The sequence below is a fragment of the Pholcus phalangioides genome, unplaced genomic scaffold (assembly GCF_987345545.1).
Source record: "Pholcus phalangioides strain wild (caught in Gottingen) unplaced genomic scaffold, Ppha-v1.0 ptg000009l_1, whole genome shotgun sequence".
NCBI classification, from domain to species: Eukaryota; Metazoa; Arthropoda; class Arachnida; order Araneae; family Pholcidae; genus Pholcus; species Pholcus phalangioides.
The window spans coordinates 60,285,992-60,358,080 of record NW_028301602.1 but is presented as its reverse complement, the minus strand read 5'-3'; the positions used below and the strand labels follow the sequence as shown (position 1 = coordinate 60,358,080).

General features: G+C 33.6%; 3 protein-coding genes and 1 long non-coding RNA gene across 6 annotated transcripts; 2 read left to right on the top strand and 2 right to left on the bottom strand.

Annotated features, from left to right (window-relative positions):
• The first annotated feature begins 15,035 nt into the window (after positions 1–15,035).
• LOC149083421 (uncharacterized) lies at positions 15,036–31,129 on the top strand. The gene is made up of 3 exons (XR_016193258.1): positions 15,036–15,118; positions 15,225–15,291; positions 30,817–31,129. It is a non-coding gene; the product is annotated as an uncharacterized LOC149083421 (long non-coding RNA).
• LOC149083420 (uncharacterized) lies at positions 16,294–35,928 on the bottom strand. Of its 3 annotated transcripts, none has more exons than XM_089236711.1 (6): positions 35,792–35,928; positions 26,429–26,527; positions 24,922–25,115; positions 18,119–18,230; positions 16,648–16,811; positions 16,294–16,525 (listed from the first exon to the last, which is right to left on the bottom strand). In XM_089236711.1, the coding sequence occupies exons 1-6, from the start codon at positions 35,817–35,819 to the stop codon at positions 16,517–16,519; spliced, it is 606 nt and encodes a 201-aa protein (XP_089092837.1). In that variant the 5' UTR covers positions 35,820–35,928; the 3' UTR covers positions 16,294–16,516. The 3 variants fall into 3 exon arrangements, with proteins under 3 accessions (XP_089092837.1, XP_089092836.1, XP_089092838.1); XM_089236710.1 differs by lacking the exon at positions 35,792–35,928 and adding an exon at positions 35,545–35,700; XM_089236712.1 differs by lacking the exon at positions 35,792–35,928 and adding an exon at positions 35,555–35,689.
• A 4,784-nt stretch (positions 35,929–40,712) lies between these two features.
• Positions 40,713–50,725, bottom strand: LOC149083419 (galactokinase-like). The gene is made up of 8 exons (XM_089236709.1): positions 50,463–50,725; positions 48,483–48,672; positions 47,399–47,531; positions 47,112–47,237; positions 46,388–46,569; positions 44,828–44,978; positions 43,612–43,774; positions 40,713–43,094 (listed from the first exon to the last, which is right to left on the bottom strand). Exons 1-8 carry the CDS (start codon positions 50,640–50,642, stop codon positions 43,020–43,022), a joined length of 1,200 nt encoding a protein of 399 aa, XP_089092835.1. The 5' UTR covers positions 50,643–50,725; the 3' UTR covers positions 40,713–43,019.
• Positions 50,726–50,818: 93 nt separating this feature from the next.
• On the top strand, positions 50,819–69,985 carry LOC149083418 (uncharacterized). The gene is made up of 19 exons (XM_089236708.1): positions 50,819–51,000; positions 52,338–52,451; positions 52,619–52,703; positions 52,815–52,866; positions 54,756–54,863; positions 55,615–55,663; positions 56,043–56,101; positions 57,899–57,934; positions 58,087–58,139; positions 60,193–60,253; positions 60,718–60,846; positions 62,850–62,995; positions 63,426–63,471; positions 64,696–64,761; positions 65,359–65,418; positions 65,961–66,043; positions 66,178–66,244; positions 67,531–67,555; positions 67,843–69,985. Exons 1-19 carry the CDS (start codon positions 50,964–50,966, stop codon positions 67,875–67,877), a joined length of 1,311 nt encoding a protein of 436 aa, XP_089092834.1. The 5' UTR covers positions 50,819–50,963; the 3' UTR covers positions 67,878–69,985.
• Positions 69,986–72,089: the final 2,104 nt, after the last annotated feature.

Here is a 72,089-nt window from a genome sequence, read left to right as displayed (position 1 = left end):
CTTGCACGTCGCTTAATGTGATCACATTGGTACTCGGGATATCTGATAACAATAACCAATTGATAACTATATTCGAGAAAAACCCTGATTGGTTGAACGGCACTTGTGAAAACGGGACAATTCCGTTTTTCTTTCCTGCATAACTGGTTTCAAAATTGTGCTTTTTTTTCCTTCTCCCACATGTGATCTAAAAATGATTTTTTTTTTTAATTTAAGCTAAAATTCTTTTCAGTTGAATTCAGAAATTATAAGGAGTTGGAATGAGATTGTCTGATGTGTATCAAGAATAACGATACTTTTCAAAATGTACGATGCGTTCCATAGATTCATTGTCAAAATCTTCTGGCCGAAGGATTTCGAATGTGGTCAGTTAAAAGAAACTAATCAAGAGCTGAAGAAAGGCCTTTTTTTTTACCTCACACAGTGGTGAAATTGCAAAAGAAGCTCTACACGTACATAAACCATAGCTGCTGTTATGGCCCGATTAGAACTGTGAACCAAAAATTATTTTTTTGAGCAAGAGAACTTTCTAACCTTTTACATAGTCTTGCGGGTTGATAATGATAATATATTAGGGTGGAATGTGTCCAGTTCAACATTAGCTTCAAAATATACAAAAAGAGAAAACGTTTAGCGAAAAAAATTGATTACATAAGTTAAAGTCCCGATAAAGAAAACAAATTTTTTCACATGTCATGATATTGGTTCCCGTTCCATACTTTGTGAAAAAAATTCCCGGATGACAACATTATTCGTGATTACAGTAAGCGACGCTGACTTTATGCAGTATAAAGATACGTTATATGGGGAGGGGGGATCACTAAACATTAGCATAAGAAGATCAGTAATAAACTTCTGTTACAATTAAGCGTCGCAATTTCTTCCATTTGCGTTTGGCCGAGATATTTCATCCCTGATCGTTAAAGTTTTAAAGAAATTAGTTATGTATAAAATTGCTTACGGCATCATAATTTTTTGTACTACATAAAAATAACAATACCGACTACAATTCCAATATCTACAATACAATAATCGCAATCGAATATGACAGCAAGTTTTGTCTATCACATGATATCCAAGGAGGGGGGAAGAAATACTGTTCAAACAAATCAGCCGACGTCAATACCGAATAAAATTCCGTCAATACCGAGTCAAAAAGAGCTAAACATTTGTCATTGCCATCGACCTTGATCTTTTCGCGTTCCTTAAAGAAAATCGTTTCATGGTTCGAATCCTCCGAGTACTAACATTTGCACCGACTTTTTCATCCAGGATATTGAATTTTTTACGAAAACGACTCTTATATTCCCATCTGATAGAAAATAACGGAGAAAGTACGTCAAAGAGGAGAGAAAAACAGATTCAAAATCAGAAAGAGATCACTTACATTATATTTTAGAAAGCATTTATTTTCGTTGGAACATTTCGTATTTTAATATATTCGTGATCGAATACGGGGATATTCTGCAACAGTAATAGCATAAAATAAGAATATGGATGGAATGTAAAAAAAATGACGTATAAATACTTATTTTGATTTTTACATTCCTCGGTTTTAGGTTCCTCTCAACCCCAGAAGGATAGATATGTTGCAAAATTTAAAAATACGTAAATGCATAAGCTTTCACTTAATTTAGGATCCTCTTCAGTTCACTTTTCATGCATGTTCTCTCTTCTATTTTTCGGTTTTCATTTCTATTAAGAATATATAAAAAAGTAATCATGTAGCTCATGTTACTCGAGTGGAATACTCCAAAAATATAATTGTTAAGCCATCCAAAAATAGAAGCTTTTTAATGAAATATGAGCCTACTTAAAGTGTTACTTTACTTTTATTAGATCGAAATGAAAAACAGACTTTCAGCCGCTGATGGTCCTATAACTGCATGAAAAAAAAAATTCGAATGAAACCCGAATGTAGAAAACTGAGAAGAAAAGCTGAAGTGCTTATTTCATTTTTTAATGTTTGTATGAGTTGCGTGTCGTTCTTTGGTAAATTGTGTGTGTGGGTCGAATATTGTAACTAAGATCATGAAAAGTTCTCGACTAGTGTTCTAAGCCAAACAAGTCAAGAGGTTGGGGTCTTAATCAGCCAGAAGATGTTCGCCAGATTAAATTTGAGCTTTTTCTCATTTTTTGTGATATTATGGGTATTTATTTCTTTCTCTTCCTTTTTTATACATCATGTATTCCATATACATTATGTTTTTTATTCTCAAGAGCATTCTCAAAAACATCCAGACATGATTGGATATTTTCTGTACTCTACTGAAGAACATGTTCATTTTTCCCATGAATGAAGGAAGGATCGAGTAAATGTAATAAAAAAAATGGGTTAAAAAACCATAATAGAAAATGAGATATGCTCACATCATATGCTCTTAAAAAAAAAAAAGTGTGTTGATATCATGGAAGATAATGAAAAAAATACGTAAATTTCGAGTATAAGTAGTATTATTTTCTTTTTTTAATATTGAAGAAATAATAAGGATGTGATTCTAGTTATTCTTTTTTATTTTCTAGTAAATTATCTGAAAGGTATTTGGGATACCTGATCACGTGTCATTCTAGTGTAGGGTAAAGGGGTAAGATGAGGCTAAAATGTAACCAAAAATACTAGGACTGCTGCGATTGATCGATTATTTGGGTCGATTATTCGATCAGTTGTTGATCGCAATTAAAATTTTAGTCGATTAAATCGACTCATTAAATCCGATTAAAATTCGATTAACATTTGCGTAAAAAGTTTGTAATTTAACTTGATTTGTTTAACGAAACCGATTAGATGTCTTTGCAAATTATGTAACTATGTATAACATGTTGGATAAGTGGCCGTATTTAAAAAAAAAAATTGGATCAATATTTTGATCAAATTTTTCGGCATGGAGAAATACAAGTCGATTCAACGAGAACTTATGCTTTCAGTTAATAAATTGAGTTTGATGGAGTCAAGATTTATTGTCTCCACTATGAACAGTGTTCTTGAAAGCATCAGCTCCTCCCCTCACAAGAACCATTTGGCAATTGCCAGAAACTGTCGGTCTTAATTTCTATCTTATCTATTCTTATATCTGTTTACATCTGATGAATAGGTGCGCGAGAAATGAATAAAATACATTTTTATAGCATATTAATAATATATGGTTTCAAAAAATATTCGAAGTTCGATTAACCGATTAAATTCTTTTGATTAACCAGTTAAAAATTGCGGTCGATTACCAGCGTGATTTTAGCCACATTACAATCAAATATTTCACACAAGCTTTGTCGTTTCAAAATGTAATTAAACCTACGTAATATGTATTAATTATTTTCTTCAGCATCACGTGCGAGTCTCATGTCTCCAACTTGACGGGAATGGGTTTCCATTTTTTCAGAAAAATAAAGATGAAATTTCGAAGACATAAATCATTCATTCGCAACCGTTGTTAGAATCATGCCTCGATCCTTCACGAAAAAAAAAACTTAAACCAGGATTTCACGTGATTCATTGGATGACATTTTCGGAAATTATGCTCATCGGGTCTCACCAAAAGATAATGATGTCAAAAGAACAATTAACCTCGATGATGATAGTTAAAAATAAAAATTATGAAGCGTGTCATATAAGTGTCGAGGATGTCACGAAATGAGTTAGAGATGAAAAAATATCGCCCCGTCTGACACGTCAATCTTCATCATGTTGTTAATTAAAGTCAGAGCTTTACTATAAAAAAAATAAAAATTCTTCGCATGAAATTTCTAATAATAATAATCAATTTCAAAAACTCGAATAATAAAAGTGGAAAACAATTTAATATTCAATTCACATAAACAAATTCAATCTGTTCTTTTTTTCCCCCCAAACCTCTGTAACTTTTATGCAAATATTTGACGCAGAAATTCCGACTTTCAATATCAGTTTTTTCTCTTGAATAAACTTTGTTTTCGTCCCATCAACATTTGTTACAACATATTTACATACATATAAGTCAGAGAATGTCTCACTAATGACATCTTTCATGTTTTCTAATGTCGTAACATCTTCAAATGAATTCCCTGCAAAAAACTAGATTTGAATTTGTTATATATTACAGGATAATCACAGATACGTGATTTAATACTTTAAATCACGGGAATTTCCATGAATTACTGTCTAGTTTTCACTCTAATACCGGAATTTGTCCTTCATTTCCATTCGCGAATAAATTAAAAAATGATTTTATAAAGGTCTACAGCAGGGGGTTTCCAACCTTTCAGACATTGCGGGGCGACGTCTAACTTCCCACGAAGCCCGCGGGCCACTACACAAAGTCATACGGCGGTATTTATAATTGCAAGATATAATTCATTCGCACGAATTTAGTTCATTAATTTAATGCGCAGTGGCTTAATGTCTGAACACATTGGTCAAACGAGGACCAGTTCACAAACAAGGGCCCCAAAATAATTGAAGATTATTATTTGTTCTGAAATCTTTCATTTATATAATATTGATATTCTGAAATTACTTTAGATAATTCTCATATCTCTTTCATTATATATAATTCTGAAATTATTTCTAATAATATCCTCTAACCATAGAAGGTTAAACAAAATCAGACATTACTATTAAAGGAACGACGTACGTCGTTTTTTTTTACGTACATCCTGCTCGCTAACTATGCAAATGAGAAAACGTACGCTGCGTAAGTACTGGAAGTGAAGTGGGGTGAAAATCATGAATTGAAATTATTTTCCAAACTTATAAATTATATTATGATAGTTATGACTAAAACTATGATTATTTCCCCCCTATTTTTGTCATGTTGAACGTTTTATTCATAAATCACGTTTAAATACACCGTGATTTTCAATAGCGCTTTCTTTCTCGCTATTTGGCAATTTTTTAGTTAGTTCGGTCATTAATTAGCAGATTTCTTACTTTTAGCATTATTTTTTAGTGGCAAAATCACGTTATTTGGATACTTTTTGTAATTCGAAGTAGGATCAACAGTTCGCCTATAAAATGTCATATGCCCTCTGTATATACTGTATACAGGGTGTCCTGTAATTGCTAATGTGGCCTTTATTTCATCAACCGTCCGTCGTAGAGGTATAGTTTCAATTTAAAAAATGCTCAAAAGGTTCGAAAACTACCCTTGAACCTTTTTTGAGCATTTTTTTTAATTCGAATCATATCTCTACGATTGATGGTTGATGAGATAAAGGCCGCATTAGCACTGATAGGACACTCTGTATGCTTTCAGAATCCAGCAGAGCTGTCTTTCTAATCAGGGAATTCTTAACAGATGTCTCCATGTCTATGTGGGCATGGCCTGAAGCCTCATGTTCATAGGGAGGGTACTACGTGATGACATTTGGTACAAAGATGTTCAAGTACGTAAATATGTAAGTTGTTTAACTTCCAGACCTAAGTATGAGACATCCAAAACATCGCTTTGCCCGGACCCTTGGTGATGTGTCGGGAGGAGCAATTTATTATGTACATTCGTTGGATCGTCTTGAATTTTGCACATACCTATTTTCCCCCATATAATTCGGCACTTTGACGGGATGATCACCCCCCTCCCCTCTCCTTTCTGGAAACGTACCTGGTCCAAGGTTTCAGAGATTGATCTTATTAATAAAGTTTTTGTTCGTTTTATAAATTTAATTTTGACCGAATTCAGTTCAATATATAGAAAGGGTCTCACTCCTGGATGAGGATAGGAGCCCTGAGTAAGGTAGGGGACACGAGAAGAAAATATGATGCAAAGGGAACCATAGGCTAAAAATTGTTGGGAACCACTGCTTTATACCGTATGATTATTTAAAATTTGTTTTCACTCTGTATGTGATATTCTTCACACATACGCCTATTCACAGTAGAATCTCCGACCAATGTTCATAAAATATTGCACATACAGTATACCATGAAAACGAGACACATAATAATTTATTTTAGCACAAATGATTTCTTTCTCCTTCAATTAAGACTTCGAGCATCAATGTAATGTTTAAGTATTTTAAATAAATGTCATTTTCTCTCGATGGGAAAATCACCCGAATTTCATTATTTATAATTGAATCGTTCAAAATGTTCCATGTTAAAACATTGTTATAATCCAAGTGATCGTAATACCACCAGAGTATCCCAAAATGACGTACGGGAAAGCAAAATTGACAACCACGTTTCAAAAAAACCTGAGCTCTTTCGGAAATTGGATTTTGCGGTTCACGCAATACGTTAATACTTTAATTATTCGGGGTATAGACAACAGAATATATATAAAAGCCTTTTCATAATTTTAATTTCGGTCGTTATTTTAAGAGACGTATTTCGATTAAACGGGAAAGCTATTTCAAGGCTTATAACCTTTACAAGGCTTACATCGTTGCATTCGGGTAAGAAAAAGAAACAAAAAAGGAATTAAATTAAGAATTCTGAACTTTTCAAGATAACACAAAAGATATCAAGCAATGTTTAACAAACAAAGTCACACAAAGTAATTTGTATGCTAATTTTGTTTGAATTTAATTAAAACAAGTGTATATACACTTCCCATAGTAATTTTGAACACAGAAATTAAAAAAAAAAATTAGATGATACATTAACTTGATACAAATCACGACAACGCACAAGACAAGAAAATAATCATTATTTAGCACTCCGTTCGCACTAAGCCTCGAATTTCTTTCTCGAGAAAAATGTGTGTCGGCAACTACACACAAGTAAAAAAAGCCACAGATCCCAAATCAGCAGGCCTACATGTTACTGATTACTCTCTCATCTAGTTTTTATAATGAAATTAATCATCAATTAAATACCAGACAAAATTTATGCAAAACTAGGTACTGACTCTTAATCATGCCGTATAGTTAGCGATTTTTAAAACGAGAAAAAAAATACTGTATTGAACATGATAAAACATGTCCTTCCGTCCCTCAATAAAACTGGCCATACGAAAGTATTAAGCAGGGCTGGACATAGGTAAGTGTGGAAGATGTAGCCGCACTCTGCCGCATAAATATTAAGGGTCGAATATAAGATTCGAAACTTTTACCACGTTTTCCATTTAGAGTAGACAACTGCTCATCCAAACCTCTATCCTAAAATTATATCAATTTGTAGATATGGGGGGGTATGCCTTTACCAAAGCTCTGGGGGGGGGGGGGCACCGAAACGTGAGAAAATGAATGACTGCTATATATGGAATAGCATGACTAAATTCATTGCTCTATCACTTTAGTTTTTCCTCGAAATAGCAGTTGTCCTAATTCGAAGAAATACCTGACTACAGCTCTGTGCCTCATGCCTTGTTAATAAACATACCATTCAGATCGAGACCCCCCCCCTCAGGGGGTTTTTACCCCCTCTTCTCGGGACTTTTCAAATGCGTCTACATGTGCACGCTATGAGTTGATCTTGAGTAGTTTGCTGGGATTTCCCATCCATGTATACCGATATATTGGTATTGTCACGAAGTATTTCATCGCGAGCCAAGCAGCGCGCACTAGACGAACATCAAACTTGGGAACTTCCGCAGACGATAGATTCATCAAAGGAGTTTCCGTTGAGTTCCTTTGAGTTTATCGCTTTGATTTCTCTCTTCTCTTTGCAACTAAAGTTGCTGTCCGAACCGGGTTGTGCACGAGGATATTAAAAAGAAGAGAAGGGAAAACGTGGGTAAGCTAGAGCACGGCGAATTTGCATAGCAAAACAGCAGCAAACGGGGGTCAGGAAGATTGAATCTATGTAGACGCGCCTTTAGAAACGCGTCTTACATCAATCTTTTAGTAAATTTATAGTAAAAGGGCGAGGGATCATGTGTACAGATATTATACAGAGTGATTCTAAATTCATGGGAGAAACACCATAGGCGATATAAGATACCCAAACAAGCATTTTTGAGCACAAAACGTGCTGTCGAATCGCAATAGCAAAGACGGTAGAGAGTATTTTTAGAGAATGCTCTTCACCAAAAGAAAATATATTTTTCTGACGGATTTGCTTCAATAAGTGCAGTCAAGCATTCGAGGAGTGCAGAGTATTGTAGTGTGTTAGGCCTTCTCATGGTGCAACTTGGAAATGTAATTTCTACCACAAGTCATTATACCGCTTGATCATTGTTTGGCACAACATAACCTTGATGGCCCTTACAATAATAAAAAATAAACTCTAATCTAATACAAATGTGAAAATGAATAATTGATAACAATCGCAACAGATCCGTCGGAAATACAGTAAAGACTCGATGAATCGTCACTCAAGTTATCGAGAAATTATGACGGTTTAAGCGGAGTGACGACTTAAACGAAGTGCCATCAGTTTCAATGTTTATAAATTTAAAATAGTACATCATTTATCAAAATATGAATTAAAACTACACTATATCAATAAAATTTATAGTTAATAAAAGAAAAAACGAATTTTCGAACTTTATAATCGTTTAGTATTTAACCTACTGTATTACGTCGTATGGTTAAATGCACTGGTCAACTTACGATTTATACCAGCAATTTTTTTTAATTTACATTAATCACAGAGAAAATGTTAGAATAGTTAACATTTCTCTACAACACAATTTAATGCACATTAATTTTATATGTACACGACACATTTAATTATAGTGATTTGAATTTTTTATCAGTAGTTCATGATATGAAATAATCTCGAATACAGGGACAAATTTTGAGTTGAGGGTACCTGGGCATGATAAAACCGACATTCGAGAGCCTTCTCGACTGGGGAAAAATGTCTGTTTTATCAACAAAGATAATTTGTCCAATTATCTTTGTCCCGAATTATTATATTAGTCCCGAATTGACGGGGGGGGGGGGGGACCCCATGCAAGAATTAGGTCCACCTTGAACAGTCTCTTAATGCTTCAAAAACTTTTGTCTCTTTAGTCGCAAAATTTTCCTCGGTGTCACTCTCTTTATTTGAGCTGTTTCATTTTGGTATATAAAGCGTTTATGGTCACTTTCGAACAAATAATTATGTTGTCGTGTTGCCCAGCTTTTTCTTCAAAGGTAGCCATAGAAATCATCTGTTCCTCTTTCTCAAACTTTTCCATAGTGACGAGTTAACTGAAATTAGAAACGAGCAACCGAAAGTTTAAAAATATTGTTATCTATGGAAGCTGGACGAGGCCGGAGAAAAATGACGACTTAACCGGAGTGACGGGTTGTTAGGGCGACGACTTACCGAGGTTTTACTGTATGTGATATATTTTTTGGTGAAGTGCTGTTGAGTACTTTTTAAAAACAGAAAAGGATACTCTGTTTTTACACCTCTACCGCCTATGCTATTGTGATTCGACCACACAATCTATGATCAAAAATGTTTGTTTAGGAGTCTTGTATCACCTGTCAAAGTTTGTCTCATGAATTTAGAATCACCATGTACAGTACTGCAATAAGCCCGTTCACAGCCCCAGAGTGAAGGGTACGAGGCTGTAAAATGGAGGTGCGAGATAACAATGCATCAATTTCGCACTTTAAGTAAGTCTCGGCTTAAAACTTTGAATTTATAGATAGCCACAATGAATTCCATAATGAGCCAGCCTTGCCCTAAATTAGTCCTTGTGGAAGCTAATGATAAATAAGTATTGTATTTATTTATTTGTTATTCATACCTCCTAGAGTGATCTTAAATTTTGAAATTCGACGAATTCTAATTCCCAATGAATAACGTGTACAAAAGGACTTATCGTGACCACGAATGTTTTTATTCTGCCAGTGTTGTTCAAGATGGGAGCGTGTCTCGATGATGCTCTCCGGAAAATGTTTAATAGAAACAAAAAAGAGCAAAACACGAAAGAGGTCGAACCTCATGTTTGCTAAGTTATATGCTTCGTAAATGTGGAACGGGGGGATTATATAGGCCTGCTTCAAGTGTGTCTGGGATGAATTTTGTCTGCGTCGTGTCATCGTTCCTAAAAAAATAAATAGATGTAGAATGTAGATTGTCTTCTAGAGCACATCTTCCCTCTTTCTCTAAGAGGATAACTAATTTTCTCGCGTTCAGTTGAACAAGCCTCTGAACATTATTTATTACGTTTTCATGAACACTTCTTATCTAATTATTGTTCTTTATGCTGTGGTGTGTATTGTCGAATGATATACTTCGAAATTATTATTACAATTTCTTTATACTCTAGATTACTATTCTTATTAAATTGAATGTAGAGCAAGGAAGGGGCGCTCAACTTTTTGGAGAGTGGGGGCTATTCCATCGGTTTGAAAACGCATCGCGGGCTACGTAGCTATCTGGAAATTTATTTATTTATTTACATCCACAAAAGGCTGGTTGCACTTACATTGCGAGACCTCGCATTAAATGTGGTACGGGCTGCTTAAGTGCTTAGTAACTGTGCCGCAGATCACTTAAATGATCTTAATATGTGCCGTGGACCACTTAATTGGCGTGAAGGTGTACCGCAGCCCTCCGGATTACTTGAGTAATCTGTAAATGCGCTGAATAACTTAAGTGATCTAAGAATATGCTGCGGACCATCTACGTTATGTCGAGCTGCACCGCGAATCACTATGCACTTCGTGTCATTTGAATGATTTGTAATCTTAATTGCGGGTCACTTAATTGAAACGAAAATATGCCGCAGGCCATTTCGTTTCAATCAATGTGAATCATAAGTGATCTGAAACAGCTTCCCAGGTCACTCAACTGATCTGTAAATATGTGCTATGGGTAACTTAAAAGAACTGGGAATGTGCCGCGGACCATTTAAGTGTTCTGGAACTGTGCCACGGGGTCACTTAAGTGATCTGTAAATTACCACGAGCGACTAAAATGATCTGGGAATATGTCACGGGCTGGTGAAGTAATGTGAAACTGATTGCGGGTCAGTTAAGTGACCTTTGTGTTAGATATAGAATGTGCCGCTTAGTTCATGTTTACAAATGTAGGTGGTTTGAGGTCAAGGACCACATCACATGACTCCGAAGGCCGCAGGCTGGGCATATATGCTATAGAGACTCCGATTTTAGCTGTCCTGATATATTTCTTCAGCATGCTAACTTATAGGTAAACAGTACATTGCCCATCATCAGACAGCTGTTGAAAGTTCAGGACTGCTTGACTCTCCGTTCTTGAATTCATTGACAGATAAAATGCTCTATAACTGTGCCGTGCGTGACTCAAGTGATACGTAATTATGCCGCGGATCCCTTGAGTAATCTGGGAATGTGCCGCGGGTAACTTGAGTAATCTGGGAATGTGCCCCGGATAACTTGAGTAATCTGGGAATGTGCCGCGGGTAACTTGAGTGATGTAGAACTGCAGCACTGGGGGAGCCACTTAAACTCTAAACCTGTGTCAAATGTCACTCAAGGGATAGATGTATCACAGACCGCTTACGTGTTCTGGAACTCCATCACTGGTCACAAGTAATCTGTGAGTGTCTCACGGACTTACTTGATTGATCTGAAAATATGCCACGGGCAGCTTAAATGCAGTGGAATTGAGCCTAAGGTAACATAAGCGATCTTTAAATGCACCGCTTAGTTCATTTTTACAAAATTAAGTTTGTGGTGGTGGCGGCCACATTAGGTCCGCGAGCCATGGGTTTAGCATGTATGGTTTAGAGGGTGGATCGCAATGAATTTCTAAAAAATAAATTTTGAGTTCCTAGCCTTCAAATAGCATTGAAATTGATTAGAGTAAGATGTAAAAGAGTATTTTCTTTCTTCCAAATTTTTTCAAAAAATAAAATTTTGATCGCCTGGGGGTGGTGAGCTTCTTTCCCTCCTCCCCGCGTACGTCTCTGATCCCAATAAGCGATAGGAGGTAGTGTGCAGACCTGACGAAATTTCGCTGACGGGCGAGAGGTCAAAAATGGTTGTAAATCTGCTGACGTAATACTTGAACGGCCCCAAAAAGCTGTGCACCCTTGGTATAATTTGATCAGCTACTGTAAAAATGAACATGAAAAAGAATGACGATTCCCTCCATCAAGTTGGATCAGAAAAAAAAAGAAATATGATTTATACTGATATGCGCTTGTGCTACTCATATAAGTTCAAAAACGTGTAGAAAAATACAAATGCATAAAAATATCTGTTCACCTTATCTGCCCCAATTTTTCACTCCTCGAATTTTTATGTACCTAGTAGCATGTGAAATATTCCATCTCCAGAAAAAAAAAATTTTTTTTTTTGGGGAAAAAAAATCATTCCGAAATCCGTTGCCCCAATTGCATAGCAATAAACGTCGATGAGTGGGAGGCAAAAATCCATCATGCTCCAGCTGTTGTACTATAACAAGAAGATTGACTTTCCCTGTAACGTCATTTTTATATACGTATAATCCTGTGTACTCTACACATAAAACTTTTACACAAAAAAAAGAGGAACTTTTTTCTTCACTTTGATGTGTATTGTACGTATTTCTTTCTCCCTTGCTAAAAGAAAATAACAGTTATGTGGATACGAAACATTGAAAAAAAATTCTACCATCGAAAAACGAAACTTGTACACTAGGCACGATCATTCATGTATTATATAGGGAAGAAAAGTTCAAAATACAGCAGTTTATCCCTCTCCAAAAAACAAAAAGTTTTATTTCCGTTTCTTTTTTCTGAAAATTGAAGTTTGTCTGGAAAGGTGTGGAGCTGCCGCTCTCTATGAATAACTACCTGTGTATATTCCTGATTTCCCCCCCCCCTCTTGTTTGCTTTGTTGAGATGGAAGCAAACATTGACATTGCTCTTATGGTCGTTCACTATTTATAAACCTACTCAATTACTCGAACGGTTATTTTTCTTTAAACGTGAAAAATATCCTATAGTTCTTTAAGAAATACGGTTGGAACATAATATAATGAAACCTCGATATAACGACACTCTGTGAACCAAGAAAAAATATCGTTGTAGAGGAGATATCGCTTCATATCGACAGGTAGCATTACAATTTTGTGCTGTTATTGGCAACACATTTGATCATTTTTGTCGCACACGAGGTCAATTAGACCGGGACCTACAATTTATTGCCGATTCCGAACGGCAGCCTTTTATTTTTATACTCATCGAGAGATTGGTGCGCTAACCCCACGATGTGGGACTCCTTTGCATTTTTTTTTTTTTTGCAAACAATCTTTTCCTGTGGTCATGTCGCCATTTCTGTTGCACCTCCGTGTCAGGAAAGTTTCTGGCAAGGATGAACCGAATATCGAACTCGCGACACCTCTAAACATACTTTGGAACTTTAAGCAAGTATCTTATCGACTGTAAGGAGGTCGTGCCTGGGCTGCCGCGCCCACAACACTATTAAATTGGTGTTATTAGTAAAATGCATTGAAAGTATTTATTCGCAACAAAAAATTCAAATGAATTAGTTGATTAACAGAACTCAGTTTGCTGTTTTGTAAAGTATTTTGCTGGGTAGTACTTTTCGTGCACTATACAAAAAAATAGCTTCACGGCAACTCAACACTTTCGGAGGGTAGATAGGGCAAAATGCCAATTTTATCCGGCTCATTTTCGCCGAAAGAACAAAAACAGGTGAAGAATTTAAAATTATAGAAAAAAAGTTGTTTTAAGCGAAATTTAAAAAATATCATTGTAGAATTGTTTTGAGATCTCTGAAAAAATTATCGTTATAAAGGGAATTATCGTAGTAGAGGACATCGTTGCATCAAGAGTTTAACATTGGGCTATAGGCAATTCCTGACAAGATTTGAAAAAATATCGTTATACAGGGATTTATCGTCATATCGAGTATCGTTCTAGCGAGGTTTCACTGTAATTGTTCATATACATTTAATTCATCTTCGCGCCGGTGAATATATTACAGGAAATGTGATAAAATTCGGTTATCATGCTTGATCGCTGGTAAGTTTGATAAATTTCCCTAAATTTATCAGTTTTAATGGCGATTATGTATGACACCCAAGCGACATTAGTATAAACATGATAAATCTTACTAAATGCATCATATTAGCCTGTTGTTACGCATAATCCACATTTCGAATTGGTAGTATTGGATTGGAAACACATATTGTTACACAAATTTTGATTTTTTAAAGCAAAATAGCTTACATTATATTACGATTTGAAAAAATTATCATGTTTTCAAAATTCAAAAGCTTGAAAAATGTATTAAAAAAACAGCTTTACAGTGGGTAGACACACCTCTAAACAATCATAATTTCCTTGTACTATCGTGGTTGAATATGAAGTTTTGAGGCACAAACACAGTGATAAGACAATAATGTCATGACACTATCCAAGAACACTGCTTATAACCAGGTTCTATAAAAATCATACATCATTTTAAATCTGTTTTGAAGAAGCTATGTATGTATCAGCTTACATAATCAAAAAAGATTGCTCAAAAAGAAATGAAATATATGCTTTGAACTCCATAATTCATTTTTTCCATTGCATAAAAGGTGTTTATTATTCTTGTAATTGCTCTTCTCATTTTCTCAAACATTTTTGTTTTTGCAAACATTTACTTGTATTTTCAACAGGGTGTAATGCTGGATCAGGGTGAAACCAAATTAAAGATGTATGATAAAAAGAGTGGTGATGCATGGATTTCCATTCCAACATATTGTGTTAACTGAATTATCGTGCCTAAGAGATAGGAAGTAGTAATATCAGAAGTTATGAACTAATTGAAATAATAATTAAATGCTAAATAGTGAAACAAATTATGTGAATTTTTAGGTCTCCATGGAAGTTTTATAGCTTATGCCAATTCCCTCGCCACAATCATAACTTTATCGATTTTTGTTCCTTTTTTGTGTTAAGCCATGTTTAGATGTATAGAATTCTGAAGGTCATTAAAGTTATTCACTCTTGAACTTCTGTTTACTTAGCTCATATTCATGTCTGATTCTGATATATACTCAAGTCAGTTAAGAATACAATGAAAGCCCACAGCGCCACATAATATTGCAGTTTCCCTATATTTCAATGTTTAATTACAAAATTTGTTTATTATCTATGCTTCAAAAAAGATTTAATCAGATTGAATAATTGTTTGATAATAATCATATTAATTTCAAAATGCTCTATTGCAGGTCTTGGTTGACAAGCATTTCACTGAGGTATCAGCATGCGGTTGCAAAGACTGTTATCAAAATTTGTTTGCTGTCATTATTGGGTGGATATGCAATTCCCATGTAATTCCCGTGTGTATTTCTTGCTGCAAAATTAATTGAAGCTTTGTAAATACAAATTTATTTAAAACTTATTTTACCTTGTGTATAGAAATAGATTTTTTCTCTTTTTCTGCAGTGATACCACCTGTACAACAGCTAACAACTTCATGTGCTATGTATTGGAAGCATCTACTCCAGATGAGGTAAGCTCATTATTTTTTATTTTTTCATTTTATATGAAATATATTTTATGATTGGATAAATTATTACTTATGCGACACCATTGCACAAAATATATTGATACTTTTTATAATAGCTGAAATTCGTTAACCCCTTGAACTGCAATTTATTTTCAGGCAGCACTGATCAGACACAATTTAATTTCCTTCGTTTCAAGAGGAGGAATTGATATAGAAACTTACGGTTTTCTTGCTAAAATAATTTGTAATTAGTGAAAACAATATTTGCTTCATACATTTACATGAATGTTTGTTATATATATACATAATAGAACATAATTAGTGTCAAAATATTCTTCAATAATGTTTAACAAAAGTATATTACAGTTCTAGTCTTTTAAAGAAAAAAGTATGTGTTTCAACATAATGCTAATGTATTTCCAACAAATTCAAACAATGTAAATGTATATATTTATCCTCACCTATATTCAGGTTTATTTTGAAATAGTAATAAACTTATGATATGTGTATATACGTGTATGATACTTCTCAAAACGCTCCAGAAGATGCAGTGCTACGTGCTACTTGGCATCTTTTATGCAAATTACATTCAAACTGCTACTAGAAGCAAGCAAACAAATGTACCAAAGCAATAGACTTGCTATGACTTACATATACTTCTCTTATAAAAAGTTTCAACAGTCAATAATTCCTGACGGGTGCATCTCGTCATTGTCAGTTTGCTCAAGAAACTTCATGACGAGCTGGACTCTTCATTTCAGTTCAAGTGGTTAATCATGGGATTTTTTTTAGTAAAATTGGGGAAAGACTATTTGAAACAGTGAAACAACTTGTGTTAATTTTTACATGTCTAAAGCTTCGGGGCGATTGCGTTTTTTGGCCATAACTATAACTTTATAGATTTTTTTCTCTAAGCCATATTATGGTCTATTTATTAGTTATTTATCTTGCATTGTTATGAGTAAATAAGTAATCTTTCATTTTCAGGCAAAACTCATACTTGCAAGCATTGGTGAATGAATTTTAATAAGAAACATTTTTTTTTTATTTCTATTTCAAGGTAGATATTATGAACAATGATGTTATGCCTGTTGGACCTACAGAAATTCATATTTCTGTTCTTTTTTTGTCCCATGTAAATATCAAATCTATCAGCTCTCTACTATAGAGAAGGGGCTGGAATATTTCTTTTAATCGTATCTTGCTTGTGAACTTCAAATGACAGCTTTCAAAGGTCCTGTAATAAGAAAATTTTAAAAATTCAATTGGCATGAAAATATAAATATTGAACAGAGTAGATCAATGTATTTATTCAAGATTAAATAATTTAGCCAATAAATGCAAAAGAACCCTAATTACCACGTCTAAAATGAACTTGGTAATATCTGACAATAAAAGAAATGATGCCGATATTTTATTCGTTTCTTCTACAGGGTGCGATTCATGTTCAACATCCTCTGTATGGACAATAATTAGTTCTCTTTTTTTTACTTCAGATATTGTTTTCCAGGACTGCCATTTATCTGAAAAATATGAAAGGGAAAAACATTCAACAAAAAAAAGTTTTCTGAATATAAAGAATTGTAAAAAAATTATAAAACTGAAAATAATAAACAAAAATAAAGTCCCACATATTGTATATCCATATATGTTTAAAAATAGTTTATAAAAGAAGTGGCCATCTCCAATCCAGAGTTACATAAGTCTAGAATGCAGTTTAGACGTCATACTATACAAGTACCCAAACCAAATGAAACTAAGAAATGCAGATAACTGGATACTAAGTGAAGATAATTGGAAAGAAAAGTTGCATTCCGCTGTGGGGAATTGGATCACCAACCTCACACTTTCCGGATGCGTGTTCTACCATTAAACTACAGAGGACAGACATTTTCTTTCCTAAGAACACTGTGTTCCTTTTGGGTTGTATGGGACTGCGCAATAGACAGCCTCCTAACTCAGCAGCAGCTCGTAACGAAATTAGCCTCTAGATGGGACATATAACGAAACAATGAACCTCTCCATTAATTATACGAAATACAGATGACTGGATACCAAACGAAGATAATTGGATTCCAATTATCTTCGCTTGGTATCCAGTCATCTGCACTTCATATAATTAGCAGAGAGGTTCATCGTTTCGTTCTACGTCGCCATCTGGAGGCTAACTTCGTTACGAGCTGCTGCTGAGTTAGGAGGGAGGTTGTCTATTGTGCAGTACCGTTCAGCCCAAAAAGAACACTGTGTTCTTAGAAAAGAAAATGTCTCTCCTCTGTAGCTTAATGGTAGAACACGCTCCTGGAAAGTGCAAGGTTGGTGGTTCGATTCTCCACAGTGGAATGTGACTTTTCTTTCCAATTATCTTCGATTGGTTTTCAGTCATCTGTACTTTGTATAATTAGCAGAGAGGTTCATTATTTCATTCAAATGAAACTACTAGTTTTTAAAAAAAATGTCTTGCATTTTAGCTCTTAAAATACATAATTTACTCCCACAGATAATAATTGAACAATCATTTTTCACAACTTTTTTTATAAATTTAAAATCATGGCTGTTAACTCAGGAAAATTTTTACAATCTGTGTCCGATATTGTAATATAATGTTTCATCTTTTTTATGTCACTGAGAGATGATTTTTTTTTTTAATGTATCCTTTCCATTCCTGTTGCCACTTATTTCTTCATATTATATACATGTGGATTTCTTTCTCTTGTTATCAGATATACACATAACAATTATTATTTTTCCGGCCTGACTTAGTCCCAAAATGTTTTGTGCCTATATTTAATTGACTGAATAAAATAAAATTATTATCAAAAGAAAAAATTACCACTGATGAGGATGATAGATATTGGTTTGTCATTCTGTGCCACTGATTTATTCACTTCAAACAACAATCGTTCTGATGCATCTTGTTCAGAATCACATGGAATTGTTATGGCCTGTAAAAAATATATATTAACAATAAAAATATTAAACCAATAAAATAAATTTTGTTTAAAACTATCAACTTGAATAATTTGTAAATAAAACTGCAGTAAACCATGAAGAGATATAGATGAGGTATCCTTTCAATTCATTTCATTCGTTGTTCATCTATTAAAATCATTTAATATTATTTCACTCCATTCAATATTTTGTATTCAATGCAATATTTTCCCACCACCTCTGACCATTCTACATACCTTCCTGAAAGACTATGACTATTATTAGCATTTGCTAAGATTTACAATTTTCAATTAACTGCAGATTTTCAAATGTTTTCCTTTCTTAACTCTCACCTAGAGATTGGTGCATTATCTGCTAACTAGAAATTTTTGTTTCCCCCCCCCCCCCCAGACTTCACAGAATGTCTCGCTCACTCATTGGACTGCCTTGTATGTGTATAGCAGACCAATGATTTTCCCAAGATGTCTTGAGTTGACTTCGTGGCTCACACAAGGTGGGTAGGAACAGACAGGGCTCTGGGGCCTATGTTGTTTAGATTTAATTTTTTCCACCATAAATGCACTGCAAAAAACCATGGCTATTTATTAAAAATACATATTTAGTGTTCGATTGAATTGGCAAGAGTCGCCTCCAAGGGTGTGAGACAGATATGGCCACACAGAGCCCCCTACGCTTGAAGGAGTCCCGCTTACATGGTAATATGGAAAAAATAATTTTTTCTTTTTACAAAAATAGAACAAGACAGCCACGTTTCAACTATAGAAATAATAATGATTATTCCAAATAAACGAGAATCATTCGCAACTCAAGGGAGCCCCACAGATAATTTTTTCTACCGATTCCGAGTCTGGTAATAGTGACCCTGAAATATTAACCTAATCCTGAGGTTCTAGTAACATTTTATTTTACTCTTGAAATCAATTTAACTTGGATAATAATGCAGTTATTATAAACTATAGTTAGAACAATAGACGGATTAAGTGCAACCGATTTTTCAGCTAGTTTTTTGGACCCTTAATACCTTTGTTCTTAGTTATTTTTTCTTCCTTCCAAAAATTATGAATGCCTTTTTTTAGGCGTTTTTAGTGTCTTTTTGCCTGCCCATTTCGACCATATTTAGTGCCTAAACTTCCGGGTTCTAGTGATATAGAAGCAGTGGTAATTTTCTTCCTGTGAACATACAGAGGGATTCATACAGAACCAGCCCCACAAAATGTAGTATGTGGTGTTGTTGCACATCACAAAATATATCATACATATAATTATATGTGCTTGATATATAACTGACCTTGGACTATGTACTGTACGTTCTGGTGCCATTTATTGTGATTAGAGGTGCTGAAAGTCGGTACAGTCATGTTCTCTGTGATGTGCTGCAGTGTTCCTTTGTATACTAACAACAATATTTAGTATACATCCATTCTTTAGGAATGTTTTGATACCTGTGAAATGCAAAGCAGGATGTCTCCGGTTCTTCAATGATTAATTTGTACCCTCAGTTCTCGAAGTGACCAACTTCAGGCTTTGGCAGTAACATATATATCTAATATTTGTTTTCTTTTTTTTTTTCAAAACAGAAAACAAATACTAGATATATATAATGAATTATCTGAGAATCTACATATGAATCTGTCTGAATTATTGTATTTTAACATGTATAAGAAACCCCCTGATTTTTTAGGCTTAAAATTTGGAAAAAATTTGAAAAGACATATCTGTAATACTATAAATGTATAAGAAATACCCTCCTATTTTTGGGACTCAATTTTTGGCAAAAAGAGGCTCCGTATGCACGTTAAAATATGGTGTATATATCAATAAACAGGAGCGGCTCAAGAAAAAAATCTCTACCCATGCTAGTCCTATTTTTGGTGCTCCCTGCCCATGTTCTTTTGGTCAACAAAGCTTTTTTGCCCTCTCAATTTCGATTTGGTGCCACTCTTTGAGCAATGTCCTATGCGACCAATGTAGCCACACAGGCCAAGGGCCATCCATCATCAAATGCAACCCTGCATGGCCCTAAATTATTTATGTTGTCAGTGTTATGCTTGTTTCTTTTTATTCTGGTGGCTGCTGTCTCTTTCCCATATTAGAAGTGAAAAAGTGGTTGATGCCTGAATATGTGTTTATGTAAGTATCATGTTCAAGGTTTGCCTGCTCTGGGAGACTGTCTTGCATTCATGCCTCAAAGTTGGAAAACCACAGAAAATCAACTTTAGCCAACCGCTACTGTGTTGCCTATGAGATTTAAACCTGGATCCTCACAATGTGAGAGTCTATCACAGTGCCCACACAAATGCAGAGCTGCTATGTATCAAATTTGTCAACCTCATTCTGATTCCTATATATGAAAGATTTGTTCAAAGAAAATTTCTGGCTCAATTACAGGGTCTTGATATACTTGACAAAATGAAGTATTCAACATAAAATAATCATTGCAGTATAAGTCTGATGTGATATTTCGAATCTCAAAAGAATGATGAAGGTGTCACTTCAATACTACTACTGTACCTCGTCCATATTCCTCTGCGGAACCCCCAACGAATCGGTACATGCGGGAATGTGCGTGTACGTGTAGTGAAACCTGACGTGAAGTTTTTGTTTCTCTGTAATGCTTGTTATGTGTAGTGCTGCCATCTGCCACCAGTTTTTCTAACTATGAGTGAAGTGTTATGATTGAATGATTTATCGTTGTAGGACTGTTGCTCTCTGTGGCGAGACTTTTCAATGGGGAGATCAGCTCGCATTTGCGCCTCGAAGTTGGGAACCACAGGAAACCAACTTCAGCCGACCACCACTATGGCGACGGTGGGTCACTTCAATACTGAGGCCTATAGGTGGAGATAGACTTGGAAGTCTGGGGGGCAAGATGATGCTGTTGTCGATTCATCTATACATATATGCATTAGATCAGTGGACTTCACCTTTGATGCTGGGCCCCCGCCCCCGTATCTCCGCCCATGCTGAGGCCTAATGAACCTATGAATAATTCATCAATTTCAGATTTGAAGATTCCAATCTTTTGTGAAACTTATTTTTTAAAATCATGCAAAATGCTTATTGGGTTACTATACACAAATTTATTTTTCTGATCAAAAAACCAATTTAAAATACATGTTCTGTCACCGTGAAGACAAGGACATTATAGTCAAGTACTGTAGCAATGAAGGGGTTTAAATTCATGGGTTTATATATATATAGAAGGTGAGTCTCCACTTTATAAGGAAATAATTCTTTAAATTAGAGCCATAGAACCCTATGATATTCTAAGGGCGAGAATCTAGCAAAGGAGAGCCTTGACAGGTGATTAAGTGAAGGACAGACACCAGTGGATGAAAAACAAGTGTGAAGCATCCAAATTAATGTTCTTAAATATGGGTGAGAAGAATCCTTGAAGGGATTTCATGGGCCATTAGCTTGGATGAAAAAGATTTATTTTTCATATACATATGATTATTAACTCATTGCTTTGTACTCAGTCCTATGTACTCAATATTATTTTGCAAAGGAGTCTGTGGCAGGGTTGTAAAACACCAGTCCGGGTGGGTTTTTTTGAGCAAAATGGGGAAAATTGAATTTTCTTTTTCCACAACCACAAAATATCTAATTTAAACATGTGTACATCTTACATTATGCCTAAATATATATATTTTAGTGCATGTTAAACTATGTATTTGATTAATAAAATTAGGAATAATAAAATAAGAGAATAATTGTTCACTTATAGCCCAGGCGAATTTTTGGGCAAAATGGGAGGAAAATTGAATTTTATTTTTCCACAACTTCAAAATATGTAACTTAAACATGTATGTACAACAGGGTGGGTTGAAAAAAAATGAAGTTTCATTTTCAAATTGCTATAGTGCGGAAAAGTTGCCTCTTTTAATAAGAAGAAAAACAACATAAAAAATGTTAAGATCAGTTGATATCTTCCGGTCGCGCATAGTACTTGAAGATTATGAAAATTGACAAAATTGAACATTTTTCTTAATTTTTTAATATTACTTAAAATTTTACGATCGGTATGCAAAAGTTTGTCATGCTTATTTTATGATTCAATAAAGTAAAATAAATTAAAACATCATTGATATTTCAGTGTTTATCGGTTGCGCAATGTGTTCGAAAAACTGGAATTGACTAAATTTTTGCAAGTTTCATTGTGCAAAAGTTAGACTTTAAACGTGAACACTTGGAAAAGAAACAATAGAAGAAACTGTAAACCAGTAAATCCTAGTCAATTTTGGTAACTATAATGTAAAGTACATACACTCTCCTACTTTGAATGGTTGATTGGATAGAGTGTAGGTGAAACTCTGTGCAGCCACCTCTTCATGGTAAATTCTGGGTCATTTTGTTCTGACAAAGCATGCAAAGAGCTGTACAATGAAACTTGCAAAAATTTGGTCAATTCCAGTTTTTCGAGCACATTGTGGGACCGATAAACATTGCAATATCAATGATGTTTTAATTTATTTTACTTTATTGAACCATAAAATAAGCATAAGAAACTTTTGCACATCGATCATCAAATTTTAAGTAATATGAAAAAAATGTATGAAAAATGTTCAATTTCATCAATTTTCATAAACTTCAAGTACGATACAAGATGTCAATCGATTTGAAACTTTTTTACGTCATTTTTCTTCTTATTAAAGGAGGCTACTTTTCCGCACTATAGCGATTTGCAAATAAAATATTTTTTTTCAACCCACCCTAATGCACATCCTTTATGTGTACATCTTATATTATGTCTAAGTATACATTTTTGGTGAATGTTAAACTATGTATTTGATCAATAAAATTGACCATGATTATAAGTAAGGGAATAATTTTTCACACACAAACACACCCACTTCAGTGTAATTATATCTGAACCTTGAGTTGTATGCAGAACCTGCAGCAAGAAAATTGTTTGTGGTAAAATAAATGAATTTGGAGATATTGAAAATTCTGAGAAATCAGAATGGTGTCTGAATTTTTTTTTTCTCCAAATTTTTCAGACTCCGCAGAAAATGTAACCAAAAGTGTCCTGATAAGTCAAAAATAAAACCTTTCAGCTATGTAACCAGAACCACAGTTTTTTTTTTTTATAATTGAACCCAAACTTTCAGAAGTCTCATGATTCTCTTTTTCCTAAATTCCTCACTGTTAAAGAATATCCCTACTTCATTAAATTAAATTCTGAAATATTTTTAAAGGAGCAGTGATAATTTAAAAAATGATCTGGCTAAGAGGAGGAGATAAGTCATTCTGAGGATTCATTACTCTGGAGGTGTTTTCCACTTGTCCAAATTAGCCATTTTTGGGAACTTAAAACCACAGAATAACTTGAATTATCATTTAACATAAATGTCAATAACATTATTATATATTAATTTCACTTTATACAAGAAACCTGTCATGTATAGCAACAGACCTACAGAATGTTTTCATCTGGCTGCCGATTTTAACAGGCAAATTTTCTGGGTCGGGCTTATATTACCAGCATCTTGAAAAATCAAGCTAAGGCTTATTTTCTGCTTAGGTGTTATTTTCATATAAGAAAAACTATACTTTTTGTTCTGTTTCAATTGAAGATGTTCGTTGCCAATGTTCAATTCAAGAATCCCACAGTTATTTTCTTTTCATTATAAAATAATGTTATTTTTGTCTCTTGATATTTCAGTTATGAAAGTCTGGTGTACCTGTATAAAACTTATAAAAAAGTATTGCAAAAACATGTAAATATTTTTTGAATGAAAATTCAGTTTACATACATTGGTTCGCTTCTTCACAGATGCTTCAATTTATTTGTGTGTGTGTGAAAAATTATTGTGTATTATAAATAAATTTCTGTAAGTATGCTTATCACATATATCAGGTATATTTTTTAAACGAAGGTCCATGGTTACAATTTTCTGTTTGTGATTTCTTGTAAAATATTTTAATATGTGGATCTCATACCTAAATGCTTACATAAAAAAGGTAGAAGAATTATAAAAAGGGTGTTTGTGATACATATTCTAAAAATATGTATATCTAAAAATATACATATTCTAAACACTGTACTATGCAGCAATTTTTGGAATACATAAACTAAGCTCAAACTAAAATTTTAACCTGAAAGTAACACATTTTCTTCGAAAACAAACAATATTCCCTAAAAAAAAACCATTTTCCCCCCCAAAAACCGGGGTTTTTTAGGCTAAAAAACCCAGCCCGGGGGGGGGAAATGGGTATCTATCTACCCGGGGAGCAAATTTGACAACCCTGATCTGTGGAACATAAAACTTTAAGAAACCCTGATCTATGGAACATAAAACTTTAAGAAACCCTGATTAAAGTGAAATTATAGTCAAGAAAAGTGATTACTTTTAGAATCCTGTAGAACATCCACAAAATGGAGGCTGATGGGGGGGGTCTGTACTTATGTATAAAATTTTTGTATACTATAATTTGCAAAGAAATCAATTTAATAAGTAGAAAGTGTGAGTTAGTGAGCAGAAGTGTTTAAAAGTAAGAGCTGAAGGATGTGAGAGGCCTTGGTTAAAATGGCGACTATTGAAAAAAAAAAAAGAAGTCTAAATGGAGCCCCATGGATAAATGAAGATTAAGAAACATTGTTATAAGGAATGGGAGTCTGTTGGACACCATGTGTATGCTGCTGAATGAATACAGATATATCAAACCAGAAAAAAAAATTACATATTGAGCTAGTTCCTGTAAAAGGCTTTCTTCAGCATCATCTTCTGTTGCCAGAATGGTGATTTTTAAGTCTTCATAATCAGCTTTTGAGAAAAAAAGTTCCAGTTGGTTCATAAGTCGCTCAGGACAGCTGGTGAATCGCTGTGGGAATGGCAGATCATGCAAATGCCAGAAAATTTCTCTCGTATTTTTTCCTGTAAATGCAGGCTAAATTTCATCGAATGTCCATCTCACAAAAAATAAACTTCCAATGTGTATAAAAACTTGAATCTAATCATGCAAAACTTAGTAGTAATTTTATACAGCAGTACCTTGAGTCACAAGTTCAATTTTTTTTTCAGAATTATTCATGGGAAAACACTCATCTCAAAACATTCTCATTTACTAACAATGTAAATAAATCTTGCTCAATTTTGATTTAAACATATATATATATATATATATATGTGTATTATTTATTAAAAACACTTGAATGATCTTGATATACTAAAGTGCCGAAGAATTAGGGATAGACAACAACATGCATATCTTGTAGCACTACAAACCTGCATCTGTAACTATGTCATACTCTTTACATAATGGCATTTTGTAACAAATTTTAATGCTATATATAGTTGGAGTACCCAGTGCCGCCATCTTAATACATGGGCCTATCCGGGCACGGCTCGGGGGGCCTCAAGAGAAGAGGGGCCTCACAAAAATGAGATTTGGTTGAAATTTTCTATAATTTACCTGGTAGGGCCTCAGAAAAACCACTTGGCCCGTGGTGCTCTTAAGACAGCCCTGGGAGTACCAGCAATAAATCTCAGAAAATGGTATCTTTATTTGACATTGTGGAAATCAAGGGGAAAAGTGAGAAACAAATTCTCCATTGCTTTCTCAGTCACCCTTCTATTTTGTATGTAATACTATATATATAAAAGACACCCTAGCCCAATTTTCCCCCATGTTATGATATTTGTCTGTTACATTCTTTGCTAAAATGATAACAATACCCGAATGGAAACATTGTTAAACATTATCAGCGATTTTAATAAGCCAGCATCGACTGTATTTATTCATGATATAACTGTGACTACTACAAAGAAACCACACATGCACCTCATCCATTGATACATGTTGGGAACTTAACATGAAGTTTGTTTCTGTATAATGCTTGTTATAGTGCTGCCGTCTACCATCTATTTTATGAATTATTAATGAAGTGTGATGACTGAAGATTTGTAACATTGTAGACCTGTTGCTCTCAAGTGGCGAGACTTTTTAATGGGGAGATTGGTTCGCTGCACCTCAAAGTTGGGAACCACAGAAAACCAACTTCAGAAGACCACTAATGTGGAGCAGAGCATGGGGTTGAACCCATGTTCTTGTGTCCAGTGGTCACAGTGAGAGTTCGTCACTGTGACCACTCAACCACCACAGCAGCCGATACAATAGTCATTTTCTTAGAGATGATGTTTTTCCAAACAATATGAATAAAAATATTGATTAAAAAGCTTATTAATACCAATGATCCCAGGATTTTCAATGGCTTCTTCCATATTACCCAATTCCTGAAGGTCCTTTTCAATTTTTGCAATCCTGGACATCATTTCAGCTATTGAAACTGCAATATAAATACAGTCAAACTTGTTAAATATATCTGACAAAATAAAATGTTGGGAAACTAATCAGTAATGTCTCGTAAATGGGCAAACAGTTAACAAAGCATTGTGTGAAATGACACATCGTCACTAACCAACGAACCAACCTGCATGAAATTATATTTAATTATACACTGATACCTCAATTCACGAATGTTTCAGATAACAAAGATTTTATTGATGATTTTTCAAAGCTAAGAAATTTTTTGGTGAATGAGTTGCTAACATATTCAATTGCTGACATAACATAGCAGTGTTGTGAACTGAATTTCTGAGAACCTTCATTTCTCTTTCAGAAAGCTTTTGAGCTATTTCATGTAAGCAGCTCCCCACAATAGCATTGAAGAAAAAAACTTTTTAGCATTGCATAGGCGTATATCAATATTGACAGCCCACTGCGATTCCCTGACAATGGTTGTTGACGACCCTAGGATGTGTGATGTGCACTTTGAGAAACACTTTCACATGTCAATGGTCCAGATGTAATGTATTGATAAACATCTATTATTTTACATATCTTCTTTTGGCTAAAGCAGATATTAAAATTGGGCCTGCTTACAACAAAATTGGATAGTATGAAATATGGGTTGTTATGAATATTTTTGTTCCAATCAACCTGCAATACCAAAATATTGTTTATAATGAATTGCCAGGTTTATGGATATTGGATATAACAAAATTTTTACAAGAATGAAACTTTTTTTGTAGGATCAAGTACCATAAAATCGTTCCCCTTCCATAACAAAATCCAAATCTGAATTATGTACTACTGTACCACTTGAAAAAGTCTATGGATATATTCTGTTAGCTCATCTGTAGCCATGGATAGAGATGTCTAACTATTAGAAATTCCTGGTTCTGTTCAATCTTAGAACCACTGAAATTAAGATAAATATCAGCATGACCACAATTTCATTTTAATCTACATTTTTCAGTCTTTGTGAGCTCCAGGACCATTAGCATTTAGGGTTGTAAAAACCCTGGATTCAGTTGACACTGGCAAGGGGTTAATAAAATCCACCCCTTGCCAGTGTCAACTGAATCCAGTTCAGGCAACCCACCAGCGCCAAATTTGGAATGCCCAAACTGACTTTGGGCAGGAGAAAAATCAATGTTTCTATTTCGTTGATCCCGAACTGAGTTCGTTTCCCTTTATCAAATGCTTAATGTAATTCATTGTTTTTTCAATAGGTGGTGATACCTGTTCCACATTTTGAGCTATTTGAAGATTTTGGAAGTTAGGCGGGATTAGCTATAAATGCGCTAAAAATGCACAAAATTAAAGAATAAAAAAGTTTCCCATTTTTGACACATTTTCCTGAAATATGCTCCACAGGTAAGGGTTAAAACTATGAATTAATGGGTAAAAAACCCCAGGTTTCTGGGTAAAAAATAGGGGAAAACTAAATTTCTTCATTTTCTAGATGCAAATTATCTGACATAAAGTATGTAAACCTATCCATTCTTTATTGTGTCTGAATATAAATACTGTAGCATGCATTAAAATATCTGATTTATAAAATTTTCTCATATGTTCACAGGCTCATGCATCATTAAATAATTATTTTTGAACTTTCACATGTACAAAATAGAAAAGCAGACAATTTTTGAACTTATGCTAATTAATTTGATTAACATGAGTTTTGCTCTAATATAAACTCATTAATAAATACAAATGCAAGGCCACAACAGGCACCAAGGAGGTGGCTACAAAAAAAAGATGCCTATAACAAATATGGATGTCATATGTCTTTCTAAAATACAGCAACCCAATTAAAAATGCACAATTAAGATAATCATATAATTTAATAATCAAAATTATTAAATTACATTATTGTAATCAGGGCTTGTCAATCCTAGATCATAGTGGCAACTAAAATTTTCTATGAGTGATCTAGCTCGGGGAAAAGAAATAGGCTTGGCCCTCAAAAATATTTAGTTGGCATCTAGATTTTTTTCTGAATTTGTCAAGCCCTGATTATAAGTGTGTTTAAAAAACAAAGACAAGTTTGGTGAAAACCCTTGGTGCCCTTGTTAGAGATCAAAGGCAATTCTTCTATTTAACTATGCTTGACAAAAATTATTTTTAATTAAATTAAGAATTTCAATTTCACATTAGACATATTATTGCAATTACAAAAACCTTTACAGCACATTTTTTAGTTTAATTATCAAAAAAAAGGTTAAACCGACAGAAATGAAATTTTACCTCTTAGAATGCCAACTGAAATGTTTCCTCTGCAGCAGCATCTTGAATATACTATGAAATAGTTTAACTATAGAGCCCGGATTATATTCAAGTATATTGCATTTGTACATTTTAGTCCTTTTTAGCATTAATGCATACATATGCATAAAATCAAAGAATTGTCAAAATAAGTGCATAATTTTGAAGGTTTATTAAAGCTCAATCACTTTTTAATAATTTTTCAAATGAATAACGCTCATAACATTTTCATCTGTTTTTTTCCTGCAGGTGGTATTTAGTCAATAGCGATGTTTGTATTTTTTTCCAAGTATCAATTGTTTCCTTGTAATGCTATTTCTAGAGATAGTGTCAAAAGTATATAATTTTTTTTCGAAATAGTGTCAAAATTCTTTTGTTATTGGAATTTTATTACTGAGCAGCCTAAAAATTAAAAATTCCCAAATAAAAAATATGTAGAAGTTACCAGTGTATGCATATATATGTGACGATACACTTTTTTTTTAATGAATATGCACTGAGAAATAGAACATATGCATTTCAAAAACATATGCTTTTTTTCATGGTGATTTTTTTAACATATATTTTCCCATTTTTGGTACATATTTTGACATTTTTGAGTGCACAATAATTAATATATAAGTTAGAATATTATTAACTTATATTCTAATGAATAGAAAGTCATTAGTTGAATTATTTTAAAGATAAATTGGTTGTTAATTTTATTTCATCATTCCCCCCATTTACTACAAAAAACCTGAAAATATCTCTTTAATGAGGATATATATAAAATATATATATGTTCTTGGAAATTTAGCTTCCAAATTATTTTTACATATGAAAAATTAAAAAAAAATTGTAGAGGCTGTATCAGCTGCAAGTTTAAACATGAAAACATCTTTTAGACCTTGTTGCAGTAAAATGCAATATACATATTTAGTCTGGTAACTAAACCTTGAGAAAAAGTTCTTTGCATGCATAAGGTCTTGTGTGATTTGTCTTCACAAGGTCTATGATCATATTATACATACCAATATAGTTACAAATATGTAAAGGTGTTAAAACCAGTGGAGTATGGGCTAACTAGGTTTCGTTGTCACGATATTCTGTTAGAGAATATACTGTTGACTTTAATTTTTATTGTGTACCTGTTGAGATATAGCATAAAATAATTTCGCAGATTCTCTCGGACTACGATCCCCCCCCCCCCCCAAGGTAAGAATATCAACTCAGCATTTTTCCAATAAAAGCAGTTAGCGCCATCAGAAGATATCCTAAACTCACAATAGCCTCTTAGCTCATGAGAACCTTAATTGAAAGACAGCTGCAAAAATTTCAGCATGCTATAGTTAAAATATTTTCTCTTTTCCGATTTCTCACAAATACATTTATCTTATAGTAATCCAATCTCATATATAAACTTTTATGTTTAAAAATATAGTTGTGGTCATTACGTCTGCATAAATGTAGGCCTATATGGTGACACAAAAACAAATGTTTTGATCTCTCTTTATTTCCCTCCAAAAAAAATTAAATTCATCAATTAGATACATACTTTTTAGAAATTCCAATATGTTGCTACTTTTTTTAATTAAATGAACCTGAAAATAACTTTTTATCAACTTTTTATTAACTTTTTCGCACTGCCAGAAACATTTAAAACGAAACAATTTCTGGCATAATCACCTTAAATGACAATTTTTAGTTTGAGAATATTCTTTCAGTCATGGTGAGAGGATTCAAAAGATTTTGTTATGAAGATTTTAGAAACCTTTAAAGATTAAACCTTAAAAATGATTTTACAGAAATAAGTTTAAAGCAAAAAAATAAAACCAAAGTTGATTGACAAAGATAGCTATTTGTCAAAGGTATGACCCATCTTCATTCTAAGAAGCTACACAAAACTTATTTTCTTCAATGAAAATAAAACCAAAATTCTGTATCACTCGTATTTCTTTGTGAGTTGTTCAATTGAGCCAGGTTGGTTTTGTTTTGTTATTTTCTTTTACATACGGCTTCAAGAATGCTTTCCTCTTTATTTTTCAGGAGTGAAGTTAATGGAACCTTTTCAATCTACAACCAATCAGCTGTAGTCAACAACCACACTGATTGTCAGGAACAGGACTGTAATTAGACTGGGGAAACTAAGGCCAAATGAAGAGCATCACAAAAAAAAATGTACACTTATTTTGCATGTTTTCAAGGGGCCCAAGAAAAAGTATGTGCCAGAGCCTTGAAAAGGCATGCTATGGCCCTGGTTAGACAGGTCTCCCTTGCAGCCAGAGGCAGCCAACAGACACTAAATACTGTACTACAGTATCATTATTTAAAATAGCCCATGCTCAGAAAATCGCAGGGCACCCAACATGCAAAACAGCCACAAAAGAAGTTTGTGTGATCCTCTCTTTATTCATCACATTCCCTGAATACTTCTAGTTTTGGTTCCTTTGTTCAGACGAAAACATCTGATGAGAATCTGATTTGTGATCAGTTCAAGAATTTAAAAACGAACTGAAATATATTTTGTGTGTGTGAATGTTTTCAACAAGGGCACCAGTTCTGTTGTGTTGTAACAAGTTATGCCTGGTGTAAACAAAAATTATTTGTGCTGTAGACTCCAACATTCATTTGAAGTTTACATGTTATTCATGGCCCCCACATGAGGGGGCTGACAGGGCTCCAGCTCTGGGGCCCGGGAGTCAGAGGGGTCCGTGGGAAGGTCTTTTCGATTTCAAATATGTCCCATAGGAAAATAGACAGGACTCTTTAATATCAGTCATATCAATTTGTACTCGTATGGACGGATAGCTTGAAATATGTACCTTGTATTCTCATTGCAATTTTTTTTAACAATACACATGTACAAGTAAAAGAAAAAAAATGGAAACCAAGAAAAGAACAATGTACGGGGGGGGGGGCGCTCTCGGATGGCAGTCCTTCTGCTAGGAAGGAACAAAAGACATTTTGATAGTCATGGCTACTGATGTATAAGGACACCAGCATTTTGTGTGTGTCCTCAGAGCTACCGCGCAACGCCTGCTGTTTCAGTTCGTAGAAGGCCATAATGTCTGAATGGAATAAAAATTGACATAAACAGATGTCACATTCCACAGGGAAATTGCCTTTGGGTGCCGATAAAGCACATGGCCCCCGCCCAACATCCTGGAACAGGGGCCCCCGTAGGCTGCACTAATAGTGTGAAAAAAAGACAAAAAATGACGAGAATGGTCCAGACCTCAAGCTCCGCCAGCCCCTCTCTCGTGGGTGGGCCATGATTCACTGAGACAGCTTTTCTGCAAGCTTTTGTACAACAATGCAGTGGATCCTACTTATAACGTTTTCCTAATTAGTGCAACTTATTTTCCTCTCTCTTGTGCCAACTCTTGTTACTAATACTTGAGATTTCTCGTTTAAAGCGTTTTCCCGCAAAAAGTATTGCACGAAATGTAACGCACTGCTTGCTGACTGTGTCAAATCCACCGTTCATAACGTTGAAAAAACAAAAATGCTCTCTCTAGAAAAACTGAAAATTTTAGAAGAACAAAAATTCAACAAGAATTTTAATTTATTAACAAAAGTTCATCTTGCAAACTAGTTGAATATCCTCGTTTCAACTTTTTGAAACGATTATGAAGCAGATAAACAAAACCAAAGAGCAAGCTCTGATTGAAAATCATCACTGCGGCAGTGACCCTGACAAAGGTTGGAGAGTAATAATCTTTGATGTTCTAAATTAATGGAAAGTTAAACGTTTGGATAGAAATTTTGTTTTGTGTAAAACATGTTTCAAACTGGTTCGTTATGTAGAGACTCTACAGTAGTTTCATTTGGTGTAGTATGAGTATACTTGCTTGCTTGGTGAACAACGAAACTATAGAGATGTGGTGGATATCTTATCTGAGAGAAATTAAAGAAAATTTGATACTGCGCATACATACATATATACATAATTGATTTTCTGACTGAGTGTATGTTCCCTATACACCCCAAAGCAGAATGTGCCAAAATCTGCGGCGTATGTCGCAGAACAATTAGCGCTATTGCAGAACAATTTGGAAGAATTTAAGAAAAAGTGCAAAAAAAAAACACTATTACATGCATGGGAATTTTTACCGCAGAACATTTCCAGTCAGGAGGGCTCGTCGCAGAACAGTGCTAAACATTCTGCTTTGGGGCCTATACAAATGCACAATTTTTGATCAATCGTTGCCAAATTTTGAATATATACCAAACAGGACCCGGATTGAATGACAGGCTATTTTAAAAGTTCGTTAGGAAAGGGCAAATGCCCAAAATGGACAAAAAAAACCATCGGGCAACAATGGTTTCTGAGCCTCAACAATCACTCAGAATGTTTACTTTGGTTACCGTGATTCCCTAGTAATGCATTTTAGACATGAATATGCCTTAACAATGGTTTGTCACTTCTTTAATCCTGCCAGTATTATATATTTATTCCTTTATAATGGTTTGTCATTTTTTTAATCCTCCCAATAAATGGAGAAAACAAGGGCAGCGCCGAGTATTATAGCTAGTATGACACATAATAAAACTGCAGTGAAATCTCGATATAACGATATTCTGCGGACAAAGAAAAATACAATAGAGGTATTACCATTAATCAAGAGACTTTGACATTGAACACCAACCATAAGGACCGAGAGCCACCGCTAAATGCTTAATCAGCTGAGGTAAGCACATATTTTAACACCCCTGTAATTTTGAAGAGGTTTAAAAGGTGAATATCGCACACCCTCTGGTCCGGGACAAAAAGAGCATAAAAAATTACAGTTCTCTCTATGAACCATTCCATCTTAATTTTACATACAAAACATTTGTTTTCTGCAATTATTTTTTTCCCTTTACCTCTGATTTAGCATTCCTCCTATTGTGGCACCCTTTGCCACTACATGAGTTGCAGCTGCCCCTGCACTGGGTGTATTTCATAACATGAAAGAGTTAATAATCCTTTGCCTCATACACAAATAGAACCAACGAATAGGGCAAATATAAAAGGAAAACCACAAAATTCCTAAAGGGCTTCAATATACAATGTGTGCCATCTTCAAAGGATAAATCATGCTGATTGGGGATCCCATTTGAGTTGGTTACAAAATCTTAACACCCAGTTGCTCAGTGGAAAAAATACGCCTGTTTGAGTCATAAATTTTGATCCCCAATGACCGACGTATTTTTTTTGTTGAGCAACCAAGAGTTAAGATTTGGTAACCAACCAAATGTGATTTCTGGTCTGATTTATCCTCTAAGGTAACACTAATTTGGTGTCAAAACGTATTAGAAATTTTGTGTTGTTTTCCCTTTTATTTGCCTTACTTTTTGGTTATTTTAGTGAGATTTCAGAAAAAATCCACAAATAATGAAACTATATAAGCGAGTGTTGAGTAGAAAAGGCTTGTTCGATCAAATTCTACGTTTCCTAAAAATATTTTGTCAAAATTCCTGTTGGACAAATTATTTCTAGGGGGACTGCTCCAGGATGTGGGTGCCAATGTATGGTGTCTTTGCATTTGGAGTGAAACAGCAGAACTTCAGTAAACAGTAACCCATGGCGTTCATTTTGAACTGAAAGTCTGCTTCAGGAAAGTGATGTGTGTGTGAATATTGCATTTATATTATTTTATTTTGAAAATTCCTAACCAATTGATGGGAAGAGTGACGTAGATGTCACACAATAAAAAGACATCAGTCATGACTTATTCCAGTGATGATTTCTTTGACTCTGCTCTACTGTTAATGTCATCTTAATGCATGGGCCCAAAGAGGAGTTGGAGCCTCACAAAAATGAGAACTGGTTGAAATTTTCTAGTGTAAGCATGTATTTGTCAGGTAGGGGCTCAGAAAAATCACTTGGCTCGGGGGCTCACCATACTCTTTAAATGGCCCTGTCTACTGTTTGAGGCAAACAGTTGATTGAGATGAAACAAAATGCAAAAGCGATTCTGAGAGTCACTTTTTTAAAAGCATTTATATAAAACGATCTATCAACTAGACTGGTTTTTTTTCTTCTAATATTATCTGCATAACATAAATTGCTGTCAGTTCCTCTCCCGATTCCCTGTCTAGAGCTATTGGCTGTATTATAGCTCAGGATTTTTTTTCCATTTTACTCATCTTTAAGAAACAACTCCATTGTGTTTAGTTATTTTTTGGGCTCAGAATCTTGGGTCACACAGCTGCTTCATCTTTTTTTTTCATAGACACTGACCTAACGCAATCTAGTAATTCTAGTCAAGGTGCCTATAGATAAGCTGGTACTTTTTAGCTCAAAATCTAGCCATTACTTCTTAGGCTTGGTGGTGTTTCTATAATATAGGATTCCATATCGCACCTAATTTTTTCAGTAGGCACCTTAAACAAAGCTCTATAAGACTACCTAAAAACAGAACGAGGGTTTAGTCATTAGAACTAACGCAATCACTGCCCCCCCCCGGATCTACTGAAGCATGTGATATACTACTACTTTTCATTATTAATCTCACATGCACCTCATTTTATATATATATACACACACTTTTCCCTGGATAATTTCTAACGAATTGACATAGGCCGGAACACAGGTTTCCGAGTTATATTTGTAGTCCTTAAGCCCACGTACTGCAATGCCATGCTATTTTTCTTAATGGTGAGTGGACGGCGTGTCGCGCTGGGCGAATCACGTTGCGTGTGGCACAGGAAACCTGCTCCTACGAAAACCCAGCTTTACGGTTGAATGACGCATTTTGTGATTTTCGTCGTACAAAGATCGTTTATTACCTTTCTTTACCCCATGTGATGCCGCTGGTATCATTTCGCGTATTTATGTAGCGAGCATTATGATTGTTTCGGGTTCTAGTGGGGCTGAAACTGGGGGATGCGATACTTCATGGAATTATAATAAACACAGGTAGCGTTCTTTCCTTTTAACTAAAGCGCCAGTGACAGGTCTGTTGCCAGATCTTAGTACAGCGGCTATGATAAACTTACGAACTTTTTTTAGCAACAGAAAGAAAAGAGATATTACCCTCGCCTGATTCATCAGTAATGTTCATATCGAAACAATTTTCGTTTGACTATTTTACTTTGATTACTGCGAGCTGGGCGGTGATTCAGTAACTTTGTACAGAAAGAAAGCTGAGTTGCCAGGTCCTTAAAAAAAATTTCCAGCCAAAATCCTCTTCAAAAGTAGGGAAAAAGTAGCCCAAATTATTTGAACGTGTGCTGCCATCTATGAAGCAACAAGCGAGCTACAGTTCAACGATATCCTAGCCGACAAAGTTGTGGCTTATACAAGGTGACCATATTTTCTCGAGAGAAATACGGGACAATGAGTTCGTTATTACGGGACAATCTGTTGACTAATACGGGACAGCGCCAATTCTCGCTAAATTATGATTAAATTGCCAATTATGGCACAAAATTTTCACTAAATGTCAGAAACACACACGGCGGTTTTTAATCCCTCAAGTTTGAAATACTTTAAAGTATTTCTGAAATTTCAGAATGAGTTCTTTTGTGGTGATTCCAGAACTCAACCTTTCTTCCTGAAGTGAAGGGAAAAAAAGACTGCTAGCGGAACATTTTCACATATTTATTTTAGATTACTTCATGCTATATATATATAAATATTCTAAGAAATTCATATGCAGTATCCACGTTTTGTTTAAAAAGAAAAAAATCAGACACTAGTAATGTGACCATACGTCCTGCATTTCCCGGGACAGACCCGGTATTTTCTGTTTTTATGGTCGTTCCAACTTTTTGGCAAAAGTGTTCCGGTTTTTCCCGTATTTTACACGAAGCCTTCTTGAATATTTACTCTTTATTGAAGATTGACATTTAAGATTGACATTATTTTTAAACTCATAAATTATTTTATGATAATTACAACTATAAAAGAGAATATTAATCTCCCCATTCGTCTTGGTGAACGTTTTTCTTCGTGGAATTAATTTTAATTTGCAGTAATGGTTCTTTTCCCACCATTTTGATTTTTCCGTAATTTCAACAATATTTGGCAACGTTTTTTGAATTTGGTGTCATTTTGGCGATAGTTGGTGATGTCCCGTATTTGGAATCCCAATGTCCCGTATTTTTCTCGAAGAAGTATGGTCAGCATAGTCACTAGCCTATGTTGAATAAATCTGTTAAATGAATTTTCGTTCACAGCTGCCTGTCAAATCTGAAAAGCAACACACTTCTGATATAAAAAAAATATGAATAAGCATAATATTCTGTATGGTATTGTTTATATTGAGAATTACTGCCTCACTAGGCTGACCATATTTCTTCGAGAGAAATACGGGACATCGGGATTCCAAATACGGGAAAATATGGGACATCGCCAATAATCGCCAAAAACGACGCCAAAACCAAACAAAGTTGCCAAATATTGTTGAGATTACGGAAAATCACAATGGCGGGAAATGATGCATTACCACAAGTAGCAGTGGATTAAAATGTATTCCACGAAAAAAAAAAAAAACGTTCACCATGGCAAATGTGGGAGATTAATATTCTCATATATAGTAGTAATTATCATAAAATAATTTCTGAGTTGAAAAATAATGTCAATCATTGACTTCAATAGAGAATAAAAATTCAAGTAGGCTTCGTGTAAAATACGGGAAACACCGGGACACTTTTGCCAAAAAGTCGGGACGGCCAAAAAAACAGAAAATACCGGGACTGTCCCGGGAAATACGGGACGTATGGTCACCCTATGCCTCACTGAATATAATTTTTCAACTCACCCTTTATCCACGTGCAATGCAACAACAAAGACAAAAATGGTAATAAATATTTTATTACACGTTCACAACTTGCAAATAAATGATTCCAAATAAATACGCTGTGTCCGAATAAATATAAAATTAAAAAAAAACAAGACAAATAAACTGAAACATTGCAAAAATTAGAATAAGGGAGCCTCCACATTGTTATACCATGGATATTTATCTGATGAAGCTACTCGTAAAAGAAACTTTTCTTTTTCAACACCTTATCATAAAATTTCTCGCATTCCATGTTACAGTTTTGCATAACTGCAGCAGAGCCCACATTGCATACACACTGAATCTAGATTTCTCCTTTGACCACAAATTATTCATAAGTGAAAATACTCTCTCCACAGGAGCTGTACTCCCAGGCAGACAAAGAATAAATTCAATAATGTTATTGAAATCAATTCAGAAAAAATTTGTACCCATCTATCAGGTATAGAAATGTTTTTTTCATTTCACATGCATTTATAGTCCGTTTCAAGTTAACTTTGCAGTGAAGAGGAAGCTACGAGGGAACCTCATCACTCGTTGCTATGGCAACACAAGCCTCTTAACCAAAGCCGCTTGAAAGATGCAGCTTTTAGAAGTAGAACTCTTAATGCAGCTTTGCTCTTAACCAATGTATCGATACGCGGCCTCGGTAAAGTATGGACGATTTGTAGGGTATCGCACCAAAATGTCTTTGTGGTTGCTATAGATTTTTGGATAATGGCAAAAAATATTTTTTCTAATTTAAAAATTTCAAACGAAGAAACATCGGTTCAAAACGATATTTTTTCATATTTTTTTCAAAATCATTAAAAAAATTGAAATATTCTGTATAAATGACCATCATAAAACTACGATTTATGGGAACTTCATTTTGCGGCGAAGGAATACGCTCTCTACCTTTCTCTCCGCTGCAAAGTTAACCTGAAACGGACTATAGTTTCCTCACAATTATACATCTAATAACATTCCACTGGTCAAATACACGAGCTTCATCTGTTTCAGTGCGTGATAAGAATTCCTCATCCAGACTGTCCAGTATATCTTTCCATTCAGGTACCTGGTTTAATAGCACCCACTTGAACTTCTGTGAGTTGCACATTCGGAAAAATACTGAAAATAATGTCAACTCGTCAATTTTTTGTTGTTGAGCTATGAAAATGATCTGTATCAACATTTTTGATGAAAACAACGAATTCAAGTAAACTTCGCTCAAAATACGGTTCAAAAAACCGGGACATTTTTACAAAAAAGTCGGGTCGGTCAGAAAAACAGGAAAAACCGGGACTGTCCTGGGAAATACGGGACGTATGGTCACTCTAGGCTTATAGCTTTTCTTGTTATAGTCAGTAACTCCTGGGTGTTGACAGAGCTTGGGTGTCTCGCGGTTTCTCCAGTTCTACAGTCAGTAACTCCCCCCCCCCCCCCCCCCCCCACTTTTACGAAAAAAAAAAATGTTTTTTTTACCGAATAAATTGATATCTTTGAAAAGTTGCGAAAGTCAAGGCTAAACATTCTCTCTCCTGGAAAAACGGCCCAGAGATGATCTGGAGAATGGGCCCCCGGGCAAATTGATTTTGATCAGCCCTCTATCCAGACTGCAAATGCCTACTTACCAATTCGCATGCTTAATCTCGATCGTATCCATTAATCTATAACCATATCCTATTATTCCCCCCTCCCCCGCTCTTCATTCAAGGCCTCCGTGACGTGCCCGGGTTGGCCCATGCGTCAAGACGGCACTGCCTCAAGTGCATAGGTGCTTTGAAATTGTGCATAGGTGCCTACGAAATTTGGTACAATGATTTTAAAAATTAGGCATGGGTCCCAGACCAGATTTTTCACGGTCTATATAGTAAACAAAAAAATTTAAGAACTCTTCTGGGTTCTTCGTATGGCCGTTTTAAGAGTATCATGGGCCCCGAGCCAAGTGATTTTTCTTATTCCCTACATGGAAAATCACCAAAAAATACAACTATCTCTCGTTTTTCTGAGGCCTTCTCTTGAGGCCCCCCGGGGCCATGCCCGGATGGGCCTCATGCGTTAAGACGGTACTGGTTCCTGGGCTTGAGCCCTGCTAGCTACAAAAATTCTTGCGCAATAAAAGAAATTAAGATGTTGGATAAAACAGTAGATTTTGCTTTCGAAGACAAATTCAACATGCAGCACAATGTTTCAAAAAGGCCACATCACATACGTTTTAAAATAAAGATAGTCTTGGTTTTGACGTGTACCGCGTACGAGATATATCTTTATAAAATTTAGTTTCTTTGGTAGGGTGCAATTCACATGCAAATAAAAAAAGTTTGGTTTTTTACATATTAAAAGTCCGTATGAAAATTCAAAAGTAAACTATTTAAGTTGAGAAAGCCATGAAAGGTAATTTGCTCAGTCAAAAAAAGAGCAGTGTTTCTTAACCAGGGGTCCTTGGAGTGAGTTCAGAGGTCTGTGAGCTTGGATGAGAAAGCAATTAACTCACTGAACAGAGAAGGTAGGCTTTCACGGCCGGAGTAGGAGTATCCGTATTTTTCGAGGTGTCATGCAGTGTTCAAGCTTTATATCAGCACACGTTTATGCACCGAACATCATCGTAGTAGATAACGGCAAGCAAGGGGATGAAACAGCGTCTTCAAAATACCGTCGACTATCGATGTTAGGCAAAGCGCAAATTGAGCCGCGTGCAGCGTTCGCGACACGACGCAGAGCAGCACTCTGTTTTGCGGCCAACGGACAGCGCAAATTGAGACACGAGGCGACACTACGCTAATCTACGCTTACGCGCGTCTCGTTGGCGCTGCTGCTGAGCCGCAGAATTTCGTGTCGCACGTGCACGATTCTTTGTATTCGGTAGAGGTTTTAAAAAAATAAAACAATAAATGATGGAGTTCTATAATGACGTATTCTCGATGAAGTATTGTTTGATACGTATCAATGTTATTTACATAAACACGGTATTATCAATTATTTCTTTAATTAATTCCTGAATTATTTATTTCTTTCTGAATTTTTATTAAATATTATTGTTCTTTCACGGTTTACAACAAACTTGTTGTGGATTAGGAACGCAAATTTTAGCCGTCTCATTTGCAAATTTCCACAGAAGTCGCGCGTACCAGCGCCACTTATCGGCTGTTTATGAATTATTTTTTCCTGCCAAAAAAAAATTCCAGTGACTTAGCGATGCTAACCTTGCAAATCATATTTTATTTCGGTTTCTACAGATTTTTTGCTCACCCTGTATTAATAGTAACAATAAAATCACTTGTAACACTGAATGGAAATTTTTATTTTTTTTAAATATTTTCATACTGTAAAACTAACTAGGAAGAGACCCATAAAAAATCATACCATGGGAAACCCATTCCTGGAAATAAAGTCATGGTCATATCCATATTAGAATTCTAAATGACGATCACTCAAATAGTTCACACATACATATTTCACAATGGCACAAAAGTAATAACAATCAAGCCAATGAGATAAACTTTTCTTGCAGTTATCTAATTTAACATTCTGTTATGCAAATTTTAATACACAAAGGTTTGAAGTGAATGACAATAATTTTCAAACGACTCCATCACTGGATTTCAGTCTGTAAATCATATACAGTTGAAACCCGTTATAACGTCAACCCCGCTTAGCACCACATATTTTCGGTGAGCAAATCTTCCATACAGTGATTATAATGTGAGAACCCCGTTTTAGCACCAACTCGTTATAACGCCAACTGTTGTTTGGATGTATACAAAGTTAGTGTGTCATTTCCCAAAAATTTCCACAGCATTTTCTTCTCCCATATTTTTCATTCCACTGTTATTATCGGTCAATATAGCATTAGTTTAGAGCAAATGACTTAGAGAATGATGTGGGCATAGGAAGCACATTGAATACCTGAACATGTGTAGGGATCAAATAACCTGTGCATTCAACAAAACAGATTAGCTGATAAGGAAAGGTATATAATGTATGCGCCTACTGCGCCAGTTTATTCAAGGTTGCTAAGAAAAGTCTTTCAACAGTGTATGTTTTTACTCGCTGGTCATTAAATTTGGAGTGATATCATCTCCCCTGATTTGCTCCAATCAATCGTGTCGAAAGGAGTTGTTCTTTTAATATCTGAAAAACTGGAAACGTGATTATTAAACCGATGCAGACTGGAAGCAAAATGCTGCCATTTTTTCCCCTTTGTATAGTTTTTTTTTTAATAACGTGATCCTCATGTATTCCCAAGGGATCAACATGATCCGTCCAGGGAATTTGTTAGCGTTAGTAAACATCTATGCCCGAACCGGGATTCGAACCCAGACCTGCACAGTGAGAAGCTAGTTCCCTAACCAATCGACTGCCAGGCGGCTTTGTGCTTATAAAATACGCTGCTAAATTTCTGCAGAATTAAAATAATTTGAAAGGTGAGTATGTTTTTCTGTCAAGTTTTTCCATCAAGAAATATTTAATTAATTGTATAGTTTATAGTTTTTACAATTTTACGAATTTTCTCATCTTAAAATTTAACGCGTATAAAATAGGTTATTTTATTTATGGAGTAGCACTAATAAGACACTGAGATAAAGCAGTTCATGATAAATGAGTGAATTTATGTAATGCAGCTTCACTGAAACGCTATTCCAACCACCCATGATCCGATATAACATCAAACTCATTATAGTTCCAAAATTGGGACAGAAGGTGTCGTTACAACAGGGTCCGACTGTAATTATCAACACAACTAGGAATAACTTTAATATTTTACCAGGCAAGCAAATATTGCATCAGTGAAACTACTTTCAGGCTTTATCACAATATTTACCTAAAAAAATATTTGGTATATCATTCTGACATGAAAAAAAAAAGTTTTTTTCTCTCTTTTCTTAAAATGCAATAGCATTAACGAAAACAAAATACGGTACGTATAAACAAAAATGAAAAGTTAATTCAAAACCAATTAGGACAAACAATACTCTCTGTAATGCTGGTTTCCTCCAGTACTTCAACAAAGAAAGCTGACATTTTTCCTTCTCCTTAGCATAGGTTCAAGATAAATATGTGAATTCCATAAGTATTTAAAAATCTGCAGAAAAAATGATTGGCTGAATCTGTATCATTTGTAATAAGTACTAAATATATTCTTTTTTTATTGAAACCTTCATACTGACCATTTTTAAACACTGAAAGAAAAGACATGGCATTATACCAAGCAGCTTTAAAAAAATATGTAAATTTATACAAAAATAGTTTACCATCTCAAATCTACATTTGATACAAAACAGTATATGTACTGCTATCTATGAAAAGATTTTACAACTTTCAGAAAATTATGAGAGTGCATTCATAGATGGCAGCACATTAACAGGCAAAAAATGAAAATATAAAGCCAAAAATAAATATATTCATTGTATACTTATTAATTTTTTGTGCAAAAATAAAATGACTAAAAAAAAACATTTTTCTTCTTGACTAGCACAGCTGTCATTCATGAAAATTTCAAAGTAATTTTATGACTCCGGCTCCTTTGGCTGGTCGACATTCATAGAAATCAAGATTGCCTTGATATTTCTCCTACAATTGAGAGGAAAATTATCAATTTTAAATATTGATAAATAAAAGAAATAAATCTTATAGATGTATCTTACCTTAGTACAGTGGTTCTCACGCTTTTTTTACTCGTGAAGCCCTTTTTAGTTCATTTTCCCTATTAGCATCCTATAATTTCTATAGTGGAGTATTGTGAAAAAAAAGCCCCTTTTTAATTTATTTATTTCTCAGATTTACTGATTTAATTTCTTGTCCTGGAGCAGCCACAGAGTCCCTGGGAAGTGCACACAGAGCCATAAGAGCTATGCTGAGCACATATTGAGAACCCCTACTATAGTAATATGTAATTGATTCATAGAATTGAAAGATGCATGGAATTTATAGAAATTCATATCAAAGTTAATTACAGACAAGATATAATGATCATGTAAATTGATAAAAAATACAAGGCTGAAGAGTTCTTAGGCACTGGTAATAAATTTATTTTATAATTCTCTATAAATTAAATACACATTATAAAGATGGTAGCAAATTAGGATACCTTCACATAAGCAACAACTGTGGTAACAGCGGTACTTTTCAGCAGAGTAACAGTGCACCCACCAAATCCACCACCAGTCATTCTTGATCCATAAACCCCATCACATTCAAGAGTAGCATTCACAACTTGATCAAGCTCCTTACAGGATACTTCATAATCATTTCTGTCAAACATAAATTGACACTTTTATATAGATTCAGTTTTCCTCCAAATCCGCTATGCAAGTAAATAAAAATTTTCTAATTTTTTTTTGCATTTAGCAGTGAACAAAAAAGTACGGACAACTTGTATAGGTAAGCTGTTAGGTATTCTAAGAAAATAAGTGCACAGAAAATTGAAAATATGAGAGATGCTATAGTTATGTATATATTATAATGCTATCAGTGGAAAATGATTAACAACAAAAGAAAAATGAAATTATAACAAGCTAGATGTGAATCTATACACACAAAATTGATTTTCTGTGTATGTATAGTGTCTATACAAATCTAAAATTTAAGACTGATCATCATCAAATTTTATCATACCAAACAGGACCAGACTTGAACGATATAAGCAGCTTTAAAATTTTGTCATAGCTGGGCAAATGCCAAAAACGGGGGATAAACTGTTGGGCAGCAATGGTTCATAGGCATAAATAATGACTTTTGGAATGTTTACTTTGGTTACCGTAGTTCCTAAACAATATAATTCAGACATGTTTACTCCTCTATACAATGCTTTGTCATTTCTTCAATGCTCCCACTAGATAGAGAAACATTTGGGTAGCACTGGGTATTATAACTAGTATATAATATCATACCCCAAATATCTGAGCCTTGATTAACTTATTATCCCAGGTACTTTTTAAAAATTCATTTTAAAAATCGGGTACATTAAAATGGTTTTCGAAACCCCTATAAGAGTGACAGACTGGTTTACAGAACACTGCAACATGCAAACAAATTTCATGAGTTCTGAATGAGTTCTACCTTAGACTAATGCCAAATTTTTTTATAAAGTCTGGTTTATACAAGGTAGTCCACATTAACTCAGATAATTGGGATCTTACTATGCACTGTTAATTAATTATTACAATATACCCGATTTTTTTTGATAGGTTATAAGGATATGTGATCATGTGAGTAACGTAAATGATAAAATAGAAAAATCTCAAAAAGTGCATCATTTTATCACTTAAATAACGTAAGACATGAAAGAAAGATAAAACTCATACTTTAAAGAATTATGACTTTGACACATCAATTGCCCAAAACTCTCATAATCATTTTCTGTCAAAGCTGTGGCTGATTTGATAGTTCTCTGTATCTCTGTAATGACGTGTCTCGCACGTTTGAAGACAACATCACTCATGTTACATCTGTGGGCTGCACTCGAAAGAATTTGAAACAGTTACAAATACAAACACAAAGATGAAAACAGGCAAAATGACCAACGAGGTGACTAAAAAAACCATGTCCATAAAAAATATGGATGCCCAATATAACCAAAATACAGCAACCCAATATAAAAGCAAAATATTGCAAAAGAGAAAACTAATAATTAATACAATATAATACACTGCCCATAAAAAAGATTATGTCCTCTTATCTAAATATGGATAGCTTCTTGATTTAAACCACTATGTTTATCATACTTCTTTTTAAATGTGTCAATTGTGTTCGAATTCACAATCCCCGGAGGTAAGCTATTCCATTTATTAACAATTCTATTAAAATTCTATTAAAGAAAAACTCCCTGCGACATCACAACCTGTAATTGTCCCTTACTAAACAATATTATATCACTACTAAACAACATGTGTACCTCGTCTCTATTCTTCTGCAGAATTTCTAATGAATTGGTATATAATGGAATGTGTGTGTAAGTGTTGTGAACCTAACGTGAAGTTTGTTTTTGTGTAATGCTTGTTACGTGGAGTGCTGCCATAAATTTATTTAACTATGAGTGAAGTGCAGTGATTGAATAATTGTACAGTTGTAGACCTGTTACTCTCTGTGGCGAGACAGGTTGAAGAATAGATCAATACTAAACATTACTGGTGTTCGCTTGCAGAAGCAGTTGATTGACGGTGTATTAATAACTCATCATCCATCCTATGTATCCCATTGAAAATTTTAAACACTTCAATCATATCCCCTCCTCAATACCCGTGTTTCTCCAATGTAAATATATTCAAGAAATCAAGTATCTTCATAGCTCAAACCTTGTGTGCTAACAAGAGCTCACATAGCACTTCTCTGCACCCTCAGCAAAGTTTATGTCTCTTTTTGTAGGTACAGTGTCCAAAACTTTACAGCATACCTCAGTCCAAGACGAAGTAAGACTTGGGAAAACCATGACTTTTTAGGAGAATGTGAAAAGACCATTTTAAGAATGAAGCCCAGCATTCTATTCACTTTCAGTGGATGAAAGTGATGTGAAGATGCCATTTGACGACCGCTTAATATGGTTAAAAGGCATCTTCAAAAAATATCTTATTTATAATATGAGTAAAAAATTTGCATCTTTATAAATTGAGTATGAAATATTGATATATAGAATAAAAATGTTATATCTTCTCATGTGTGAGATAAATTGTCAGTCATTTTACAAATCAAATAAAAGAAAGCAGGCATGTTATTTGGATGGGGCGACTCCCCCTGCCAGCATTAAAAAATAAAATTGAAATGGACAAACAAAGTGAAATATATGTACTGAGTATATGTTTTTTGCCACCCGCCTCCCCGGAAAAAGTTGAAATGACTGGCCTGAAAGAAGTAGGCAAAAACACTACCTTCAAGATCATTCATAGTGACATCTCTTAAACTTTTCTTTCCAATCACATCACATGCTTCTTCACACTGCTTCCGCCTTAGTGGATACTCACTGCCACTGAGTTCATGTCTGACATTGGTATTTATGATTAGAATGCCGATTTCTTCATCCAAAATTGGTACATATTCATATTTCAGAGATCTAAGAAATAAAAAATATGACTGATCAATATAAATATATTTTTTCAGTATAATAAATATATCTAATTGTAAAATTCTCACTTTTTTTGTTAATTTTATTCAAGCGTTGATTCACATGAATGATTGGGCTTGATAAATCAAACAAAAATATATATTTAGGCTAGAGTTGAATTTCCTGGGAGCCAATCATGATTCTTCATCATAAAAAACAGTTTTAAATATGTTTTAGTTTTTACTTTTCTGGCACTTAATGACACTTCTCATGTTAAAAGACAAATTGTGATGAAATCATAAAATTTTATTTCATCCTTAGACTCCAACTTAGCAATCACATGAAAAGTTTTAGGTATCAATACTGATTTTCTAGTTGCCATGTTGACTTGTCAATCCCTGGTGAATGAATGTCATACAATTGCAATATAAGTTTAAGTATATTGTAATCAACCATTCAGAAATAAGCTCTTGTCATATATTGAAAACAAATCATCTGTGTTATAAGCAAACAATTATGCAGCATCCCAGTACACAAAATTATAGGCTTACCGACAGTCAAGTAGAAGTGCATGATCTTGTTTTCCTAAGAAAGATATGAACTGGTCCATGATTCCACATGGCATTCCACAAAATTCATGCTCTGCTTTCTGACAAACTCTGGCTTTCTCTTCAACCCTGAGTAAATGAATCAAGTAAAGTGTTTTAATTTCTCTAAAAAAAAGTTTGGCACCAAGTATTTAATGAATCGAACTTCATAATGTGAAATTTCACGACAAAATTTTACCATGTTCTATGAATAAAATAAAAAAGCCTTTAAATTATATGATAAATAGTACCTGATTTTTAGCGAGCTATCAGTTATAGCTTCGAGAAATGTGAACATGCACACCTCTAGGGCAGCAGAACTGGACAAGCCTCCACCAAGAGGAACCGAACTTGCAATAACCACTTTGAATGGGCAAAGCCTATCTGAAAAACTGATTGGAATCAATACGTATTGGCTGAATTGATTCAAATACTACTGAACAGCACAAAGTCTTCTCCACAAAAATTATTTAGATTTAAAAACAAAATTTTCATTGTCAATTTAGCAAAATATTCTGAATAAGAGCTTTTTCTTTAGTTTTATGCTTAGGTCATGAAAGCAAAATGTAAATTTGTTATTATAAAGAAAGCTTCCCTTCTTTATTATTATTTTTAATCTTTTCAGATTGCAATCATGCACAAATGTGGTGGTTATTTTTCCTCACTGTAGAATTTTTTTAACTCAAGAAGTTAAGCCTTGACTTATAGTATTGTGTAAGCCTTGAGTTATAAATATGGTGAATATTATCTTTGGGAGCTTTCATCAGAGGGCAGCAATTAGAGCCGAACTTCCAGAGTTTTTTTTAAGATCACTTCTAGGAGAAAGCGTGATTTACTACATAAAATTCAGCAATAAAATTCTAGAAAACACTGTATGTGAAGATGAATATACCCTGCATCATCAAGGCCACGATGTGCCTTCTCGGAAGGCCCCAGGGCAGACTTTTTCTTAGGGCCCCTCTTGTAAGGGTTATTATGAAAAATAAGTGAGAATTTTTTTTGGAGGTTCAATTTTCTGCTTGAGGCCCTGGAGCAGTGCCCCAGTTCAGTTATAGGCTTGTGTATCATCTTGGCTAAAAACATTTCAATGAAGAGAATTTTTCTTCACATAAAAAAATAAAATTTTTTAAAAAATAAAGATTTGCTGAAACATGTTTTTAATGTATTTTTTGTATATTAAAAATGCAAAACTATCTGAAAATTCCAAAAAAATGAATGTTCAGGTCTGAAAGGGTTTTAAACCGGCTTTTTATTCTTAAACTTTCAAACCATGAAATTGTCTCGCAGATAATAAAAATAAAGAAATAAAGCTTATTTAATCAAATAATTGCATACCTGCAAAGAAAGATAAAATTCCTTTCACATAGTTTGCCCATGTAGGTTTTCCAGGAACCAACGCTTCTTGAATTGATGACAAATCCAAAGTGATATCGTTAGGACCTTCTGTGTATTTACTTGTTGTCACTATTTGGCATTTATTCCCTTTGGCTTTGCTCCCAACAGCAACAGTGACGAAAGGCAGAGCCTGTTAATTTGAAAATAAGAAAATACTGAAATGAATGAATGAATATCATGAAATGGCTGAAATTAGTACAAGAATAGTAAAATAAATACACATGTTATATTGATGGAAAATAAATACAGTAAAACCTCTCTTTTGTGGTCACTCACGAGGAAAAAAATTTGTCCATAAAAGATGGGTGGCTGTCAGCCAGGAGTTAGAAATTCATACTTTTATTATATAGGGGAAATTATTATTTGGTCATAAAAGAGGCGAGACCGCATCTGAGAGGTGTTCGTTAAGAAGGGTTTACTGTAATATAATCTTTGAGAATATAATCTAATGAGAATTTTTATAAATGATTAAGTTCTTGTTACTAACACATCATTCTTCCATATTATTTTTCACACATTCATTCACAAAATATTTAAGCATAATAAACTCCAAAATCTGTCAAAACTCCTGGTATTTAAAATTAGTATTATGCTTAGAAGAAAAGTAGCTTAAAATAGTTTTATGCAATAAAAAAAATAGTTCAATTTTTGACCACCAGGTGAAAAATTGGCACTTTGTTATTGCATTTTTTATGGTCCATACAGTGCCTATAAGTTTTGATGGAATAATGGAATATGCCCGCCAGAATGAGGCTACGTAGGTCTCAGTAGTATAAGTATGCTATCAGACCAGACAAAGTGAGAAAAACCAGACAAAGACCAGACAGTTGGATACGGGAGGGGGGGGGGAGAATTGCCTCCCCCCCATCATCAAAGGTGAAGTCGACAGATCTAATGCATATATGTATAGATGACTCAACATCATCATCATCTCGCCCCCCCCAGCAATAATGACTGTGCCCCCCCCCCCAGACTTCCAAGTCTATCTCCGCCTATGCCAGACACGACTCAGGCTCTGCCCCTTCCGGGATGCAACCCCTTTACCCGCGTGGGTTGGATCGTGCTGGGGAGGTGTCAGTATGCTGAAACTACTCAGACCTCTGTTGCGTCATTCTGGTGGGCACATTCTATCGAAACTTAATATATACATGCTTTATGGACCATGGAGAAAAGGGAAATGCAATAAAAAAGTGTCACTTTTTCACCTGGTGATCAAAAATTTAAATATTTTCTTTTAATGCATAAATCTCTCTCCTATGGTACAATTTGTGTTACATGCAAATTCATATTTCCAAATATATAGCCTAAGCTAAAAAGGGCTCTCACTGAAATATGCAAAATATGCAATAGTTTTATGTAACACAAATTGTCATAACATTAATTATGCATTGTTTGCATTGCATTTTGTACGTTATGTTAGTTTTTTCATTTTACATTGCCATCTGTGAGTGAAATTCAAGCTTTCAACATAAATTTTTTTTTTTTTAAATGAATGCATTTTCTATTTTTTAGTTTATCAATTAAAAAAACCTCCGGTTGTAATAAGTATTTTAGTGCAAACCGAAGCACGCCCATCTTAAGAGCATCATGCCCCCCCCCCCCCCGGGCCAGGGGGCCTGGTTGAGCCCACGCCTTAAAAACAGCACTGAGCCGCACCCTTGTATGTCAATTTGTTGATTTTTTTATATAGATTGTATAATATTGGACATTAATTATAATAATTAATGTCCAGAACTGCTCGTCCACCCTCTCTGCACATTTTTTCTCCAATAGAATTTTCATTGAAAAGTAAAAAATTAGACAATGACATTTGTGCTTCAAACAATTTTTTAAGCGGTCATTAGTTTTTATATTAAATGTTGAACACTTTAACTATGGGCATCAAGAAATGTTTGAAATTGATTTTTTTTTTCCCCTTACCATAGGCAATACAAAGCCGTCGTTGTAATCTGTGTGTTCACCAATCAAATTCACGCGGCCCGGTGCGTACGCGGCAATGGTTGGATCATCATCGTGGAAATGCTCCCTGTAGGTCTTGATGGCAAATTTGAATACCGAGTCCGAATCTCCCGAAGCGAGCTCGCTCGTAGTCGAATCCATCTTTATTTCCGAAGCGAAATAAGCCCTTATCGCTTCCAAAAAAGTTTCAAGTGCCGTCTGCTACAAAGTGCAATATTTGTAAACAAAATATCTGTCCTTTTAAACGACTAGCCCACTTGTTTACAATTTTTTTTTCTTTCTCTTAGCTTTTGGAAGTTGGCATCACAAGCTCTCTTAAATCACAACAAACAATATGGTGGACATGTCAAGTATTAATGAGGATTGCTGGATGATAATTTTATAATTGATTATTTAAGTAATTAAATAAATTCTCACAGATTGCATTTCACCGATAAATATTTTTTGAATAAGTGATCAAAAATGTCTGTCAGTCATCCATTGCTGAAGGAACTCAAAGGTGAAGATATTGATCCATACTTTTTGTTTTTTTCAATAATTTGTTATTTAATTCATTATAATATCATGTTATGATTTTATATTAGAGATTCATCGTGATAATTTCAAAGTAAACCCTAAACAAAATGTATAAGAAACACTGGACACTGACTATAATTGAATTGTTTTCAATATCAAAGTTACCATTCATTATTTATCACTCATTATTTGCTATCAACATTCAGTTTTTATTTCGTTAAAAACACTTTGTGTCTCAATGTTTTAATTAAGAAGATATTTTATGAACCAGTCATTTTCAAGGAGAGTTAGAAAAATCTCTTCCATTTAATACACATCAAGGGAGCTATGGACGAAAAAAAAAAGTTAAAAGACGATGGGCTATTATAACATGAATGAGCAACCAAGACGGTTGATGAATCTTATCTGTATTCAGCTTTGTGAGCAACAGTCACAGCTGACTCGCATAGAGCGCATGCACTTGCAGCAGTTCCCGAATACTTTTAGTAATGAATCCCCAGGAAATCTTGATGTCTTTCTTTTTTCCAAACTGAGCACAATTTCGGTCTATTGCCACAGGCTATTTACTACCAATTGAGTTGTGCTAGAGCTGCAAACGTGTGTGTGTGTGCCCAACAGTCTGAGGGCATACATAGTGTTTTTTGTGCTGCCATCTATATTTCAAATTGTGATTGAATATTTGTTCCGTTGTAGTTCTGTTGCTGTCTGTGGTGAGACTTTTTAACATGAAGGTCTATTTGGATTTGTACCTCAAAGTTAGGAACCATAGAAAACCAACTTCAGCTGGCCACCACTGGCAGTAGTAGGGTTGGAACCTGTGTCCTCTCGATGCAAATCCATTGCTCTGACCATTCGACCGCCAAAGCGGCAATCATAACTTAATTGGAATATTTACTTTATAATTGTACAATTGGGCTATGGACCCTCCCCTCAGTTAAAAGGCTGTAGTTCTCTCCAACCTGTAGCTCAGCTGTAGTTCTCTCAGTTCTCTCTTATAACTGAGAGAAACATATAATAAGAGATTGCTGTATTGTTTGTGTTGATGAAAGCTATCACCCTCCCATTTTGTTCTAAGCAAGTTTACGAACATCCTTCATGTAGAGAATGGGGAAGGCGGATATAAGCCCTGAGTGCAAGCTTCAATGCTTCTTTCTCGTGTTTCACAATACTACTATCTTTCACAATGTTGCACATACATAGCATACACAAAGCTGCAAAATCTGGAACGGCCTTGGTTTTTGTAGGATAAATTTTTCTACTTAAAGAAAGATGAATAAAAAAAGTATTTTGCATCTCTGACTTGTTTGTCTTTTATTGCAGGCCATATATTGGACCTAATGAAGTTTTCAGAGATAACAGAAGTTCGAGATCATAGTCCCGGTCTCATGCCTCTTTGTCAGACATTGGAAAGTATCTTCAGAGCAGGATTCAAAGGTTTGCAAAGACATCTAAATGTCATTAATACAACTCAAATATTTTTCATATGTATTATTATAATGTTTTCCAAAACCTTTTTTTTTTCAGTAGGAATTTAATTTTGTGTTCATTTAAAAATGACAACTTTAAATACTTTATCTTTTTTGTTTATTTATTTGATCAAGGAGCAACGAGTACTTCCTTTGGACGAATCAAATATGATTACTGGTTGTGGGTTGAGCAAGTCTATAATAACCGAGAAAAGCTCAAGTTAGTTCATATATTCTATATTAGTTGTCAACTTGAAAGTTTTTCTAATTTTGAAATTCTCCACTATGTAAATTGGTGTGAAAATATTAAATAAGTTATATTTATTCTCAGGGTACCATTCGCTTTGGCAGATGCTATCGAAAGTGTATTGGACTGCAAAAAGGTAAGATTATTTTTTTGTATATACATGTGTTTTTATCTTTATCTTGCATTCACATATGCAAACTGTAACTGGGCTTTTGCCTGTAGTTTGTATTTTTAAATAAATAAATATTTAAAATTCTTATAAAGCAGTGAAGTTAGACTTCTTTTCAGATAATTTCCTATTGATTTGATATATTTTATATTGAAAATAAATTTCAAAAGTTTTGTCAATTATGAAATAAGTGGTGAATCCAGTCTAATGGATAATTCTCATTTTTCAATAATATACATATGTTTGAGTGTACAATTAAGTTTGCCACATACATATTATTGTCCACTAGGAAGGCTTTACAAATAAAAAAATGTTGAGCCCCAGCCAAATTTCATAGAAGCCAAGAATGATTTTAATCTCAAGAAAACGGTCCTAAATTATGCTCTTTATACCTTTCTGGGACTCTATGACCTTTTCCTGTATTAAAAGACACACTGTGATGAAATCAGAAAATTTTGCATCATTCATAGACTCCAATTTAGCAACCACATACAAAAAAATTGTAGGCACCAATACCAGTTGTATAGTCACTATGACGACCTGGCACCTAAGATTTGTCCAGCTCTGGTCTACTACAGTGATGTTTATCTGTGTCTAATAGACAGATGGTGAGAGTTTTTGTGGTTGTTCGCCCATCATATAAAAGTTGGTTGTAATCTAAAATCTTAAAAATAATAACAATGATTTCCTCTATATGGAAATACTTCTTCCAGTTCAATTTATTATTTGACCTTCTACATTATTATTTAGTAATTATCTGTGTATGCATTTTACTTTGATATCTCCAGAAAGATGTAAAGCAGGGTGTGTCTGGCTGTTCAATATATATGCAGATGCAAATTAGCCTACTGTGTACAGCTGAATCATTGCATTAGAAGACCTCTAACTGGGAATTAAGTAGATTTTATCAGATGCATTTTGTCAAACTTTAAATGATAACAAACTGCTTTATTATTTTTTTTATCTCTTCTTTGATATCTGCGAAATGGTATAGTTTTTAAACTTGAAAGTTTTATTTTTATTTTATTTTTTTACTGTGATAGCATAATTTGCGGCTGAGTGAGTAATGGGTACCAGGATCAATGTTTATGCCTCTTCTATCACAATGACAAAATTATAAAAAGAAATAATGGATGGCTTGGTGTGATTCAAAACATGTTTCAGTTTAATTTTACTTCACAGAATCTATTCTTAAAACTTGATTGACAACTTGAATTAAACTCACAAGAAAAAAGTCCCAAGATGTTGTCCTCAAATAACTATGAAAAAATTCAACGTACACTCATCCCACCTAGAAACACATATAAAAACAAAAAAAAATTAGTGGCAAAATGCAATTGTTAAAGCCGCAAAAAATTATAAAAAATGATAAGAGTTGGCTACTCAGCCTGTCTTTCCTCCAGCTTCTAGAAACTAGTCAATTTCTCTTTTCTTTCCATTCTTTGTCTGCGCTGTACCAGATTGTGTTTGTTTGAATAAGGTCATTTTTTTCTAGAGTTGCTGGGATTTTGAACTCATTCATGGCCTCTATTGGCATTCAAAATACACAGCGAAAATTTACAATTTTTATTTTACTGCCTCGTAATAATCCCAGTGGATTTTTATTTTTGTGCATATTTAAATGAGTAGAATCAGTGGCAATTTTTTCAAAACATTTTGAAGTCATCTCCTCGGAACCCTTGTCAGTTATATATTTTTTATTTTATTTTATTATTTTAGTAAAACATTGTGTTAAACTTTTGGTTTTCCTCTCGAACTTTTCTTATTTCTTTTAGTTTAAAAAAATTAAATTCCATGTTGTTTTTTTAAATATTTTTTATGAGTATGCTTCATATATTAAATCTTATTTTGTCCAGGTTTTCACTAGCACTGGAAAAGGGAGGTTGTTGATCCGAACTGCCTTATCAAGGAAACTCTTGATGACGTTGCTAGCATGTTTGCTGGAGGACGAGTTGCTTTCAAAAGTAATTTTTATGATTCTCTCAACCACTGGCATACCATGAATGTGGTGACTTCCTTATTAATTTTGGATATTTCCTAAATTTTTTGGCATTAAAATTTTTTAAATAAATTTTATTTGGCAATCTGCTTTTGCATAAATCTTTTGTAACTAGTTCATATAATTATAACAATATAATTCATATAACTATAACACTATAATTCATATAATTATAATAATGTAATAATATATTCACTAATTCATAACTATTTCGTAACTAGTCATCCTTAGCCTCTATTGTCATTCAAAATACACAGTGAAATATACTGGAAAATTGAATTTTCTGGATGTTATGCCGAAATTGGTATTTGGAAATAAGTGATGTCTCCTCCGGGAATCGAACCCAGATCCCCTTGCATACCGGGAAAGTACTCTAACCGATACACTAAAGGCACGATATGCAAGGGGATCTGGGTTCGATTCCCGGAGGAGACAATTTTTCTTTCCAAATATCAGTTTCGGCATAACATCCAGAAAATTCAGTTTTTAAGTAGATTTCAGGCCGAAAAATACCAGAATACTCTTCATACACAGTGAAAATTTACAATTTTTATTTCACTTAATTTCTTGGTTCATCATTACCTTGATCACCAAATCGATGTTTGTTTTTTATTTTGTTGGTTCATTGTCAAATACATTAAATAATACGTTTTCTCCCTACTTCTCATTCAAAGTAATATAATCCTTTCTAAGATGTTTATTGTATTTTGTTTCAGTCCTATTATACTGGAGATTCATCTATTCTTGGAAATGAAATTTTGGCAGGTATGTGCATTTTAATGTTAGTTTTGTATTCCCTCATATTTTGAAATTCTTGTGGAATGAATTTAGTTTAATAAAATGAGTTGAATATTAGTTAAATACGTAATTAGTGTGTCTTGTCATCAAAATTCATATTAAAAATCAAGCTTGTTACTAGGATCTAGCATACTCATCTTTGAATTTTTATTGATGCACACATAAAAGTTGATAATTGAATACCCATTTATGTGTAAGTGTGAATTTATTTCTGTATGAAACTTTCACTGTTCCATAAAATTCTTATTTCACTTCATAAAGTTTTTATTTCCTAGCATTTTTGGTTTTTTCTCAATCATAAATTTTTTTGTATATTTTTTAATACTTTTTTTTCAATTTAATTTAGAAATATTTTCATCCCTACTTCATGAAGTGAACAAAATTGACTTCAAACTGGAACTGACAGTAAGAGCACATTTATTGTTACTCATTTCACTGCACGTGTATATAACTTTCGGTGTCAAAATAAAAATATATATATATATTTATATAATCAAAATAGAAGTCAAATTCTACTGGATAATTTTCAAACGGCATCATCTTAAAAATGTGTTTTTTTTTTTTTGTAATAAATACTATGCAAAACTGCAAAATTCATGTCATATCATTGAATGAAGAAAGGGATCCCTTCAAACTGAAATTGCTTGCATTTGTTTAAAAAACACAAAATGCATCCTTGCAAGGGAAGCTAGGGGTGGAGAGAGGTTTTTGAAGGAAATTCAAAAAATATTCAAGTACCTTCGGGTACCCAGACCTTTTGAGACTATACATACATATAAAGTAGATGCTGCTTATTGTAATCATAGATAATGTTATCATTTGGGTATTGTTGTCATATTTCCAAAGTACAGATGTGAACTGGACATAGATTACAATGTGGGAAAAACGTTTACAAATATCAAGATTTCAGTACACATCAATTTTTTTTCACGCATTTGAAACTGAAGTTGTTCCTGAGTTCTTTTGTTTTTCTTCTACCAATAAGTTATCAAACTGTGGACTATATAGAATGCAGGTGCACAACCTATTCCGTCTGTGGGTCAGATATGAGGTATTTTCGCCATTCGTGGGCCAAAAACTTGTATATATATAAGGGTGACCATAAGACCTGAATTTTATGGGGCTTTTTCATAATTTTGGCCGTTTAAAGCTTTTCATAAAATTACCTTTTTTCCCCTGTATTTTCAACAAGGTTAGCTTGAATTTTTGTTCTTTACTGAAATTCAAGAATTATTTTTTTTATATTTAGAAATAATTGTTGTCTATAATTTGCAACTCTGCCTTTGACAATTTTTTTACTATAACTGGCAAGTTGATTTGTCTTCACTGATAATTTGTGATTTCCTGTATGGATCCCAATTTTACATATTTTTATCGAGGAGATATGATCAGCTCTATGTATATATCATATTGTTACACTTTTCTATTGACAAACCTTGGTGGGCTGCAGGTTGTGCACTTCTGATGTAGAATGTATGAGAGATAGATAACTTCTTATCATGTTCATAAACCTTTCTGTGTGTGTACTCCTATCACACATTCCTCATCCAGCAAAGTAGCCACTATGGTCTATATCAATTAGCAAGCGTTCTTCAAGAAACCTTTGATGCATATATTAAAAATCACAAACAGTTCTATCTGTATATTCTAATCCACATTATACCACTTTATTCAGACTCCTCATAATGGCTAAAATAGATGCCAAAAACATGATCTCAGATTAAAAGAAAAAAAAATTCTTGAGTTCAGACAGTATGATAAGCTACTGAAATGAGTCAGTATGAATGAACATCTTGTAATCAGTTTTGTAGAAAAAAGAACTGTCTTATTGTTTACTCAAAACAAGACACATGATCATTTTATTTGAATTTTGTTTTCTCCCTTCAAATAATCAATCGGTTATTATCAGAAACCTTGTGTCTTGATGGGATCGCATTAAGTGCCATGCACTGCAATTTTTTTATTTATGTGTTGGAGAGTCAACATCTCAACAACCAATCAATATCTTTTTGGGTTATTAGAATGCAATTGTAAAGTTATTAGAGTGAATGATAATCAATCGTCAGTAATCTTTGTGTAAGATCTATTGTTATGTTTATTTGATCTCATAAATTAATTTTAAGTTATCATTGTTCACATTTTCAAATGCGTTATTGAAATCTCATTGACGATCTTTTAAATTGGACTCATCATTTATTTCAGAATGCAAGCTTCTTGGATGAAACATGGGAATTGGGTGTAAGTTAGGTTTTCTTAGATTATGATTCTATAAAAATCAAATTGAATGAATTGAATTTTTTTTTTAAGTGACAGAATGCTTTTGTTTTCTCCATTCTTGTTTTTAGTAAAATGTGTTTCTAAATTTGAACTGCTATTTTTCAATATTTCAGGTGTTTAAAAAATATGAGTTTGTACCATGTAAAGAGATGGGTATAACTTTTGGGTGAGTTTTGAAACTTCTCTTTCTTTCCCTCTTTAAACTTTTTTATTACAATTTGATCATTTGATCATTTTTGTCGCACCACGGTCATTTTGTGCACACGAGGGCTAATTAGACCGGGACCTACAATTTATTGCCGATTCCGAACGGCAGGCTTGTTTTTCATACTCATCGAGAGGTTGGTGCGCTAACCCCTCGATGGGGGACTCCATGCGGTAGCAATTTTTGCTGCGGTCAAATCACCGTTTTTTGTTGTACCCCTGTGTCAGGAAAGTTTTCTGACAAGGACGAACTGGGTATCGAACTCGCGACACCTCTAAACATCCTTTGGTACTTTAGGCGAGCATCTTATCGACCGGGCTACCGCGCCCCTTTTTTTTTTTTTTTTTTATATTACAAAATAAATGAATTTCATGTAAAGACCATGTATACTACTACTTAACTGTACATGAACCTTGTGAATATTCCGCTGGGAAGTTTCTAACAAAGTGGTTCACGTGTAGGAACGTGTGTATAAGTGTCACCCCTGATGTGTTTATGGTGTCAGAGTTATATTTGTTTTGTGTTGTTGCTGCCATTGCCATACATCTTCATATTTTGATGTGGAAATGGCACATGCCTGAATTTCCATGTTTTGTAAGTATTGTGTTGAAAGGATCTGCCAGCTCTCTGTGGACAGACTTTTTCAAATGGGAAACCAGTTTGCATTTGAGGCTATATGTACTGAATATTAGAAATTAAAGGGTTTTTTTTTACTACCAAAACAAAGATATATGTAGAATCAATCAATATTTTTTAAATTATTTTTGGAAGTCATTGTATGTGCTACATTTGGCATCATAGCAATTACCATATATCTGGCTTGTGTTACCCGATGTAAATGATTTCGAGTTACAGAATTCAGATTAGAACACCATTTAAACTATAATCTATTTAGTTTGCAAATGGGGTATGGTTTTGTTTCCTTCAGAGTGGGGTTTTTGATGTCAAAAACTGGTTAAACCATCAAAAATTGTCTAAAACTGCCAAAAACCTAAATGAATGCTTTTGGATAATATTTTGAATGCAATAGGTTAATAAAATTATGAGAAACTTACTTTTTTTGCATATTACAATGTTTTATTTTCAAACACCAATTTATTACAATGATTAAAACGAAATATTAATTCTAATTTGAAATTTTGAATTTTTTGACGCAAAGAGTCTAGAACAGATAATATGTAATGTTATGATGCATTTTTCTGAACTACTGATTAGCTGCATTCAATTTGCTAAGCAAACATGTAGCTGTTTATTCAAAATATGCGTGGTAGAGGATGAAGTTTAGGGTTTAGACCTCAGAATCTAACTCAGCATAAAAACCGTCTAAAACTTTTTGTCAATATTGTCAAATAGTTTTTTTTTAACCTGAGGTTAAATAACAAAGAAAACATACTTTTATGCAGATGAACTTCTTTATATTTTGAATCATATTTTACTGAATAAAAACATCTATTTTGATATTTTGAATTTTTCTGATCTGCCCGAAATTTCATTCCATATTAAAAATTCTCACGCAGCACTACACTATAAACTCATTTATTCTCACCTAAACATTTCTTAGCTTAGGTTGTGAGCATTTTCTATAAATGCAGAGCTAGCAGAACTTGATACCCAAAGTATTATTTTGCATGCTCAAGGTACATCTTCAATCGGAAAGCCATTGTATTATAAATGCTAGTAAATATACCATATCATAGTCAAACTTAGTCGTTCTTATTTTTTCACTAAGACTAAGTTATAGGCGTTTCTTGAGAGCATGATATGCAATTAGCACTTATTATTCTTTAGATAGCATAGTCACTTTGAATATTACATGCAATTAACGGGTGTATTCCCAATGAGAATCTTTATATTGAGAAGCAATATTTGAGGTTCTTGACAAAAGTTTTTGATGGAGAGTTTTGATGTGACAGTAAACCATGGTTTAAACTATAAAAAAACGCATGTGCCAAAAATCTGCAAGCTCTGGTTTTTAAATTATTTGTAAGCTTTATTTTTATTTTCACTTTTTCAGTTATATCAAGGGACGAGCCATAGTCGTGAAAGTGGAAGAAGGAAGTGTAGCTGCTGAAGAGGTAATAGTCTTGCCATGCTATGATTTTTACAGAAATGTCCAAATTTTCATAGCTTCTTATGTAATTTCTATATACATTTTTATTTGAAATTCATATTTCATGTGTTTCCTCATTTTTCAGTATAAAATTTTATACTGTACTGTTTAATTTGATAACATTTGTTAAAAGACAGTTGAACCTCCAATATATAGCAGTGTAAGCTTATAACAAACTCTATGAAGAGAGTGAAACACTATTTCATGGGCATCACTGTTTACTAAATACTATGTTAATTTCTTATAAGCTTTCTGAATGTGAGCAATATCGTACTAATACATTGAGTCAGGGAATAATTTTCCCTCCTTCATTACATTTTTCATGCACTTTATTGCCAATTAGTTTTTCCTCTGTTAATCAGTCGGTAAATCACAAAAATAGTGTTTAGAATATTCTTATTTGAAACTAATTTTTTCTCTAAAATACAGAATCAAATAGAGCCTGGAGATGTGCTTGATGAATTATACGGCAGGAGTCTTTACAGATGCAGACGGGGACTTGTTTCATCCTTAGCATATCAATTTCAAGGACTACCTGTTTATTTGTCTGTTATCAAGGTATAGTTCTGTCATAATTTTTCCATTCGACTGTGATATAATTAACGTTTCTGTGCAGATATCTTACTAATGGAAATAAATTATGAAATGCATATATATTATGTGTTAAATTTTGTTGTTTTGACTCCCTTTAGAAATATAAAAGAATTATTTCAATTATAAATGATCAGATTGCATTATATAACAAGGATATTTTGATTAATAAATTTTCCAAAATTATGGAACTAGATCAGTGGTTCCCAAATTTTTTTAGGCCATGCCCCACCAATACATTTCTGAAATCCTGATGGTGTTCCCCCCCCCCCCCACCAACTGGATTTTTTATTAGGAGTGGATCCTCTTCCCTTCCATGAAACTTCATTGTTCTATAATGAAGTTTGGTTTTTTAAAAGAAAAAAAATTTTTTTTTGCTTTGCATCCTTTTAAATTTTGCAATCCGGTAACTTCCTTTCCTCCCTCCAGTTCTTTCTCTTTCCCTGTTACTTGTAATTCTTAAAATTCAAAAATAAACTTCTATTCATGTTGATGGAACAGAAAAGGTCATTAACTTAGTTAAAAATAGTGAGTCTTAACCATGAATCCTTAGAGTGACTTCAAGGGGATCTGTGAGCTTGGATGAGAAAACAATTAACTCAATGAATAGAGTAGGTAGGCTTTCACAGCTGGAGATTATAAGATTGTTCATACTTTTCAGGCTGTCATGTTTCAAGGCTTTTCATCAGCAGATGTTTCATGCATTACTGAGGTGGACATCATCATTGCAGGTGATGGCTAGCAAAGAGACGAAATGATGTTCTCTTCGAAAACTGTCAACTATTGATGTCATCATTACATCACTTGTTCCAGATCACAATGGTGATACAGATTTCACTGCATTTTCATCCTAAGTGCCAGTAGATCATGATGAAGTGCCCAAGTAGTGCAGTGGTAAGATGCTCGTCTTCCACTATGAAGGTTGCCATCAAGGTCCATGGATTCGAATCCAGCCAAAAGAACATCAGAAAAAGTTCTTTACCTATTGATCATTGGGTGACCACCGATAGATGGCGCCTTCATTTCCCACCCATCTCCAATAGTTGAAAGTTTCTATATGGCAATATATGACTGGAGTTGGTGTGTGGGAAAGTAGCAGATCACCGTCTTAAGAGGATGTTACTATAACCAGTTCCATTACTTGTTTGCCATCACCTGCAATGGTGATGTCCTCCGCAGCAGTGAACGAAACATCTGCTGATAAAAAAGCTTTGAACACAGCATAACAGCCCGAAAACTATGGATGCTCTTAATTAACCAATTGTTTTCATACATTGTTGTATACAGAATATTATTTTGTAAAGGTAAAAAATTAAGTATGTGACCTTAATTTTTCTTCCATTTATTGACACAAATTGTCCGAAAACACAAAATGTTCAGTACCCCTGGTCAAACCCTTACCAAAGAAAGCACTGAAACAGAAAAATAGATATAGATAGCTCCATTTATATATACCAAGAAATTGTTTAAAAAAATTATTGAATCAATGTAAAAATAGGAGAATTCTGAAAAGTTCTATTTAAACCTTAATACAATATATAAAAACTCATTTCCAAATGCCCCCCCCACCCCCCCCCCCTAAAAATCAAATTTCCCTGGCTTGGGAATAACCAAACTAGATAATACAATGCACCCCTTAAGCAGGCCATGCACAAAGTGTTTCTGCGCCACAGAAGAAATCCATTACATTGTATGAAAAAGCACACACACACACACGTCTTGTAATTCCATATGAATGACAAAATGTTGTGCACAGAGCAATAATAGGTATGCACTGCTTAAGAAAGATGCTAGAGGGCATGTGTATTGGTAATATGGTAATACACTATTTTGTTTTTTTGGACTTTTTCAAGATGAGTATAAAATTGAAAATTCCATTTTTTTTTTCAACCAAATCAATTAATTATCCCATTTATATTGAAGTATGTAGTGATTCTCATATAATTTTAAGTATTTTTCCTCCTTATTAGAGTACATCAATTAATGGCAGCATATATACTCCACTTCTTGGTTTGCTGGAAAAACTTGGTCTTCGTAAATTATTAGAAAGAAAACTTTGCCTGAAGGATCAAGATGTTTCACCTTCTCATTTTCCAACTTTCAGAGAATCCTTAAAGTAATATTATTTATATTAATTTTTCAGTTACCATATTTATACCAGAATTTAAGAGACATCCTGGTTTTTCAGGCCTATTTTGGAAGAAAAAAATTGAAAAAAAATCAAATTTATTTATTATATATATTTTGGAAGAAAAAAGGTGTTATACATACTTAAAAAATAGGGTAATTTTTCAAAAACAGATCTCTAAGTATAATTATTTCAAATAAATCTATTAAAAATTAATTTAAGTGTATTTTAAATTTGTTTACAAAATAAGTTTCTTTTGCTTCTTTATTCCAAAATATTTCAAGACTTTAATAGAAGACAGAATCTTTTCTTCAAATTTACAAAATATATGAATATTTGTTTTAATGATATTTCATTATTTGCTATTACATTGTTTTTTTACCAAACTAATTTTTTTTCCTGTCTTGTTCCGATATAGCCCAGATTTCGAAATTCATCTTCTGGGAACTGTTCCAGTTGGAAAAGTAGGTTTCCATGTTGATGATAATTTCTATTAAAATATATATTTGTGTTACTGAAAATATTATTGTTTCAAATGTATCTGACCAAATAAAAAATTCACAATATCTAATCTCCATATTTCTTATGCACAATGCATTCTTTTCAACTCTATCACCTTTCTCATGTTCGTGGGCTCAAAATAATTAGGATACAGTGATCTCTCACAGCCACTATGGTGATCAAGTGATCATCATAGTGACGAACTCTCATCATGCTCGCGATGACCCGGATTTGAACCACCACTGCTGCAGTGGTTGGTCGGCTGAAGTTGGTTTTCTGTGGTTATCAACTTAAAGGCACAATTGTAAACCGATCTCCTCATTAAAAAGTCTCACCACAGATAGCAACAGGCCTACAATGGTAACAACATTTCAATCATTGTAATTCACTTCTAAAGTATAGATAGTAGCACTGAAAAATCAGACACAACACTGTTTACACACTCAAACTGTTAGGTATTCACACTTCTTGCACAACTCATTTTGTAGTAAAGTGCTTGCCCATGGTGTAATTGGCCATGGCCCATTGTAAGTTGTGCTTAGTTTGAAAGAAAAGATCTCTCATGTCAATGCAAGGGAACAAGAAAAAAGGCACCTAAGTGAGAGAGGCATATAAGTAAATAGCAGTATTATATTATGCTGCATCTTTGACCAGGAGTGCAGAAAATTGTCTTATAACCGAGGGAAATGTATATGTGAGAGGGTATAATAAGTGAAAGATCACTGTAGTTAAATATTTTGGGTTCATGATTGTTAAGTCTTGAGTGTTATTAGCATCATTGTTGGGTTCATTACACATTTATAAATTATATTTCTCAAGGTGCCAATTTTATTTATAATTATAAAAATTTTCTCTTACTGACTTGACTGAATAAAGTGCACAGAGACTTTTATTTTCAAGCGCATGTGCTAGAGCAACATAAATAATAAAATTGATCACTTTTACATGGAGGTACAATCTAATGAATGTGCAAAGAGGGCACCTAACATTTTCATATGTTTATCTCTGGTTACAATGAAAGACTGATTTGACAAAAATGCAAAAATCATACAACTTGAATGAATGCTTCATCAATATTTTGCAAATTTATCTTATTATTTACATGGAAATATATATAAATAGTTTTAATTATGTTTTTAGTTCAGTTTTGGCTTTGTTGTGAAAGTGATATTTTTGTGATTCTTTAGGAAGGAAGACTTGCTCAAATTGAAAAAGCCATTTCAAAAGTAACCATCTCTAATGAAGGGAAAAGAGTAAGTCTCATGAAATGATGAGATTCCTTTTAATTTTTAGATTATAATTTTTTTTGATTATTTTATTTTTCTGTAGGTATAAGAGACACTTTTATTATAAACCCAATAGTAAGTACCAAACTATTGTTACAAAAAATTTTTAATCTATGTAACTTGTTATATTATTTTGATTTGAAAAATCACCCTGTTTTCAATATTCGCAATGCTTGAAAAGTTTACTACAAAAACAAAGGAAAAGAAAAACTTTAAGGTTAGGTAGACACACTTAAACAAGCATAACCTAATCCTTCAATCATAATTTAATATGAAGTTTTGAGGCACAAACAGTGATATGACAGTGATGTCATTATACACATCAAGACCACGACATATAACCAGGTTCTATGAAAATCATACATCATTTTCAATCTCTATGTATCAGCATACATATTCAAGGAAGATTGCTCGGAAAGAAGTTGAAATATATGGTTCCAAAACCAAAATTCATTTTTCTATTGCATAAAGTGATATATGATTATCATTTCTAAAATTGTTTTTCTGATTTTCTCAAATCATTTTAAGCATGTTTTTGTAAATATTTATTTGTATTTGTGACAGGGTGTAATGCTGGATCTGGGTGAAACCAAATTGAAGATGTATGACAAAGAGAGTGGTGATGTATGGATTTCCATTCTAACATATTGTGTTAACTGAATTATCATGTCTAGGAAATGGGAAAGGGTAGTACTAGAAATTTTAAATTCATTTAAGTAATTCAATTCTAAATGGTGAAACAAATTATGTGAATTTTTCAGTGTTAGTGGAAGTTTTATAACATTTGTCAATTATCAAATATCTATAAAGTTATAACTGTCCCTTGTCACAGTTATAACTTTATAGATTTTTTTGCATTAAGCAATGTCAAAGTATGTAGATTCTGTATAGGTCATAGTCATTCAAGCACTAACTTTTGTTTACTTAGCTTGTATTCATATCAGATATATACTTGGATATACAAATATATACTTTGATCAGTTAAGAGCACAATGAAAGCCTACCATACTGCATAATATTGCATATTTGCCAAAAACACTGTTTCCAAATTTTGATGTTTAAATAATATGAAAAGTTTATTTGTTGACTATACTTCACAATTTTTAAAATCATAATTGATATTAATTCAGTAATAGTAATATTTATTTCAAAATGCTCTACTGCAGGTCTTGGTTGACAAGCATTTCACAGAGATATCAGCATGCGGTCGTAAAGACTGTTATCCAAATTTGTTTGCTGTCATTATTGGGTGGGTATGCAATTCCCATGTAAAAAGCCTGTTATTTCTCATTGCAAAACTAATCCAAACTTTCTAAATACAAATTCATTTGAAACTTGTTTCACCTTGTGTACAGTTGTAGCTTTTTTTTCTTCTTTCTGCAGTGATACCACATGTACAATAGCTAACGACTTCATGTGCTATGTATTGGAAGCATCTACTCCAGATGAGGTTAGCTCTATTTTTTTTTTTAAATTTTATGTGGAATATATTTTATGTTTAGTTACATTATTACTTATGTGTATTAGGTTGGCCCTTAGCTATAGGTAATTTTCAGAACGTTAAAATTTTGCCCTCTTTTTTTCCTGGTCCAATAAACAAAAAGGCGATCTCTGCAAAATTTTAGCTCAATCAGACAACTGCTGCGCGACCCTCCGAAGCTTTGAAGCTGGAACATAGTAAGGAATGTGTTATTCTCTATGCACAATGATTAATTCTGTTCAAATTCCGTTTTCACTCTTCCCTATCAACCATTGTTTTCTTCTTAGAGAAGTTTATGAGAATACATCTCGGCAACCACAGCAAATGTTTAAAAACATTCTGAATCCAATTTCCCAAAGAAATTCATTCCGATTAAAAATATACCTGAAATGACCTGAAAAATTTGAGAAATATAAAATATATTAGGGTTTTTTTTTTTTTCATAGTGCACATGATATCTATAAGGGGAAAAACATTTTTATTTAACACAATAATTTTTATAGAATCTAAACAATGTGAACGAATGAACATTGAACATTAGTTTTTGGTTTTCCTAAAAGAGGATTTAGTAGCAGTTAGGTATTTTTTATGGTCTCTGGTAAGGATTTGTTTTACATATCATTTTTTTTTTGCCAGAGAATTTCTTTTTGATAAATTGGATTCAGAATATTTTAAAAAATTGCTGGGGTTGCTTGGATGTGATCCCATAAAATTCTTTAAAACAAAAGAAAATGAGATAGGGAAGAGTATACTGCTTCTTAACAGAATTTATCATTACGTATAGAGAATTATCATTGCTTACTATGTTCCAACTTCAATGCATTTGGATGTCGCCCATCAGTTGCCTGATTGAGCTAAAATTTTTTACAAATTACAGATCGGTCTTTTTATTGATTGAAACAGGATAGGAGGTGGGAGTTAAATTTTAAACAGTTGAAAAGTAAGAACCACATTAATTTGGGCATTGTGCAAATGATATTTTTTAGAATAGCTGGCATTCATTATTTGTGGAAGTTTTTAGTAAAATTGGGAAAAAGACTATTTTTTTGAAGCAGTGAAATAACAAAATCTAAATCTCTAAATGGTGAAATAACTTACATGAATTTCTACTTGTCTTAAATTTTGAAGTGATTGCCAGTTTCCCCGCCATACCTATAAATTTATAGATTTTTTTTTTCGTTAAGCCATATTATGGTCTATTTATTAGTTATTTATCTTGCATTGTTATGAGTAAACAAAAAATATTTTGTTTTCAGGCAAAACTCATACTTGCAAGCATTGGTGAGTAGATTATCCCTAGAAATATTTTCTTTTGTATTTCGGTTCCGGGGCATTCCTATGCACCAGTTGTGTAGGTATTATGAACAATGAATAAATGCCTTAGATGCCTTTAGATGAAATGCCTATTTGATCTGTGAACAAAATCCATATTTTTGTTCTTGCACCATTTCATTTTTCTAAATAATTACAATTCCAAATTTTTCTGAAAAAATTAAACTTTCAGTTTAAGTATATAAAAGCAATTGCTAACCAATATGTCATTGATTCATTTTTGTTTATAATTGTAGGTCAAGGGTTTGGTCGTACTCACTGGGCTGTGTAAAGATTAGCTATTGGGTCTTCTTTTTTGTTGTTCTTTTTTTGTGCCATGTGTAAATACCAAAACTATCAGCTCTCTACTATAGAGCGGCAGCTGGAATATTGCTTTTGATAATCATTTCTGCCTCTATGATCTTTTTTGCTTTGTTTCTGCATTATTGATGATCACACTGAAATGTAAATCTTTATCATCTCTGTAGCTGTGTCGTGAATTCCTCAGTAGATTGAATCAAGTAGTAATATGAATAGAATGTGTATGAATATTCTATAACTGATATCACATTCTATTTTACTTTTTCAAATGACTATTGGATTGGAGTATGCTTAATTGTTATTTATGTATTCTTGTTGATTCATCTATAAAAATGTTATCTTTAAATAGTTTTGGTAAGTGAAGACATATTAGAAAAGTTGAAATTTCATTTTGTGCAAATACATAATTTTCTGTCTTTCTTAATGACATTATTTCTGATGTTTGTGAATATTCTTATAAAAGTAGATTTTGTTTTATTACAGTAAAAGATATCTTCATGTCTAATATGTATATTGTATGAAACCACTCGTTAACAGACACCCTTTATTGGAACTCTTAATTTTGTCTGCTAATGGAGTGCCAATTTATAGATATTGAAATATAGTAAAAACTAATGGAATCCAAAAAAAGCTCACAGGGTGTTTACAGGGAGTGTCTGTCATTGGAGGTTCCTTTAAATGTGCAATCTTGTTTTTCTGTTTGTTTGTATACACCTCGTTGCTTACAGATTTTTTTTTCTGAATTATTATTTTCTATTTTTTTTTCATGCCAAAGAAAAATTATTTGTGCTCAAATCAAAACTTCCATAATGTTGAACTTATGTGATACCAGTTTGAGTGAGTTACCTGAGGTTGCAAAATTAAGTAGAATAAGTTCAGAATCACAGTTTATAGATTTAATAGAGAAAGTAAAAATATCCAAAGCTTCAAATTTCAGAGATGAGAAAGAATTTAGATCTTGAGTTATTTTTTAGTATTAAAATACAGTATACTCCATTTTTGTAGAGAAAGTTATTTCAGAAAAAATAGATATTCGTTGAAGTAAGAAATATTTCCACTTTAAAACAAATATTGTCAAAAGACCCAATTTATTGAACTTGTATCAAAGAAAAGTAATTATTACTTGAAACTATTATTCAATATAAAATCCTGGTTTGATTACAAATGTTTGAAACATGTTTCCCACTGTGATATGGATCGATCTATCTACCATAATATGTATGAAATTGTGTTGGTGCGGGACAATGAAGAAATTGTACCATTTTAATGATTGTGAAAAGTCTAAACAGTATCAGATATAATTAATGTATGTAAAATGTTGTCACCTATTAAAACATTTTTTATTGTTATGTCAGTGAGCGATTTAGTTATTTTACAACCCACCTTCTATGTTTCTATTCAAACATGTTTTCTTGATTAAGCAATCACATTTACTGTGACGTGATTGCCTTTTAAGATTTTTTGTGTGTTTTTGACTTTTTTTACTGTTTGGTCAATGATAAATGTTAATTTTTCTTTACCTGTTACTTTTAGAACCTGCATTTGTTTTATTTATGGTAATTATAGTCACTAAATGAAATATCTATTGCGTGTAGAAATTTGTTTTCTCTTCCCAAATGTTATCTTTTTGCATGTGTGTGTATAGATAGTTTATACGTTTGAATGACATTTAGTGTCTTCTAGAATGGTGCTTAGGGTTGCAGAATCAACAATGTATTGTATCTAGTCCAATCATAGGTTTATTGTTATACTTTCTCATGTTTTTTTCACTATTTTTCATTTTTCAGTTTATATTTTTATTCAGTTTTGTTGTTTGTTAGCTGAATTGTAGTAAGCAGTTGTTATACATATACTTCTATGGTTTTTATAATTTCATGATGGTTATATACAATTGTTTTTTGTTTTATTTTTCCTTATTTGTTATAAAGTTTGTAAGTTTTTTTGGGTCACTTTTTAATAGTTTATATATGTGGGAAGTTATTTTTGTTGATATCTATGAAATAATGCTAATGAATAGCCCTATATGCTCACAGAGCAATGATGTATTATGTTTCTTGAAGTGAATAAATTGAAGTTATCAATAAAGGCATCTTGTCTTCTCTAGATGCTTTCCAACTTAAATGAATGTCGCATCAAGCAATATACACTTACGATACAATGTTGTGTATGTCCGGCATGAACCAATTCGTTAGAAATAACCAGAGGGAATGTTTTTATGAGATGGGCACATTTAGGTTGGAATAACAAGACCCCTAGCCAAAGAAGGGATGAGCGCCCGAGTGGTATGGTGGTAAGATGCTCGTCTACCACCGTGAAGGTTGCCGTCACAAACCCAGGGGAGAATATAGATATTTTCCTATATAACGAGCTTGAGGCGACCACCGATAGATGGTGCCTTCGTTTCCAACCCAACTCAATGACAGTAAATTGCAATATAGCGATATGACCAGAGTTGGTGTTTGGTGAAGTAGCCAGAGAAGGGCAGGACCCCAGTCCGACTCTCTCCCCGAAATGTTAAAAAAAGACTGATATTGCGTACACGAAATCATATGTTTATATATATCTATCTATATATATAAAATTGATTTTCTGTGTGTGTGTGTATGTTCTCTATACAAATCTACAATTTTAGTTCGATCGTCGCCAAATTTTGCAAATATACCACATGGGACCCGACTTGAACGATAAGCTACTTTAAAATTTCGTCAGAGCACGGCAAGTGCCCCAAATGGGCAAAAAACTGTCGGGCAACAATGGTTTCTCGGCCTCAACAATCACTTTCCGAACGTTTACTTTGGTTACCATGGTTCCCTAGCAATGCGTTTCAGACGTGTATATGCCTTCACAATGGTTTGTCATTTCTTCAACGCTGTCAGTACATGTATAATATTTATGCCTTTATAATGGTTGGCCAAATTTTCAATACTCCCAGTAATGAGGTTTTTCGAATGACGTCGTTATCATCATCAGCATTGCTTTGAGGGTCAGGGAAAGGGTGATCCTCATAGAAATCAGTGTTGATATTGCAGATTTTAATGTAGAAATACGAAAATTTGGCGGGGGGTTTTCTGTCACATCAATAATTTTAAAAATTGTATTGAATTCTAGATTTTATATGAAGTGATTAGCCGGACCTACTTTGAGTTGGACATTCATGCAATAACATTGATTTCAACCATTTATTTAGATCTTCTCAAACATGAAAATTAATGTCTCCGTATATTGTGTCTTTTAATATTCAACTGCATAAATTCATATGGTTTAGGATGTTTTAAAATTACGGGCCCGTAAAAAGTACATCGAAAAAATTCCACAGCTTTAATTGAGCATTTTTGAAAGCCGAAACTGGCAGATGGATAACTTGAAGTTCGGGGGGGGGGGGGGGAATCGAAATACTCAGCGCGCGCCCCTTAAAAAAGGGGAAAAAATATATTCATTTCTACGTTTCTTTAAATCTGGATTTATTTATTTCATGAGTCGCGCAGGAAGTCGCCATATTGGTTAACTATTAGACACGGTTTGCATCATAGACTTAAGATATAAATAGACCGCGCACGCTATTCATAAAACTTGTCGAACGTGAAGAAAAGATGAGCAGTATTGTCGGGGAAAGAACAGGTTCTGCGCTATTACATTTGGCGCGTTTTCGCAGAAGCTAGGATGTTGCTGTAACGAAATTTGACTCAATTCGATCAAGTTGATGAAAACTTTCCTTCATTTTTTCAATGAATTTCACTCATTTTTATGTGAAATATTTAGGGAGTATCAGATTTGAAAAAATAAATTCTATAAAATAAACAAATATTGGAAAACGGAATTTATTTATTTTCCATTAAGTGATAATTCTTAATAATTTCTTAACACATGGGTTTTTAAATTTTAATTGAATATATAATATTTGAAGGAAGTGAATATAAACAGTATAAATTTCATGAAATAAATTTTTTTGGCACAGTTTTTAATAGCTTTCTAAATATCTATACACACACAGGAAGCAAAATATTGTATACAACAAATATATAATGTTTATGTTACTGTAAATTTGATAAATCCGTAGTGCGCGTTATCTTCAGAAATTATGCATAATAGTTGGTAAATATATGCATAATTACCAATATTTTTAGTAAGTTTGATGAATTTCGTAGCATTTATCACTTTTTACGAATGAATCGAATAATTCTCA

Excerpts from the sequence above, each read along its gene's own strand:
- LOC149083419 (XM_089236709.1), bottom strand. The coding sequence starts at position 50,642 with ATGGATTCGACTACGAGCGAGCTCGCTTCGGGAGATTCGGACTCGGTA. Across the intron at positions 46,570-47,111 it reads GCACTTCTACTTGACTGTCG|ATCTCTGAAATATGAATATG; the intron begins GTAAGCCTATAA and ends TTTATTTCTTAG. Across the intron at positions 43,775-44,827 it reads CAAAGTCATAATTCTTTAAA|AAATGATTATGAAGTATCCT; the intron begins GTATGAGTTTTA and ends TATGTTTGACAG.
- LOC149083420 (XM_089236710.1), bottom strand. The coding sequence starts at position 35,578 with ATGATACCAGCGGCATCACATGGGGTAAAGAAAG. Across the intron at positions 25,116-26,428 it reads TGAAAATCCTGGGATCATTG|GAAAAAATACGAGAGAAATT; the intron begins GTATTAATAAGC and ends CTGCATTTACAG. Across the intron at positions 18,231-24,921 it reads TACAGGAACTAGCTCAATAT|GCCATAACAATTCCATGTGA; the intron begins GTAATTTTTTTT and ends TATTTTTTACAG.
- LOC149083418 (XM_089236708.1), top strand. The coding sequence starts at position 50,964 with ATGTCTGTCAGTCATCCATTGCTGAAGGAACTCAAAG. Across the intron at positions 52,452-52,618 it reads CTTCAGAGCAGGATTCAAAG|GAGCAACGAGTACTTCCTTT; the intron begins GTTTGCAAAGAC and ends TATTTGATCAAG. Across the intron at positions 52,867-54,755 it reads GTGTATTGGACTGCAAAAAG|GTTTTCACTAGCACTGGAAA; the intron begins GTAAGATTATTT and ends TATTTTGTCCAG.